This window comes from Coccinella septempunctata, chromosome X (genome assembly GCF_907165205.1).
Source record: "Coccinella septempunctata chromosome X, icCocSept1.1, whole genome shotgun sequence".
NCBI lineage: Eukaryota > Metazoa > Arthropoda > Insecta > Coleoptera > Coccinellidae > Coccinella > Coccinella septempunctata.
This window is the reverse complement of record NC_058198.1, coordinates 22,775,316-22,847,404: the sequence shown is the minus strand read 5'-3', so window position 1 is coordinate 22,847,404 and position 72,089 is coordinate 22,775,316. Positions and strand designations below refer to the sequence as shown.

The 72,089-nt window shown below is 35.4% G+C and overlaps 8 protein-coding genes and 2 long non-coding RNA genes across 10 annotated transcripts; 4 read left to right on the top strand and 6 right to left on the bottom strand.

Annotated features, from left to right (window-relative positions):
* Nucleotides 1-19,647: 19,647 nt before the first annotated feature.
* Nucleotides 19,648-27,095, top strand: LOC123322200. The gene is made up of 2 exons (XM_044910071.1): nt 19,648-20,071; nt 25,857-27,095. Exons 1-2 carry the CDS (start codon nt 20,069-20,071, stop codon nt 26,832-26,834), a joined length of 981 nt encoding a protein of 326 aa, XP_044766006.1. The 5' UTR covers nt 19,648-20,068; the 3' UTR covers nt 26,835-27,095.
* Nucleotides 27,096-43,277: 16,182 nt separating this feature from the next.
* On the bottom strand, nt 43,278-43,600 carry LOC123321906. Its single transcript, XR_006538974.1, has 2 exons — nt 43,464-43,600; nt 43,278-43,356 (listed from the first exon to the last, which is right to left on the bottom strand). It is a non-coding gene; the product is annotated as an uncharacterized LOC123321906 (long non-coding RNA).
* A 101-nt stretch (nt 43,601-43,701) lies between these two features.
* Nucleotides 43,702-46,505, bottom strand: LOC123322403. Its single transcript, XM_044910349.1, has 2 exons — nt 46,369-46,505; nt 43,702-46,261 (listed from the first exon to the last, which is right to left on the bottom strand). Exon 2 carries the CDS (start codon nt 46,138-46,140, stop codon nt 43,702-43,704), a length of 2,439 nt encoding a protein of 812 aa, XP_044766284.1. The 5' UTR covers nt 46,141-46,261; nt 46,369-46,505.
* A 101-nt stretch (nt 46,506-46,606) lies between these two features.
* Nucleotides 46,607-48,745, bottom strand: LOC123322402. Its single transcript, XM_044910347.1, has one exon. It carries the CDS (start codon nt 48,743-48,745, stop codon nt 46,607-46,609), a length of 2,139 nt encoding a protein of 712 aa, XP_044766282.1.
* A 1,326-nt stretch (nt 48,746-50,071) lies between these two features.
* On the top strand, nt 50,072-52,875 carry LOC123322401. Its single transcript, XM_044910346.1, has 2 exons — nt 50,072-50,208; nt 50,316-52,875. Exon 2 carries the CDS (start codon nt 50,437-50,439, stop codon nt 52,873-52,875), a length of 2,439 nt encoding a protein of 812 aa, XP_044766281.1. The 5' UTR covers nt 50,072-50,208; nt 50,316-50,436.
* Nucleotides 52,876-52,976: 101 nt separating this feature from the next.
* On the top strand, nt 52,977-53,299 carry LOC123321905. The gene is made up of 2 exons (XR_006538973.1): nt 52,977-53,113; nt 53,221-53,299. It is a non-coding gene; the product is annotated as an uncharacterized LOC123321905 (long non-coding RNA).
* A 500-nt stretch (nt 53,300-53,799) lies between these two features.
* On the top strand, nt 53,800-54,843 carry LOC123322400. The gene has a single exon (XM_044910345.1). It carries the CDS (start codon nt 53,800-53,802, stop codon nt 54,841-54,843), a length of 1,044 nt encoding a protein of 347 aa, XP_044766280.1.
* A 5,091-nt stretch (nt 54,844-59,934) lies between these two features.
* LOC123322398 lies at nt 59,935-63,808 on the bottom strand. The gene is made up of 2 exons (XM_044910344.1): nt 62,785-63,808; nt 59,935-60,050 (listed from the first exon to the last, which is right to left on the bottom strand). The coding sequence occupies exons 1-2, from the start codon at nt 63,806-63,808 to the stop codon at nt 59,935-59,937; spliced, it is 1,140 nt and encodes a 379-aa protein (XP_044766279.1).
* A 1,491-nt stretch (nt 63,809-65,299) lies between these two features.
* LOC123322397 lies at nt 65,300-65,713 on the bottom strand. The gene has a single exon (XM_044910343.1). It carries the CDS (start codon nt 65,711-65,713, stop codon nt 65,300-65,302), a length of 414 nt encoding a protein of 137 aa, XP_044766278.1.
* Nucleotides 65,714-66,951: 1,238 nt separating this feature from the next.
* Nucleotides 66,952-68,064, bottom strand: LOC123322396 (craniofacial development protein 2-like). The gene has a single exon (XM_044910342.1). The coding sequence runs from the start codon at nt 68,062-68,064 to the stop codon at nt 66,952-66,954; it is 1,113 nt and encodes a 370-aa protein (XP_044766277.1).
* Between the last annotated feature and the right edge of the window lie 4,025 nt (nt 68,065-72,089).

The following is a 72,089-nucleotide window of genomic DNA, read 5'->3' as shown; positions in this document are numbered from 1 at the left end:
AATTATTTTTTCTAAGTTTTTGCCCAAGTTCGAAAGTAGAGTGATTGGTCTGTAGTTTGATAATTTGGTTTGATCAGATTGTTTCTTAGGTATTGTGATGATAGTCCCTGTCTTCCATTCCTTTGGAAAGTAGTGATTTGAAAGGCAGTACTCGTATATTTTGATGATGAAATCGTGTACTTCTTGGTCTAGTTTTCTCAGTATGTCTTTTGTGATATGGTCATGACCAGGAGAAGTGTTTTTGCCCTTTTTCAAGATTCTGAAGTATGTGTCTCGATCTATAGTTTGCTCTTGTTTTACTACTTTCTGATTTTTGAAAATTTCCATCCATTTTTCTATGTTGTTGTAGTGTTCTAGTGAAAAGTTGGGGTCGTTTTCCTTGGTGTATTGTTTCTGATAGTATTTGGCAAAAGCCGCTAGTTTCTCTTCAGTAGTTTGGTATCTGATACCATTTTCTACAAGGTCTGTTTTTGGCCTGTTCTCATTGTTTTTATATTTGCTCAACTTCCTAATCTCGTTCCAAAAATTCTTGCCCTTTTGTGTGTTAATTCGTTCACATGCTGCAACCCATGTGTGAGCTTTGTAGTCTTGAATCATTCGCTGTATGTTTTTGTTGTATTGGTTAATATTCTTCTTAATTTGGTCATCTCCTTGTGCTAAGTATTCCCTGTACATTCTTCTTTTTTTCTTTATGAGTTCAATTATATATGGTGGGAGTTCTTGGGTGCAATAAGTTTTGTAATATGTAGGTGAATTTCGTAATATCCCTTCAGAAAATAGGTTGTTGAACTTGTTTATGCATTCTTCATCTATAGTATCTACCTGTTCTATAAAGCTTCTCAGTTGCTTGTTGATCTTTTTCATATCACATTTTTTAAAATTGTATCTTGGTGGTTTCACAGTATTTCTCGGAGGTGTTCCAAGATCAAATCTGATATCTACAGCAAGATGTTCTCCTCCTAGGTCCGGAATAAGATTTATATTTTTGAAGTTGTGACTTATATTCTCCGTGCACAATATTATATCTGGTGTGCTATCTATGCCGTTGGCCCTTAGAAATGTGGGTGGTGTATTTTTCTGTATGAATGTTGAGTTTTGTAGGAAACTGGAAATTTGTTTTTTTTCTGTCTGTTCATGTTGAAATCACCTATAATGATAGTAAATTTGTATAAGGATGCCATTGTGAGAATAGTTTCTTCTATTTTTGCGGAAGGGTGAATATAAACTAAGAAGATGTGTAAACGATCATTTTGAAATGGCACTGTGATATGTAGACATTCATTAAGCAGATTGTTTATTCTTGGACGATTGGCATTTCCTTTGCATAATGTGGGTTCTACCTGAATTAAAGCGCCTCCTCTGACATTGGTGTTTACTATGTTTCCAGGGCTGTGCACAATTTCCCAATCTCGGTATTTTAAATTGCTTTTGAGTGAGGTTTTTGATTCAACGAAGAGAGAGCAATTGATGTTGTTTTTTTTCAATGTAGTAGTTTATCAACGATTTTTTTCTAAGGTAACTATTGATATTCGAATATAGAATATTAAGCGGCTGCATTTATTACAAATTGGACATTGTTGTCTCCTTTTATAGGTTGAGTTGGTGAGTCGGTATTGGGGTTATCCAAATCAAACATGAGTATATACATACGGTTGCCTGTGAATAGAACATGGGTATCTATATTGAATTCCACTATAAATCTTTGTTTTAGTTTTCTAATTAATTCGTCTCTATTTATTTGTGAATTTTTCTCTTTGTTTAAAGTTGATGTGTATTTATTGATTATATAGTCGTGTTTTGATATTGCTGAGTGAATTCTTGATTTTTTCATTTTATTTGGTAGATTCTGTGTTTTTTCATTTATTGGTTTCACTGGAATATTAGGGATTCCTTCCATTGGTTTGGTTGGTCGTTTGGGGCATTTGAAGGACCAGGCTTCATGATCTTCCGCTTGGCAGGCTTTGCATTTGGGTTGCAGAGTTGATGTACACTTGAAGGTACGATGAGGTCCAAAGCATTTATTGCATTGAATGTTTTCCTGGCATTCTTCTGTTGTATGCGTGAATTTTTGGCACTTGGTACAAGGTTTGGGAGCAGCAGTTGGTGCTAAACTAGAGTAAACAGGGTAGTGACAATTTTTATAAAACAAACCATTTCCCAACAAATATTCAGTTGTTTTTTCATGTGCTGTAATGATTCTTATCAAATGTGTCATTTTTCCAGTTGCACGGGATTTTATTCTCTGACAATATCTGTGTTCCAAATTTTTGTTTTTGAGGTGTTCACTAATATCTTTATCTTGAATATTCAATTCTATTTGGCCAATAACAACAGAGTAGGAGGGTTCCACTGATCGTTTTGTGTGTTGTGCATTAAATGTAGTTTCCTTGTAGTTAGCAACGACGTTTTCTTTCTTCAGATTGTCCAGTGCGTCGATAATTTTCTGTTTTTCCGTATCGCTTTTCACCAGAAAACCAGTTTGAGTTTTAATGATGCAGTCTAGGGAGTTTGGAAATTTTGTTTGCCATATGTCTGCTACTTCAATTCTTGTGATGTTTATGTTGACCATGTTGATATAAAATAAATATTTATACTTCTTGAAAGTAAAGGTCGTCGACCTGATGGCAGGTTTTGTTTTGAAGTTGTTATCTTGGACTTGTCTTGTGGCATATGATTTGTTGTTATCAGTGTTTTTATTTGGATTTGAATGTTGTCTCTGAATTCTATTTTTTTGGTTTCCATCTGCTGTTTCTGAATCGGACGCAGTTGTTGTTCCCATAATTTGATTCAATTCTTTTTGGGAGTATTTTTTTCCAAAACGTTTTCTTTTATTTGTAACGACTCTAAAGTCCATGGAATCGTCTTCGTCGGCATCGTCTGCCATTTTTGATATATTCTCGGCGAGTTATCTTCAATAAAAACGCAATTTTATTCACTGATAAGTGCACAGGTGTGTTCACCATGAGAGCTGGCGCTGAACTGTGCCATGAAGTGATGTCAATGACATAGAACATCATTAAAAAGGATAAAAATTTAACAATGGTAAATCTTAGTGTAATAAAGGTTAAGTGGAGAACAAATGCATTGGGTACCATGAAAATGTCAGTTACATTCATACATATCATTTTATAGGATTTTGCAGGATTTTAAAATGGACACAATCGGTCCTTGGGACCGTCTAAGTATAGTAAAATGTAATTATCCTTCATCTGAAAATTATGAAGCTTATTGGCAAAGTCAACTGAGTTCAGAACAGAGTACCAAGGTTCATAGTTAGTGATCTTCTTTATGTGGTCGTTAGGGAAAGAGGAGAGGGCGTATATCGGCGTATTTGAGTAATAGACTACTGGTCTGATCGGTATGTCATGTATATGGATCTTAGGCAATCCGTAAAGTCTAGGCAAGGTTGGGTTACATGGTGAAATATGAATTTTTTATGGTGGGGGGAGATGTTTTGACTTTTTCCATGAAATTATTGAACGGGTATTATGCAGTTCTTCAAAGACGTTTGTTTATAGAAAACAAATTTAGATTATAAAAAGTTACCTTTTATTCATATAAGTGTAACACTGGACATACGGGTTTCAAACAAATAGTAGAATGCTTTACTAGAATTACCGAAGATATCGATATCGATCATATTGTGCACTCAACACGATTTCGGGTCACTCTATTATAACAATGAATATAGGTAAATGTAAGCAGAACAATGTGAAACCCAAATATACAAATTACAATTCAGATGAAATTTTTGACCTTTTTCAATTATAATACGATCTTTTGTGCCATTATTTTCATTCGCTGCACTGCTTCACAAACAATGGATCATGCCAATTCTCAAAATGTCCATTTCTGCTTATTCGTGAGTCACTATCAAATTGCTGTAATTAAAATATTCCAATTTTTAATTTTTTCACTTCAGTGTTTTTGAGTTTGTGGCGGCGTAGTTGTACCCATGGTAGAGGAATACTTCATCTCACCATGATGGTACCAAGGGTAGCCAAACGATGGCATCACTGCGCACGACGGTTGCGATCACAGGGTAGATTATACGTCTATTGCGGTGCAGCATACGCCAAACGATGGCGCCACCGGCGACGCAACACTCTATACCCTCGACGTAATCGGCGTTTATAGCAGGCACAAACTACGCTGCTTCGGCGATTGTCGTAGGTAGCTGCTAGGGTTCATTAACCTACCTGATGAGTCCGACCCTAGCAGTGGGACGAAACAATCACCCCAAGAGCACGCCATTCTTTAAATGGCGTGAACTCACCCCAGCACATACCGCCAAAAGTTGTACTCAAGTTGTTTGTATTTTGCGAAAAGTTGAACTCGTTATGCCCAAATTAATTACTACACAATATTTCTGCTTGTTTTTTTTTATAACAAAATTGATGACAAACCTATACAGGATGTTTTGAAAAGTTAGGCTTTTTTTTTCACAGAAGGTAGAACTCATCAAAAGAAGTCGTTTCACTAAAACTCATCTATATAAAATCTCCAAGACGGCTGAGATACAACCCCTAGAAGTTCGACAAAATTTCATCGAATTTCAAGTACGGAACTGTAAAAGGTCAATCCGGCTTCGGAAAAACGAAAAAAAAATTGAGCATATGGCTAGACAAAGAATGGTTCAGTATCAAGTTCATCGGATTAAAGGCATCAGGTCACTTGAGAAAATAATAATTGTGATATCGTGCAATTGAGGGTTAAAAAAAATTAGGAAATCGAGGCAGTTTCTTGAAAGTGCTTATGTTAGTTATGTTGAAAAAGTGCTATGATGTTTCCCCATTTCATTCCAGTTTCAATACGATCGTTGGAATATTCGAACAAGAAAATTGTGATGCCCATTGTGGAAAAATTCATGAATGATTCAAACGAAATTTATTGGTGAGATTTTGAAGTAATATTCTTATATTTTTCACACTTGTGTCCTGAGTCACTTCTGTCAGTTTGTATCGAAATGAGCCATTTCATAAAATCGTGTAAGTTAGTAAAAAATAATGAAAAAAGTTGGCAATCCTAAGTTTCCATTTTCATTCCAACGTAAATATCGAACTTGCCAATATTCTAAACGAAACCACATGGTGGAATCGATAAGTTTCTTCCATTGCTTTTCGATAATTCAGCTAACAAACTGTCTGGGGTCGTATTAGGATCTATTTCAGTAATTATTTCCAATTTTTTTTTCAACTTTGTCATTTTGAAAGTTTTGTATGGGTGATTTCATTTTGACTAGTTCTACCTCCTACTAAAATAAAGCCTCACCTTTAAATACTTCCTGTATATTCTAACTTTGAATTTATTTGATAATCCGCGAGTCTCCAAAAATTTGGAACGAAATATACAGGGTGTCCCGTAAAGACCACGTCAAACGAAAACGGAAAGTAGATCAGAATGTGCTCTACCTGATGTGAAAAAATCGTTCATATGAAAGTCTCACAGTTATCGAGATATTTGATGTTTTATGAAAATGTTGAATTTTTTCACTTAAAATGCTTTCTCTCTTGCGGAAGCTACAATTAAATAATTTTCGTATCAGTTTTTTTTTGTAGATTTTGTTGAATGATTACTCCAATTCATGAAATGAAAAATACCACAAAATATTATACAGGGATTCTAAAAAAAAAATTAAAATTCATGTTCTGAAGGAAGTGTTTTTTTGTGCTGAATTCTATTTGACCTAGTATTAAACAAAGACACTAGACCTTTTCTGCATATGACGTTGAAAAGTTGCCCATTTTGTGAGGATTCCGAAAAAGTAATATACAGGTGATAACCTTCTTCACGAAAAAAGATATTTGAATGTTTATCGAAAATGGAGCATTTCTGTGAAAACCTGATTTTTTCACCTTTTCCATAAATACTTTCATTTTGCACTTCCTGCTCAAAATAATCAATCAACAAATCAATAAAATGTTATTAAGATGCTAATTCACTGACTGAGTTTTTTTATTTCTTTTTCTTTGCCTAAAGAACTCTCGAACATCGATATGATGTGATGCGATTCAATGATTCACCAGACTTAAATCCTCTGGATTTTTTTACTGGGGTTTTTTAAAAAATGAAATTAATTCGAATCCTATAAGAGATGAAGCACAACTTAGGGACCGCATTCGTATTTCAGCAGCCAAAATAGCGGGGAGAAGTTTGTATGATTTGAAAAGGTCATTTCTCAATAGATGCAGGGCATGCATTAGCGAATTGGGCGGTCATTTTGAGCATTTGCTCTAATAAGAATCCTGAATTTTTATTATTGATCTTCACAATAGATTTGTTGATGTTGAAGGTCCTGTGCGTTAATACATTATATCATTGCAATTAGTGAATAATTTCATTTTATAAGTAATTTAAGGACTAACTGGCATTTTTCAAGAGAATTATTCAATATGTTACAGCAGAATCTGCAAAATGAAATAATTTGTGGAAAAGGTGACAAAATCAGTTTTTCACAGAAATGCTCCATTTTCGATAAACATTCAAATATCTTTTTTCGTGAAGAAGGTTATCACCTGTATTTTACCTTTTCGGAATACTCACAAAATGGGCAACTTTTCAACGTAATATGCAGAAAAGGTTTAGTGTCTTTTTTTTTACCACGTCAGATAGAATTCAGCACAAAAAAACACTTCCTTCAGAACATGAATTTTAATTTTTTTTTTCAGAATCCCTGTATAATATTTTGTGGTATTTTTCATTGTATGAATTGAAGTAATCATTCAACAAAATTCACGGAAAAAAAACTGATTCGAAAAGTATTTAATTGTAGCTCCCGCAAGAGAGAAAGCATTTTAAGTGAAAAAATTCAACTTTTTCATAAAACATCAAATATCTCGAAAACTGTGAGACTTTCTTATGAAAGATTTTTTCACTTCAGGTAGAGCACATTCTGATCTACTTTCCGTTTTCGTTTGACGTGGTCTTTACGGGACACCCTGTATGCACACGTACAAAGAACACGCAAACTTCTGTGCATTCCACAAAAGTTATTTTTTGAATGTGAAAAATATTAAATTTAGATTTTAAAATGAAACGCAAATATGAAAAAGGATTGCATATTCCACCTGTCATAATCAAAACATTTTTGTTTGGATCATATCGCTGTCACTATTTATACGGAATAGAGCTTATGCTTGTGTTTATGTATTTGGTAACTTTTGGATTTCTAACACATCCTTTCTTTCAGATATTCCTTTGAGTGTACCAGAAAGAAGTTCTCACAATCTACATAGTACTTCCAAGTCTTTCGCCAGAAGTAATAGAAAGATCCGAAAACTGAAAACAACAATCAACTCTTTGCGATTCAAAATATATGGTTCGAACAAAAATATAGCAAATCTAATGAAGTATTTCATTAATATTAATAGATTCAAAACAATGTCAATGAAAAACACATCCTGGTCACAAAACCCACAAGAGCCCTGGATTGGTTTCTGGTTTCGATTTAGTCGATATTCGTATCCACTACAAGGGATAATATTGGAATTTCGCGCCCTTCGATTATAAAACAGAAAACTGTAATTTAACAGTTTGACAGTACGATTTCAGCGCCATTTAATTTCTCAGTGCGTGAAACGCAGAAAAAAATGAAGTCGGTTCTTAGTACAAGAGATATGAGGGCGTTTCCTATCTTCCCAACTCTATAATCTTTGTACTAGAGTATTGTTTAATAAACGTCTTAGATGCTCCGGAAGGGGCTAATATTCTGGAATAATTATTTGAAGTTCTGAAAGACACAGGATGTATAGCTACATCGTTGACATTTGTCAAGAATTTAGTGAATTTGAAAATGACAAAACCATGAGGGGTAAGCTTCGATTGTGACACGGATAATTTGAAGCCATATTTCACAAATCTAAACACACACGAAAAAATATTTATATTTTGGGACCCATGCCACATGTTGAAATTGCTAATACGATTGGCGACAAAACAGCGTTACAAGATAGTGATGAAAGAAAAATAAAACGAATGTATTTTTCAAAATTTTACAAATTGCAATCAGAACAGACTACACGCTGTCAATAAAATAACGAAAAAACATATTTTTTTCAGAAATAATAGAATCAAGGTTCGCCTTGTTGCACTGGTTCTCAGCGAAACTGTTTGCAATAGTTTCAAATATTGCAAAAATATCAATATGATAGGTTTCGAAAACGTGTATTCTATTGGATCAAGATAATAATTTGGCAAATTGTTCGGTAGGAATAGATCATATTTGGATCAATTTACTGAAGAAGGAACTGTCATCCGGTAATTTCAAAATTAAATGAATCAACGTTTCTATACAGTATCTATTTCTATGTATTGACAATTGATGTTGAACAAACGATATAATTCAGAAGCGAAAATAGATTTTTCGGCTGATGAAGGAGTCCGATATAGACTCCGAAACGTTACAATATAAAATTCTAATTTCAACGGTCTTCATTGTCAGGCAATAATTTTTTCTAGTTGATTTGCTCCTGACAAATTGGTTCAACAATTAACGCAGGAGCAAATCGTTTATTTCATTTTTAATTGATTTTGTTTCAGAGATTGGGAGTGAAAACCCTTAAAAGTTTATTAAGAAATGCAGAATCCTCCCAGAATAAATTTCAATATGTGGACGCAACAGCCGACTTCTGTTTTGAATTCAACCATATCTTTGATTCCAAACTGTCGAAATTTATTCCAGAAAAAAATAAATTTAATATACTTTCAAGCAGAGAATCTATAAGATTCTTGCAACAGAACGCTTCAAATTCCGATGAATATATAAAAAATTTGAAAGACGAATCAGGAACTCCAATCATAAAAACTAAAAGATTCACGGGGTTTTTAGGATTAATAGTTTTCTCGAGGAGACATTTTCTACTTGTAAATACGTATGAGGAGAGAGGTTGGAAATATTTATCAACCTTTTAATTAACTCAGCACCCTATTGAAATGTTTTTTAGTGCTATTAGTCGAGACGCTTTCAATCACGAACCTAATGCCTTACAATTCGAGAGTGCTTTCAAAGGACTTCTGATAAAAAATGGAATCAAATTTTTCGCTGCCATATCAGTGATTATGCAGATATATTGAGTGTTTCTTGAAGGAAACTTTATAGCAGTGATCCCATATTATGTGCTGACACGATAATTGAAATTCCTGAAAGTGGTCACGACTATATCGGTACGATTTGGTCTCTGAAGGTGTAGTCAAATAATCAATGTGATTCATAAAATATTGTGTGTGATATGCGAAAAACATTCAATATGTACTTCCATTTCAACGTTGTGCCAAATGAAAGATTATTAAAATAAATTTCTCACTCCTCAAGATGATGTACAAAATTATGTTTAATCAATCAGGAAAAAATCAGTCAATATAGTAATTTGATTCTTTAAAGAAGAAAGTGACATTTCCCATAATAGCGGCAGTGTTGAAAAATGCAAATGAAATATTTGATACATCTGAAATCAGCTGACAACTCAATATTTTATAGAGATCAGGTTTCACCATAAGCAGAATTGCAAAACACGGAAAAAAGAATTTACCAATCAAAAGTTTATCAAACTTGTTCATTTCAAAAATCAATAATGGAAAAAATCACATTTCTGAAAGGTAAGTTCAATATTTCATTTCTACAAACAGCTGAAACACTAAAATTGATAGTTCATGAATGTAATGATGAATTTGCGTCCCTGCCAAATATAAAAGACCTAACAAAAAAAATATTTTCAGAGATGAAAATGTACAGATAGCAACGTATAATCAAAAAACTGTCGGGAAATTGTATAGTAGACTCAAGGATTCGATATGAAATAGGTTGCCTGGATTGTGATGAACTTATATCGGTCAGGCTTCACAGTGAGTGAAAAGTAGAGTATCTCAACATAAATCTGATATAAGGAGTGAAAAAGACAGATGTGCTCTGGCAATACATGCCCATAATCTAGATCATAAAGCTGATGTTGACAATGTGAAAGTCTTGAAAACGGAAGATAACAATCATTAGAGACTGATTCACGAAATGATCGAGATAAGAAAAAATGAAAATACAGTAAATAAAAAAAGTGACACTCAAAATTATTAGCAATATTTACACCTATTTGTTGGAGATGAGACTAGACAGACTAGAGACTAGACCAGGAAGCAGACGTTGGAGGAGCAATAAGATTTGTGGACTGTGAATTATACTGTGTATATGTGATGGTGACATTAAAGTTTAATTTTAAATGCGACGTAATAGACTAAAAAAGTTGAATAATAAACTGATGAAATTGAAAACTGATTGAGAGCCTTATATATTCTGTGTTTGACTTATGAATGGAGAAAGAAAGAAAAGAGATTTAACGGTGGTATTCTGCTTTCATCTGTAAGCCAATCTGTAACTTTTCATAAGCTTACTGGAAAATTATGCATTTCTGGACGTTTTTAGTGATCTGTAGCTTACAGGAATCCGTATCTATTCACGGTGAGTAGTTCAAAACTAACACTGTAAAAAAGATAGTTACAGGAGCATTTCCAGAATTGCATTATTCACGAATCTGTCAACCGGACACAGACAGATCGATCGTACGCTACATATTTGTAACCTACAGATGAAAAGCAGAATACAACCATAAATTCTGGATTTTGAACGGAAGTATGCTATGTATTATTGTTGAAGTCGGTCATATAGTTAACCTCACTTTCGGTAATGGTGTGTTTTGACCTGAAAATTATATTTTGTAGAAACCCTGAAGAAGCACTAGAGTAAATTGCGAAAGCTTGGTGTAGAAAAAAGGGTGGTTCTTTCATTTACTGGGATGAGTCTTCAAACCCTTACTTGATTCATTATAAATATTGAAGACTCTGATAGCGCTTGAAATGTGATGATAATGTTATTATAAGATATTATACTAGCTATCCCCACCCTCTTCGCATGCGTCCCCATTTTCTTCACTTCACATACTTTTTCCAAGATGTTGGGGAGTTAAAAAGTAAAAAGTAGTCTCTTGAAAATCGGACCAATCCGGAGATTAGCCCTGACAAAACAGACGAAAAGTTTGAATAGAATTGATTAGGTTTAGGTAACGTGCAAATAACCCAGAAAAAAGTCGTAAGTATAGAATGACTTAAGTAAATACCTCGCAATGAGTCTTGAGTAGTACCTAATATCTCTTTTTGGAGTTGAAGTAACAATCTTACGAAAAAAGAGGAGAGACAAAGAAATTCTTAATCGAACAGAAAGTTCTGATTGCTGGAAATATGCTGTTAGGTACATAAGGTGGGTGAAGTTGAACTGAAAACTGTTTGCCTTCATCCACCTGCTATCGAGATAGCGAAACACGTGTTGTGTATTAACAAGAAAATCGTTAAAACTGTTTTAAGTACAATCAGTCATATCAAAATGTATTCCAAAATTAATGGCGATAAAATCGCCTATTCTAACAAAAATATTGTAAGGGTTGATTTTTTTATGCCTTCATCATGAAAACTTGGAATTTCCTCAATTACCGTTGACGTATCATCTTCTTGTTTTTCTTTCCAACACCCTATATATTTTTGAAATTTAAAATAAGCAGCTGTATCTCCCATAATAATTCCTTCAATTTGATATGTTCGATAAATTTCGTTTATTAAATTTAATGACTACTTGTGACTATTTTGGTTATATTCATCATTAATCGCTTTGCTGCTTACTGAAGAGATAACAAGAAGTTAATGTTTGCGAAAGATGGACGATTCATTGCCGTATAGTTAAACTATTTGTCTAATAGCCTTAACGGTAGGTGGGTAAATAGGTTCCAGAAATGAAAAATTTGACTCATCTCATTCACATGAAAACAGAAACAAATTGATGAAGATAAAATACACATCAAATTGTAGGAGTAATTCTTGAAATTAATAAATATTGATATCACTGTTATTGTGTTTCCAGGTTGAAGGAAAAAAAAACTCCTTTATTCCGTCTCCAATGACACTCAACTTGCAATCCTTAACTGTTACAATATATCTTATATCGTATGTTGTTTCATAAATGTTATATTGGCGGAGGGGGGTTCTGTTCTGTTATTACTCTGTATTTGCAGTAATATAGGAGTGATTCAAAAGTCCAGATTATAATTTTAGGAAGTGACAGTTCTAGTTAAAATGAGATGCAAAAAAATTGCAATTTTTTCATCTCAAATAACTTCGGAGATACTGGCTCATGATTTTATTTTTTTTTTCATTTATTTCAATCGATTCTGAGAGAGTTTGTACAATGATCGTTTGAATTTTGGAGGATATTGTACTCACAGGATTTCAAATATTCACATGGTTTTTTTTTTTGAGTTCCTACTCCTCCTAGTGGCTTTCTTTTCGAGGGTATCGCATCTTCATTCGCCCCTTACTTCTTAGTAAAAGAGGACTACTGCTACTAAGGAACATTTTCTGATTTTCGACCTCTCTCAAAAAAAAAAAAATACACCTCTTAAACGCCTACTACTAGAAGTAGAAGTAGATAATCATGATCCAAAAAACTCGACTTCCCCCCACTTATTTCAGTTGAAGTACTACTGAACGATGTACTGGAAGATAAAAGTTTTTATGACCCAGGTTCTAGAATAACAGATATATCATAAGTACAGGTCAAGAAAACCAGAAAAGACCATGTTTATAACACAATTAGTGGAAGGGATAAAACTGAGGGATTAATTAAATTGAAAGCAAAAATTCTGGAGAAAAAAATAATATAAATGCATTAATACAACTATGGAGAGCCATGAGAAATAATTTAATTTTGACATTAACCTTCAATTTAAGTTTGTAAATTGTTAAATTAATTAATTGATTGAGAAGTTTATTGAAGAAGATAGTAAAGCATAGGCATTTAATTGACGATTTATTGTTTTCAGGTTTGTTAATTTCACAGAATTTGCTGAAACTTGTAAATAATAAAAGATCATTGTTTTCAGGTGAACAACTTGTGTTTTTGCTTCAAGAAACTGAATTCATAATCTTATATCTGTATTGTCTATTTTATTACGCGTCTTCCTCCTTCTTCGATCACTGTCCCACTAACCCGGATCCATGGCATAGTGAAATACGGACTTTCGCAACAAGCTCTTATGAATGGGTTCGTCAAAAATCTCGATAATCTCTAAAATATATTATTGAAGTTAAATCTCCGTTCAGGTCGAACAAAAAAAAACCGAAGATTCTAGAATGTTAGTTATCAACAACGCACATTTTATGACGATAACTTTCAATTTATGAGGGATATGAAGAGAGACTGCGTTTGTTCAATTATGTGATAATACAGTTTGTGATCTACTCTCCCTTATATTGTAATGGTTGTTTTTTAGCCTTGAAAATGAGGTAACCTTCCTCGAAACGTTGGCTTAGTTTCTGAGTAAAGGTTGTTAAGAATCAAACTTCCCAATATTTCTTATTTCATTTGACAAATGGAGTTGGCACATGACATTTTATACCTGGGGGCCTTTTTGAGACGATAAGTAGAGTTGGAGGTACTCATGCTGCACTATTAGCAAACAGTTCATGGGATTGCTTTGAAAGAAAGCAGCGCAACTCAATAGAAGAATTTCCTTACTCACTTGTCGAAGATACCATCTATTTCCTAACCGAAAAGTACACGTTAGACCCATTTATTCATTAAAACATGAGAGTCATCCCATTCAAATATTTATAATAATTAAGTTTATTTGGTAAATAAACAAAATACATCACTGAGTTATATATAACCAGTACTTGATATTTGATTAATTGTCATTTTAAAATTCTAAAATAGTTCTATGAAGAAAATGGAAAGTAATTCAAGCAAAACAATATCATCAGAGTAATGAGACTACAATATTTATTGAATTTGTTCCAAAAGCACTATCATTAATTTCAGTAAAATGAAGATTATATCTGGGTCGTGTAAGGTTCTGGATATGGGGCTCATCGTCGTTAATCAATTTTCGCCTTTTTTTCATTATATATTTTTTTCATTATATATTTTTTGCATTAGTTGCTATTTATCAGATTTTTAATTGAAGGTCTTCTGTCATAATTCATCCAGGCTTTTATTCGTCTTTTCAATTTTTTCATATTTTTTTCTATTTTTAGGGTCTTCTGGAATTAAATTTAGAATTTTCGGTGCCGGATAGTTGTAGTTTCGTTGTTCTATAGTCTTGTTGTATCTGGGCAGGTGGTAAGTATGATTTTTTTCTCTAGTGGTATAATCATGTTTCAATGTGCTGCCCACAGGTATTTTCTTGGAAACGATGTTGTAGAGAATTTTTCTAGCGTATAATTGTTTTACATAATGTACTTTTAATGTCTTAAATAACTCATGGCTCGAAAATTATACAGTTTTCAGTGAATTTTTTTCAACACCCATTTTTGTTTTATTTCCAATAGTTTTATGTGGTTCTGCTAAGCACCACCCCAACCAATGATGCCATAGCTAATTTGAGACTGTACCAATGCTTGATAGAATATTCTCAAATATTCCGTATTGTTCAGGTGTTCACGTAAGTATTTGAATTTGAATAATAGACCTCTTATTTTATTTACAATACGTTTTATATGTATATCACATTTTAATTGCAATTCCCAAATATTATATACATTTTGCTTCAAATATAGAAGTCTCACTGTCAATCTCAAGATTTTCCAAATCAGGCAGACTAGTTTTGTAAGAGCTGAATACCGTATATTCTGCCTTGTCAATATTCAATGTGACCTTATTACTTTTGAGCCATCTGTTAACAACATAAAATTTTTCTTGTGCGTGTGTGATTTGATACATAAGACCCTGTCTAGTTTTCGTTCTTCCATTTTGAGCATTGAATTTAAAATAAGTGTATGGAGAATTAGCATCCTTCAAAATCAAATCAGTTAGTTGAAGAATTGTCTACAGGAGAAGGTAAATCCTTAACTATTGACATGTTTAATGAATATGGCAGCTATTGTGTTCAGTGATCATTTTAAGAAAGTAAAAGACAGTAATCTCAAAAAGTTGCAAGAAATGAAGTATCAATGTTAACCCGATCCCAATATACTGAAGATTTCCTGACCAATTTCACCGATACAAACATTCCTGATGAAGTGGGGATGTTCCTCAATTTGGGCGAAAAACATAGTTTTGTTCCTGATAGACTTCCAGTGACCAACATTATCAAGGGTTTAGAGTTTTGTTCAAACTCTCAACAGTTAATGGGCAATTGACAGGATAACCTTGCGATCTGGAAGTGTAAGTATAGTTAAAAACTATTGAACTGAATATCAACATAAAAAACAAGACATTATTTCAAAAAGATAAAAAAGTTTTGAATCCATGAATATTAACCAACAATTGATTATTAGTAGGTCAGATAAGTTCAAGATAATTGTATTTATGAATAGAGAGGAATATGAAAGTGATGTATATAAGATGTTGGATGATCCAAACATGTTCAAAAGACTTAGAATGATCCTACTACTAAGGTCCAGAACAATGTGAACAAAATAATTAAATTTCTGAAAAAAAGTCAGTTTTTATCAAATAATACATACAAATATATGATTAGACATAATAGCATACCTGCTCATTTATATTGTTGCAGAAAAGTTCATAGGACAACATTAACTTTAAGACCAATTGTGAATTTTATTGACTCACCATTCACAAATTGAGCTAGAAACTTACGAAATGTTATTCTTGTTGATTTTTTGACAACTTCCACATACAGCATAAGAAACTCTTTTCCTTCAGTAAAATCACTGATTGACATCATAATACCAGATGGCTACATCCTAGTCTCTTCAGATTGATGTAGTTGGTACACTGTTCATGATACCAAAACTTTTTTGTTGTTGCTTATTTCGAAAGTGGCTTCTTTGTGTTCAATGGTCAGTATTATAAATAGCTTGGTGGTACACCTATGGGAGCCTCTGGAAGCCTTTCACTTGCAGTGTTGGTCATGTGTGAATTTTTTAGTTATGTTGAATCAAAGTTAAGCTCCAGGACACCATTGATTAAATTATGTGTGTACTAATATGAGTATAGTAGTACTAAAAGACCAAATGAAAAATACATTGGATGTTTTCAACTGTTTACATAGCGAGATGAGGTTCACTCTAGAAATTGAAACTTATGGTATACTTCCACTTTTAGGCACAGTTATTAAACGTGAAAGTTACAATTTAATCTCCGATTGGTACAATATTGGTAAATGCTTGAATTTTTCAGTAATCACAGCCTACATCATAAGTTTAATGTTAAGATTTCAATTTCCAGAAACAAGAAACTAAGTAATAACAAATTTCATAATAAAAACAAAACAACTATCCCAAATATTTTGTTTACAGAATGTGTGATATTGTTTTGGTCGGTTAGATGATACAGTTTTCAATAATGACATGATTGAAAACAATTTTAGATATCATAAGTTCACGAATATCCCTTGTTGGTCTCAGAGTATTAATAAAATTTTCAGAAGATTTCGTTGTTGATTCGCATATTACAATGTTGATAGAGAAAAAAATACAATATTGAAAGTTAAAACATCAAAATTACTTGAATCTGATTTAGTTTACCAGATTTCCCTGTTTTGATTATGATAAATCATACATCGGACAAACTGAGCAATATCGTAAGGAAAGAATTTGGCCACATAAAAATGATTGCAGCAATTTAGGGCATTTAAATTTTCATGAAGTGAAAATTTTAGTTTATGATTAAATGGATATGGAAGTAATATCAGTGAAATGATGTTTTCAAAGAAAAATACAACTGTATATCATGCAGAAGATAAACAGGGTCTCAGCATATTATATATACAGTCAATCGTTTGCGAGTGTTTTTATCTGTCTAAGTTTGTGAATTATTGAATTTATACCATATTGAAATGAATTCAGATGACAATGATTCAAATTCTTATTGTATTCTCAAAGGAAAGGTTTGGCAATTATGAATAGAAAATGATATCTTATAAATGTCCACCACGATCACGATACAGATGTCGATTCTTTCATCAAAGTTTTTAATCACTTTTCGACAGAATGATGGGTCTATTTCGTTGAAAACTTCACGAATTTTGAGTTGTATGGCTGCAATCTATTCGATTGGCTCTGTAAACACTCTGTCTTTAACATAACCGCATGAAAAATAATCCAGCAGTGTTGAATCGCATGATCGAGCTAGACATTTAACGGCAGAATTTCGTGAAATTATGCGATCAGCAAATTTGGTTTGCAATAAATACTCTGTTTCGGTAGATGTGTGACTTGTGGCACAGTCTTGTTGGAACCACACATTTGTGATATCCATATCTTCAACAATAGGCCAAAATTTGGTTGTTAACATCTCTCGATTATGTTGGCCGATCTGTAAAACTTTTTTTTCATAGTGAATTTTTATTATTTTGAAACGATTCTCGAGTGAAATGGAATTCATTGTAACAATTGCCCACGTAGTTTCAGTGGGGCCATAGTAAAAAACAACATTCTTGTTGAAAAATCCTATATATTCACTGATAAACTAAACCAAAAGCATAAATTCTTCTAGTTCATAGACTCTGTAACCGTAGCTTTGTTTAATTCTAACCATATTTCATAACCTCGTGTTTTAATGCATCGTTTTACTAGTCTAAACCGGAATGTATTTTGAGATAATCACTTTCTCATCCTCAACTCTACTTTTGAAAATTTTAACATTTCATGACAAAATATAACTTTCAATTTGTTGACCAGATAGATGATGATACAGTTTGTGACATACCCTTATATTGTGATTGTTACTTTATAGCCGTGGAAAAACGGTAACCTTCCTCGAAACAATGGCTTAGTTGCCCAGTAAAGGTTGTTCATCAGTAATCAGCAACGCTTCTAAAAAAATTGTTGGGGAAGATGGAAAAGAACTGCCACGTCTTTTCCATTCATGTTAGCGTTAGTTCTGGGAAAACATGTTTCTACTCAGATTGAAACTGATTTTAATTAATTCCGCAAGAGGGATCAGGAATGAAAAGAGAAAATCCGTAATGAACTGGAAAATTCAATTTCGGAACGCTACTTCGCCGAAGCCATAAAAATAACGTGGTTTAAAAAATAAATTCATATTTTTAAAAAACGGACATTTCCGTAGAGAATAGGTTTTCTTTTTGAATGTTCAATAGGCAATAGCATCCATGGGATGCTTATGTGTTATTCATCAATTAATTCGGGGACATCCTGTATAATTCAAGCTGGCAGGAACCTCTCTTTTCTAGTGTTTGTCCTCCTAATTTACTTCATTTATTTGATGCGAATTGTCTACCTACTGAATATTATTACCAATTAAAATTTTGAATTGATTATTTTCGAATCCGAAACAGAAAATGGTGAAAATCACATAGGCCTCTCATTCCTTGGAACGCGGTCGTTATTGTTTTTATTAATCTTTCAATTTCGAGCTGAATGAAGGATTTGGTCCATTGATGAAGAATACGTGATCAAAATTCGATTGTATCTGTCTGTAAATACTGCAACTTGAATTGAAGAGCTAGAAGAGGAACGCTAGGTTCCTCACCAACTGCCGATAATGAATCATTTATGGGTAAACAAAAACAGGAACTGTCGGTCAACAAATCTGTTTGCAATTTCGGTTCCTTTTTTCTCAGAATTGGTTCGATTTATTTCGCGTTAAAATTTAATAGGGTGGCAATTATGACGATAATGTTCCAATACCCTTATTTATTTGACAGAAGTTCTCTCTCATCGCAGTATTCCGAAGGCTTCAGTCTACTCAAGTCAAAGTATCTCAGAACTTAAAGATTTAAGTGCTATTTTATTTTTGTATGCGAAAATGTCTTTTTCTAAAAGTACTCGGTTTCCTATGTACAAAAGAGGTAAGTTTTTATTTTTAATTCTATTTTCATCCGGTCATGTAACATGTCCACATTTTATTCAGTAGATTGCCAATAAAGCATTCCGAGAATAGAATATAAAAATATTGCTATATGTGACAGATACATGAAGTTTTCAGCGAAAAATGAAATTTTTACTGCTTATTGACTTATGTGGTGTGAAATGATATATATCACGAAATACCTACGTTTGGAATCAGGATTTCTGAAATTTTTCATTATAACTAACAAATGACATTGAGTATTTTACCTGAACTCAATCCCTCACTCCTTTTTTTTATTTTTCGTTAAAAAATTCCCTTCATTATAAACAGCACTTAAGGAAATTTCTTCAATTGTTTGGTGCGGTTGTTTTATCGAAACTTTGGATCGAAATTGGATGTCTCGATATTCTTACTTTTCTCGGAATGATATAAAGGTAATAACCTGATGTTTTTACGATATTTTTCAAGTGTCTCCTTCGAAGTTCGTTGATTAAATAAGTTTTTCGCTGACATTAAATGAAATAACAGAAATTTTTCCATTTATTGAATATAATATTCATTGCTTTCTAGATATAATATTTATTTTATATCTATATAAACTCAAACCAGAATACCCAATATCATAGGTTTTACACTGAAGATGAATCAAATCACGGTTACTCATAAACTAAACGTGCAAATCATATGATTCAGATTCTGGATAAGCAAGATAAATGAAAAATGTACAAATGTACCTAATCTCTGAATAAAATATGCACCGAAAATTTTATTTAAATAATATAATCGAATTTTGTGAATTGTTTTCACTATTCTGTTGAATAATTCAACTAGCGTACTATATCAAGTATCATGTAGTGAAAATATATGGATGAGTGTCAGGATACTATAATCAGATATAGTGAAGCAAAATATGGAAAATAATTCTTCCCTATTAAAATTGATAATTGGTGAGAAAAATTAAGCATTTTTTTTATTCAAATTAAAAACTTTAAAGTCAAAAACAATATTTTCCACTATTGTGCGTCAGGAGGAATAGGAACCATGTACTGCTCAATTTATTGTAGGTTTCCTGTACTTATCTTTCATTAAAATTTCCTTATACTATTTAACTTTTGATTTTTAGATTCAACACCTGGACCAGGTAGTTATGATATCCAATGGGGTGCAATTGGATGTGATTCTTTCAAATTTAAACTTTACAGCACTGCAAGATTTCCAAACTATAGAAATAATCACAGTGGCTCTAAGGAAGGCAGGATGGTGAGTACAAAATCCATATCGAATAAAGCTACTTGAAAAGAATGCTGCTGATTGAGCTAAACATTTTTTTATTGAAGTAAACTCCACCATTAGCTAAATGGCTCGAATTAATTTCCATTTACTTCGATTAATATTATAATTTAATTTTTTTTTGGAATTTGGATAGTTTTGAATACGATTCGAATCATTATCAATGAGTGTGGAGTGTGTGGAGTGGTTCTTTCTTCTGATTTATAATATATATACTTTATTGAGGTTATCTCTGACAATTTTCTGAAAATTTAGATATTTTCGCCTACATCTAAGGCAGCTGTGGAACGCCACATGACAACGATGCGATTTCTTTATATCAAACAAAAATAAGACAACTGATATTTATTCTATTTATTGATCAACTAAAAGTTAAATTAAGTGTTCATTAAGTTTTGAGGGTTTTTCTTATCATTTCTGGATTATCATTATTATTATAGTATTTTGGATTTAATGTAGAAATTGGGGACGGGCCATATACACTTTAGATTTCAAATATCCCCATGAAAAAGTGTCCAATGGGGTTAAGTCGGGACTGCTAGGAGATCATAGAATGGTCCCGTTCGCGTTCCTGCCAATCCACATATCGTATATTTTCATTCTGGACTGGCGTTCTACAGCTGCCTTAGATTTAGACGAAAAAAACCTGTTTTTAAACTGCCAAAAATAACCTCGATGAAGTATTTATATTTGAAACCAGAACAAAAAGCTTTACCGATTAAGAAAATAAAATACTGAGAGTACCATTTAAAAAATAAGAGTTCACATAAAATTCTTAGGTTTACGATGCTTTCATGCATTTCCTAGTACTGAATTCTTAATGCCCATAAAAAATACTACAAAATTGCCCATTTAAACGTTTTCCTACGACCCATATTGACTGAGATAGCTATTGGGTAAAATAGAAACAATCACCCGGTACATGCACGACATGTTGGATGAAATTGGTAATGTCACTTTTTCAGACTCTAGTCGTCCCAACTCGGCAAATTTCATACTTTTATTGATAGCAAACTAAGATCAATAAGATTCTTTCACCTCAAATTCAATATCGCATCAATGGAAACCTTATGCTTTAGAAAATTCGTTGGAACAATTAAAAAATATTACTTCCAACTTTTCGACTCTATCCTTTTTGAATCCCGTTTTGAAACAGATTTTTTTTCAAGTGTCTGAAAGGAGCATGGACGTCATACATCTTTTTTATACTTACCTCCATGGTCATTAACATGAAATTATAAGTGAAATAAATTTCAAGGAGTCATAATTGTTCCGTGATGTGTTGTGAAGGATTCAATTGAAGATTTCAATTAAGACTGTATAATAACTGTAACCAGTTTGGAATGAGATTTTTTTCCAAACTTTGATGCCTGATATATAAAATATCTTGTTCACAGAACTTTTTGAGCTACCCAAAATTGTTGATTATTTTTCTTCATCCCTTATAGTGCTCAGCGTCGGCCGTAAGAGCCAGAAAGGACCTACTCATTCCTACAATTTCAATAATTATCGTTACATTCTGAAACGAACTCTTAGGAAATTATACAACTAAACCTTCCACTTCAATAGTTCTGTTGTTTGGTGAACACCGCATGGAAATCCGTTCAGTATCTTTCAATATTTTGGAAAAAAACGCGACGGAGAACTTTATTTTATGATATTGAAAAAATTATTTGTCAATGTCTAGCTATTTTATGCATCATCACATTTACTTAATACTCACCAGAAGTAGATTGCAAATTTCGATAAAGATGGTAAAAATGGATCTTTGCGTTTGACCACTAGATCATGCTACGGGGCATAAATGAGTCTAGTATGAAAAATTCGAAGATAAAATCATTCGAATGCTCCATCAACTACGCTTAACCAAATGAAGTATTCAAGCTAATCATAAGTAAATAATTAATGTAAGATAACGGTATATTTTCAATTCGTCACACTGTTTCGTAAGAAGTGGAAGAAAGTATTATTATGAGTAATATAACAAAAGAAGACTCCGATCGTAGAAATAAAGCCTAAAACATGAGTTCTTAATGTTTTTGGTCATTCGTTGAGATAACATTTTGGAAATTTCGAAAGTTTAATAGTTATCATTGAGTATTAAACTTTAATATGATTATTTCAATATCATAATACTCAATGTACTTATTTAACGTTGATATCTGTTGTTGATATCCGTAATTCAGTTTCGAAATTTCGACAGAAGCGGACCCAGGGGCCACGTGCACCGCATTCTCAAGATTTCTTATACAGTTTTTATGTGCTCAAAAACTAAGATTTTCGGACGGCTCTTTGAATAAAATTTTTATTCGATGTATATTGAAGAGTCAATTATTAATTATTACATACATTTCCTTATTATCTTATACTCCTAAAATCTTCAACATTTCCACAAAGTATACTGAAAGTGCGAAGGTAGCATTCTACTTATCTAAGAATATTACCACTGTATCACTCACATACTTAATTCAATAACACGATTAATACTCCTTAGATTCAGATTATTTTACGTGCATTGTTTTGCATAAGCGTGTCACCAAATACTGTAAACCTATTCATTGATCAAAATAACAAATTATTATATTTTTTGAGGGCCATCCGAATAAGCTGTTGCAAAAACAGTGGATCATATGCATCAAAAATTTTTTATTATTATTATTATATATTCTGCCGATAAGACTATTTTCAAGTAATCTTATATAAATTTCTTCTGACAAATGTCCTTATGTGAAAAATACTCTCCTTTGGAAACGTCCTGAATATCGACCTATCTCAGTGTTAGAGTAGGTCGTCTTGGAACAAAAAATATAGATTCAAACACATGTGAAAATGTGATTCATCCTGCTTGAATTCTTTGCACACTGAAGTTAACGTGAATAGTGAAATAAAAGATTGGTTTTTTTATTTCATTATTCATCAATCGGTCAGGTATTGAAGAAAACATGCAGAAGTTTGAAATTCGTTCAAATAAGAGAGCATAAAATCTACAGTCCATGCTATAGCGAGATAAGCTAAATGATGTCGGAGTAACATTTGATCAGACATGTACCCCCAGTTCGAATTAAAAACATTGTCTAGCACTTGAAAAACTTAGATGATGGATACCAGTTTATTCTGGTACAGAGAAGGCACACATTGGTTTCAAACCACTAATCATGGTTTCCAAACCTATGGAAGGACAACAAATGCAGAAGTTTGAAATTCGTTCAAATAAGAGAGCATAGAATCTACAGTCCATGCTATAGCGAGATAAGAACATGGCCTGAGTGGGTTCAGAACGAGTGTACATACGAGGGGAACATTGACAATCGTATCGAGTCAGTATATGAGGGTGCATATGATGATGAGACTGAGCCGAAAATTACAGAGATTTTCGACGATGGGACCGGATCGCTAAATGATGTTGGAGTAACATTTGGTCAGACATGCATCCCCCAGTTCGAATTAAAAACATTGTCTAGCACTTGAAAAACTTAGATGATGGATACCAGTTTATTCTGGTACAGAGAAGGCACACATTGGTTTCAAACCACTTATCATGGTTTCCAAACTTACGGAAGGACAACAAATGCAGAAGTTTGAAATTCGTTCAAATAAGAGAGCATAGAATCTACAGTCCATGCTATAGCGAGATAAGAACATGGCCTGAGTGGGTTCAGAACGAGTGTACATACGAGGGGAACATTGACAATCGTATCGAGTCAGTATATGAGGGTGCATATGATGATGAGACTGAGCCGAAAATTACAGAGATTTTCGACGATGGGACCGGATCGCTAAATGATGTTGGAGTAACATTTGGTCAGACATGTATTCCCCAGTTCGAATAGGAAATTTTGTCCAGCACTTGATAAACTTAGATGATGGATACCAGTTTATTCTGGTACAGAGAAGGCACACGTTGGTTTCAAACCACTAATCATGGTTTCCAAACTTATGGAAGGACAACAAATGCAGAAGTTTGAAATTCGTTCAAATAAGAGGGCATAGAATCTACAGTCCATGCTATAGCGAGATAAGAACATGGTCAGAGTGGGTTCAGAACGAGTGTACATACGAGGGGAACATTGACAATCGTATCGAGTCAGTATATGAGGATGCATATGATGATGAGACTGAGCCGAAAATTACAGAGATCTTCGACGATGAGACCGGATTGCTAAATGATGTTGGAGTAACATTTGGTCAGACATGCATCCCCCAGTTCGAATTAAAAACTTTGTCCAGCACTCGATAAACTTAGATGATGGATACCAGTTTATTCTGGTACAGAGAAGGCACACATTGGTTTCAAACCACTAATCATGATTTCTAAACCTATGGAAGGACAACAAATGCAGAAGTTTGAAATTCGTTCAAATAAGAGAGCATAGAATCTACAGTCCATGCTATAGCGAGATAAGAACATGGTCAGAGTGGGTTCATAACGAGTGTACATACGAGGGGAACATTTACAATCGTATCGAGTCAGTATATGAGGATGCATATGATATGCAGTTTATTCTGGTACAGAGAAGGCACACATTGGTTTCAAACCACTAATCATGGTTTCCAAACCTATGAAAGGACAAGAAATGATCTCTTCGCGGCTTCTGAACATATATTTAACGGTTGCTCCACAGAGGACGAAGTCTTTAGCTCTTTTCGGCGGTTTTCTGTGAGCCGAAGCAGGTCGAATTGTTATTGGGGCCAATCATACTAACAATCAGTGCCAAATTATGTAGAAAATTTCATTTTGTAAAACAAATTTGTCGTCTGAATCATTTTCATTCGATTGATAGTTTTACATTCATTTCAAGCAATTGCATTCAGAATCACATTCAAGAAATTTCAAATCGAAAAATATATCCACACACATACATTTCATCAACGAAGATAATATTTCAAAATTTGACGTCAAGTATCGTAAGTCCAAAAACATTCATCGGTAGGCTATGCAATTTTGAAGTTGATATTTTGTGTCCGTATCTCTCGCTTGTATACTCACAACCTGATGATTCACGCAAAACCAGCACGTCTTGCTTGATACTTTCATCAAATTAGGAAGATTAACACAAAATGTATTTGAAGCATTCATTTGAATTAGAATACTCAAATGTTCGAATTAAGCGTAATGTTCAAGCAGTTGCATAACTTACCGGACGACGAATTTTTTCATTTATTGAACCATTGTTATTTGACAAGGTGAATATATAGGAATGATGTTTTGGTAGATGGCCGATTAGTTTCTGTAACTTATGATTGCTATGAAAATTTGGTTACAATACAAAGTAGAAAATATTCAAGATCGATAAAAAGTGTCCAACTACCGATACATCCAAAACTTCAGAAGAATCGTTGCGTTGTCCCAAAACCTCTAATAAGCCATCCACCCCGTACGTATCATTTCTATTATAAATTTTCAGAATGCCGTATTGAATGAAATTGTTTGAAATGAACCATTATATTCATAAAAGAATTGGCAATTGATTAAGATGCAGAAAATATAAGAGGAATTTTTCCGAGTATATTGTGCAAGAAAAACCTTGCACTTTTCGAATTTATTAATTTTCGTTGAAAAACGGTCGTTCCGTAATAACTTTCTGCTCCTATCTTCGATAGTTTTTTGATAGCATATTCGGACAGCCAGAGACAAATACATATTTATTGAGTTAAATTTTCAATTTTGCTCAATGATTAATTTAGTCACACAATCCAGTGGCACACTGTATTTTCAAATTCATTTTTCCTATATAAAACTAATATAATTTTTCAGTCTGATGCCACCGTCATGAGGAATTCAACTTCAGTGAACATCCCATCTTCAGCGCATTGTGTTCAAGGTAAATTCTCAAGAAGATCTCATTTAGTTGCACCGGAATCCCGTAGAGGCCAACGTGATCCATTTTATGCCAAAGAGAATATTAAAGAAAATAAGATAGGAGTTCATGTCAAAACGAGGAGAATTCATTCAGTTGGTAAAACACCTATCCTTTCTTCACAGAACGTCAATAATGCTAGAGATCAGGTATTTTTTAAACCAACTGAACCCAATTCTACCAGTGTGAGACCTCCAATCAAATCTAGAAACTATGAACCAGGATATTCGAACCCACCTCAAGTTAAATTTAAACTTTTGCCTCAGCTTGGAACGAAGGTAAAATCTGAGGCTACTCACACATTATTTGACCCATCCCCAAATAACAGCCAGGAGAGAAGACATAATCGATTCAGTAGAGAAAATTCTGAATTTCTTGAAGAAAAACTATTGAATGATCGGTCAGAGCAAAGGAGTACATCGAAAGCTAGACGCCGATGGAAGAAACCACCAGCGAATTATGAATTCCAATTCAAAAACGGAATATTGAAAAATGTCAAAAGGCAAACTTCCTCCTGGTGTGAAACGAACTTCAAATTCCGAAGAACCAACAATTCTAACGTTACTTCAGAGAATGGAGGTGTGAATATAAATATAAAAAAATCAGAATTTGGTGTCGTTCATAACAAAATTATCAGAGAGTCTGCGTGTGGCGGGCGGAAGCAATCAATTAGTGATGAATGTGCTCTCGATAATTCTGGCAACTGTACACTTCATGGTAGAACCTGTGATACGTATTGGAGAAGTGTTTATTTAGTGAAAAGTATGAGACTACTGGAAAGAAGTTTGACTCAACGAGAATCTAAATCAGGAAAGATTTTGAATTTGCTTTCGGTTCTCAAACAAGAGGCTGAAAATCTTTGCAAAACTGCATAATAGTTGGCTCAGCAAAATTGAATTATTTCGAATTACATTCTTTGGATTATATAAATTTTGTCTTCAAAGTCTATAATTCTTGGCCAAGCTTTCGAATTTTATTCAATTCTTGTTCAGGGCTTCTGTACAGTTATAATTTTAATTTTCAGTTTCTGGTTATTTACTCACCGAATGTGAGGTTATGTTATGTTAGGAGTTATGCTTACACACATCGTCTGAAATTAAAATTTATAAACAACTAATGTATGTTATTTTGTATAAAACTGTTATATCCCATATTCTTTGGACTATATATAAGCAGATTATTATGTTTTTTTATCGTAGTACTAGAAATAGTAATAAGGATATAAATTCAGATGCTTACCACCCGCTGATATGAATATCAATCATCTAAAAAAAGCGGGAGTACTCCATTTGGGGCCTTAACGATGGAAAATTGGCTAAACCAATTCAGATCGTAACACTTGTTGATATTCATATCAGCGAGTGCTTCGCATCTGAATTTATCTTTATTATTGTATTCATTGCCTCTCCGTTTAGGCGTGATCATTCTTTATTATTACTAGAAATATTGTTACGTGTGGAACGAGCGTTAGTGGTCTGCAAATAGAGTTAAATAGGGAATAATAAACAAACCTGCCCCAAAGAGTGTATCAACTCTATGGTGTTGCATCAACGTCCAAGAATGTCCAAAAGTGTCCACCTTGACCAACAATAATCCAAAATTTTCACTGTTCAACACTCCGAAATGTGTCTCCACCGCAAAATATTATAATTCCCATCTGTGCGGTTTTGGAAAGAAAACAGAAAAGGAAAAGGGGTATACGGAACACATAATATACTATAGCCGAAACATACCCCCCACCCAGAAAAATTTTGCAAAATAAAAACAATATGAACGGAAAACGTGAATATTCTATTCGTGTGAAAATAATAACCCCAATATTTCATAGAAGTAAAAAAAAACAATAAATTCATAGTCGATTGAGTATGAAAATCTGGATCCGCTAATGAAAGTATGGAAAACCGTTGAGGCAATTCTCCAGACAAATTTGCCGTAAATCAGAGGTGATGGGGGTAGCACAATATTGCTTGAAACTTCTGAAAATCCCTAATTGAATGAATAGAAGATATTTTGCAAGTAACGATACCCTAAGGTGTTTCTGAGTGGGGATTGAAACAAAAAACCATCAACTTCTGAACCAATCCAAAAGCAACAGTAAACCAATCCAATCCAATATGACAAAGATGTCATTTATCTTTGTCATATTGGATGTCTCCCGATGATGCTTTACACTTTATGTAACTTCATAAACAATATCCACCCTAACATTGATTTCATCCTCGAATTAGAAGTTGATAGAAATATCAATTTTCTGGACCTCTCCATCTCCAGACCAAATAACGTTTTTTTTGAGTTAGAAGTGAATAGGAAGCCTACATAAACGGATTACATCATTCCGGCACATTCACATCACCCACATAATCCTAAATTTGCTTCTTTACGTTGCTATATCCACAGAGCCCTCAATATGTCCCTCTCTGAAGAAAAACGTTTAAGAGAACTCAACATAATAAAACAAATAGCCTTTAACAACGGATATAGCCCAGGTTTAGTGGATCACTTCCATAAGAACATATTGTCCAGAAGAAGACAGGATTTGGCATATTGTTCTGGACTTGAACCGGATATATTTCTCTCTTCCCTAGTTAGGAGACTTGTCGAATGCCATTTCACGCATCCTTGAGGCTTCGTGTGAGGGAGTGAAGATCTCTTGTTCTAATTCTTTACTCCTGGGTAATATCTTGTGTAAATCGAAAGATAGAGTAAAAAGTTTAGTAGCGGCATATATAGATTGAGATGTAATGATATCTCATACGTTGGACAGACGAGGACAAGATTGGTGGTAAAAATAAAAAAACATTTGAACAGGCCCCAATTATCAGCATTTGGTCATCACCTAAAGTTCACAGGTCACTCGTTCAGCCCCAACCACATTCCAAGATCCTCCACAGACTTGTAGCAAATAACTATAACATCAATATGAACCTTTTAGACTTTTTAGAGGATATTTTTATTTTTATTCAATTTGTGTCGTGATCTCCAGATTCCCCGTAGACCACTACGCGTATGATCATATTTGTTTCAGATTATCCTGCTGTCAGCATATCTAACAATATGTTGGAAGTTGAGATGTTTATATTCTATCTTTCTCTGGTTTCTCGAGATTATGATATTTGTGTCACTCTAAATTTTTTGTTTTCCTATAATTGTCTATAATTACGCCGTTGAGAGAATTTTTATATTTTTGATGTTCGATTTTACAATTTTGAATGTGCTGTTTCGATACCTGTAAATGTGATAATTTCCTGGACGGGTAATAACATTATTTTATTTATTTATTATTATGATACATCCTCATTCACCCTTCCAGGAAAACCCTGATGATGATCTTCGAGTTTGTGCTCGTCAGCATCACCCTTGAGTATTAACCTCAAATATGAATAGTCAAAGTATCACATAATACTGACGAGCTCATACAAGAGCGAGTTAATAAAAGTTATGAAAAGAGTTCGATCTCACGCACTACTAACAAAAAAAATGTTTGTAACGTGCAAAAAAGAAATACAGGGTCTTGTATTTCAGTATCACATGTTACTGGTGAGCTCATGCAAGAGCGAAACCAGTCTATCGCCACTCACATTCGATGTCGACACGGTCTTCAAAGTATTCTGAAGATTTCTGCCAGTTATGACATGAATGCTTTTTATTTCATTGCAGGCGACTTTATCATCTAGAGTCCACCAATAACGAGCGTAATAAACAAAAGTTTCTTAATATCATCAGCTCTTTTGCTGCGAAATTGGCGATTACTGAGCCCACAAGAATTGATTCTTGTTTAGATAATATCGTAACAAATTTTGAGATATTGGGCCATATGCATAAAGAAGTAGTAAATGCTTTCACTTCAGTTTATTGAAAGGAAATTATACATTTTATAAGCAACTGACAAAGATAGTATTATAGTAAAAGCCCAGATTCTCGAGTTCAATAATTGTTTTTCCTCACGGGGAAAGAGTTTAACATTTGAAACACGTATGATTTGTGAAACGAATATGAATAAGTTCGCTGACATTCGGTCCAGACAAGATTGGAGTTTCATTTATGAGGTTCCTCCGAGCGATGTCAATAAACAAATGTCCTTGTTTCATGATAAATTCGAGAGTATTTACGATGAATGCTTCCCGATCAAAAAGATTAAAAAAACACCAGGCAAATTTAAATCTAGACTCAAACATCCTAATGATAGTATTGCTCATATGAAAAACTTGCTCGATATTCTGTATGCAATTTCATCAAAAAACTCAGAATTAAAACCAGTTTACTCTAAGGTTAAAACATTGTATATAACCATTTAAGAGAAGAAAATAAAAAATTAAACATGAACAGATTTCATAGCTCTACCAATAAGTCAAAAACCTTATGGACAATCGTTAACGAAAAAATTGGAAAAAATAAGGATCAATCTGACATTCGCATGAAGGAATCTCCTGATACCATAGTTGAGAATTTTAGTCGTTTTTTTTCCAACTGTAACGGATGTTCTCTTCCTTCTACGATACAAAACAAATGCCTTGGTTCTAGAAACTGTAAAAGTTTCTTTTCTTTCGATGTAGATGAGTTTGAAATTCTGGAAGTTGTTAAAAGCTTACCTGGGAAGAAAAGTACCGGCATTGATGATAAGGACATAAATGTGATAAAAAAATCAATTCATTTCATAGTTGAACCTCTCAAATTCATAATTAACAACAGTTTCAGAGAAGGCATTCTTCCTGATTTGTTGAACTGCAACAATCAAACCACTGTATAAGAAGGACGATCCTAGCGAACTGAAAAACTATCGTCCTATAAGCATTTTAACAAATTTTTCTAAGATCTTCGAAAAAATTCTATGTGGCAGATTATTGAATTTCTTCAAGAAATTCAAAGTGATCAATGAAAGACAACACGGTTACATCAAGGGCAAAAGCACAGAGACTGCAATGTTTGAGCTTCTTGAGAATATCATCAGCTCCTTTGAAGATGAGTCTATGCCATTGGGCATATTTATAGATTTTACAAAAGCTTTTGATTCTGTTGTACATGAAGTTTTACTGAGTAAGTTAGAACATTACGGTGTTAGAGATAAACAGCTTGATCTCCTCAGAAGCTATTTGAGGGATCGACCACAGATTGTTTCGATAACTATTGATGGAAAAACATTCCGCTCATCAAACGTCATCATAAATCAGGGTGTTCCGCAGGGAAGTATTCTTGGACCCCTTTTGTTTTCAATATATGTTAATGATTTGCCTAATGTCATTCCCATGTGGAAATAATTCTTCACCAATTTTGCAGACGACACTAATGTCAGGATAAAAGCCAAATCATCACTTTCAGAAGACCCTTGCTCATGATATAATTTTTTCAATAGATGAGTGGTGTCTAGCCCATTTGCGAATTAACATATCAAAGACCAACCGCATTTTATTTTCTCATTGCCGTTCCCGATCAGTCGATATGTCTGCTTTCCCCCCTGAGGAAATCACTAGACAGACCAAGTTTTTGGGTCTTACTCTCGACTCACAGCTCAGTTGGCAGCCTCATACAGAGAATGTAATTGCCCTACTTAGATCAGTGATCTATGCTCTAAGGGTATTGAGATCTGACTCTTCTGAATCTTTTCTGATGGCTGTTTATTATGCGAATTTTCAGTCCATCCTGTCATACGGATTGATTTTCTGGGGTGGCAGTGTGCTAATATTCGGATTAGCTTATAGACAATCCTGTAGAGTCATCTTCAAAAAGAATGGACTACTTACACTGTCTGGTCTGTACATTTACAAGTTGATGCAATTTTTCCACAAAAATCCCCAATATTTTCGGAGCTTCATATGGCCTAGTCTTTATCCTACCCGTCACAATATGTTGGTGTATCCAGTGCATAGACTATCTTCTACCTGTTGGATATTGGTATTTGTTTTTTTTTGGAAATGTTGAATTTTGAATTTATTAATGTTTGTTCGTAAAATTTCAATGTGTGCGATAACAAAACGGGTTTCAGCGGAAAGTAGCAGGGAGTCGACTATGAAAGGAATACAATACACGCAGTCGTCGTCCGACAGAACACATATTTACGTATCTAAAAGTAAGGAAGTCGTAACTCCAGAAAATATCAAAATTGTACGTATGAGCAAGGTTTTGAAAGGTTACTTTCAAGAAGGCAATATATGGTTTAAAAGGATATAAAGACTTTATTTTCCAACTAAACTACTCTTCAACAAAATATACTAACAATACCGAAAGGGGATGCTCATATATGGCAGTGAAACTATACAACTGCCTTCCTAATATTATTCGCGAAATAAAAGATTTCAAAACCTTCAAAAGGAAAATATTCAATTTTTTAATGGGTTCGGAACCATATTCTGTGACCGAAATTTTGTTGATTGGGAGCAGTTTGTAGGGTTTACATTCTCTTTTCATTGTCATTTATGTATATTTTTTGACTTGTTTGTGTTTCATTCTTGTAATGATTTAACAAAATGAATAAACTATTGTTATTGTTATATATATCTTTCATAGTCTTTCGGCATTAATCTGTCTCAATAATTTTTAGTATTACTTGTAGTGCGTGAGACAAGGCTCTTCCTTAATATATCTACTTTTGCACTATGTATTCTACATAAGTGCAATCTTTGAGTTAATACTCAAGGGTGCAATACAACTCACACTCAGTGAACTGAAAGATGTCCGCTACCGCACGGAGGTAGATTCCTGTTTCAACTCTCTATTGAGCCCCCTAGTGAAACAACCCAATTCATCGGATTGAAGCCGAAACTTTACCGCCGTACACTGGCGGTGCTTATTGGATACCCCTAAAATTATTGGACCTATCGAATTGTTCAACATCCCGTATAATCAACACTGTACAATGTACTTGTACAATTAATTCAAGGCAAAAAAATTTTACTTCGATGCAATTCAAGGTTATTTTCGTGACAAAAATTCTACTTTTCATTAACTAGCAAAAATCGAAAATACAATGATACTTTTTTACAGATTGTTCATCAGAAGTTGCAATTAATATCAATTTCAGGATCACAAGATAATTTTATTCCTAGCTTTGAGTATTCAATTAATACACTCAGTATGTTCGAAGGTATACTCTTTCTCTCTCTACAGAATTTTTGTGTTGAAAGTTTCATCGAAGAACATGAGAACAATCGTATATTCCAACGCCTTACTAAACAATAATATAACCTTGAATTTTGAATCACTTCATATGATAAATCAAGCAATTAAAACATAATTATTCTTCACCTCTAACAAGAGCAAACAAATAGGGCAGCATTAAGATATTCCATCTGCTCGATTGGTACCGGACCTTTTTCAACAGAACGTCCATTAAATGTCATAAAAGTTGAAAATTTATTGTTTCAATTTTCGAGAAGGCCGAAATCACTATTCCAAATTTTCTGTAAGAAAAATAAATCCATAACGTCCCTGGCAAGTATTGCTTATTCTAACGATAAAATCTTTGGGTACTCTCAATGATATTATATACCTTTGTTTTTTCTCTTGTTCATTAATGACTTACCAGACTATCTCGTTGCAGCTATTCTAGTGATGTTTGCGGATGATGTTTCTTTGGCGGTCAGAGCGAAAAGTATTGAAGAATTGAAACATATATGTGAAGAACTTATTAAGCGATTCCTCGACTGGTGTCGTAAAAATTCGCTTATTATAAACTTGGCGAAAACTCAAATAATTAAGTTTCAAAACCGCGATTTCGGTGGGTCTACTCCACTTGCGGTGACAGTTGCAGGTATTTCTCTTGACACTGTTGAATATGTCAAGTTTCTGGGACTGCACGTTGACAGGTTTTTGAGATGGAATTTTCAAATTGACCATTTATGCCGTAAGCTCAATAGCTCGTATTATGCTCTGCATCGTCTGAGGGGGTCTGTCTCCACAGAAACCCTATTGAATATATATTATTCTATTGTTTACAGTCACTTAAACTACAATACCATCCTATGGGGCGGATCGTCGGAATGCGATCGTGTGTTCATCACTCAAAAAAAAATCATTCGTCTTATATTCGGCTTGAAACCTAGAGATTCATGCAGACTGATATTCAAGAACTATCAAATACTTACACTACCCTGCATTTACATCCTAAATTGTCTTTTGTATGTGCGATCTAATATTAATTGTCTCACGAAATGCTCTGATTTCCATAGCTATGGAACTAGGAACCGAAATATGATTTGTGTGCCAAGGCACTCGACGGCCAAATACGAGTCATCCCCCAGATATGCCGGTATTGCATTATATAATCATCTGCCGAATAGGTTTAAGTCCATGAATGAGAGAATGTTCAAGAGGGAGATCAAAAAAATGTTATGTTCCAGGGGATACTATGATTTGAAGGAATTCTTTTCTGATGTATTAGAATAATAGTTTTGTATTGCTTACTTACTAGTAATACAGTACAGATACCTCTGCGGTATCTGAAAGGATGAATAAATTATGACTTTAGCCTTGCGGCTTTCACACTCCTCTCCAGAGGAAGATTCACTTATCCCAGATATCAAAAGGATTAAGCTCTGTTGGAGCCCTTTCCAGGTTTTCGGGCTCGTGGTGGTGGTCGGGTCCGGGTCGCTCCTCGCCTCCCTGCTGTAGGTTGGATTCCTGCTCCACCCGTACTTCCTGTCGGCGCAGACGGTGTTCCTCTGCATTCCCCATGTACTTGCGTACAAATCTCGCCGTTCCGAGCAGTACCGCCTTCTGCATGACTCTATAGATATTTTCGTCCAACTGAAGTTTCCTCAAGTTCTCTAGTAGTTTCTTCGGTATCAGGCCTGTAGATGAAATTACAATAGGGATGGTCTTGATATCTTTCAGCTTCCACTGTCGTCTGGTCTGTTCCTCGAGATCTCTATATTTTGAAATTTTTTCAGTGTGTCTATCTAGACGATTGTTATTATTCGGAATTGCCACGTCGATGAATAGTGCTGTGTCCTCATCCTTATTGAGCAATATGAGGTCTGGTCTATTGTGGGTTATTTTTCGGTCTGTGAGAACCGTGCGATCCCAGTAGAGCTTGTGATGTTCGTTTTCCAGCACAGCATCTGGATGGTAATTGTAATAAGGAACCTTTTTCAAACTTAGGAGTTGGTATTTTAGTGCCAATTCTTGGTGAAGAATCTTGGCAACGGCATCATGTCTATTTTTGTACTCCGTGCCCGCGAACTTCAGACATCCCCCGGTGATGTGCTGGATAGTTTCATGTGTCGCACAGCCATAACGACAGCTATCGTCAGCCACTGAGGCATCCTTGGCGATGTACTTCATGTAATTCCTTGTTGGAATCACCTGATCCTGGATGGCGAGCATGAAGCCCTCTGTCTCAGGAAACAACCTTCCGGAAGTCAACCAGTAGTTCGACGCAGATATGTCGACGTAATCATGGTTGACCTCGTTCTGGTGCCTCCCATGCAAAGGTTTGCCAATCAGTTTCTGCATTTTACTTTCTGCAGAGTGTTCGACGGTTTCCAAGTGATCCTGGTGTAGCTTTAACGGTGTGGAAGTATCAGCAACACAAACTACTCGATGGAGTTCTGACGAAGCTGCCTTGCTCAAGAAATATTTCCGAAGTCCTTCAATTTCCTGGGACATACGGTTGGACAAATCAACAATTCCTCTACCCCCAAGATGACGTGGCAGCTCGGTCCGTTCTATTGAGCTTTTGGGGTGATGTTTATTGTGTTTAGTCAGCATCGTCCTTATTTTTCTCTGTAAAGCTGCTAAATCGGTGGTCGTCCAAGAGATAATACCAAATGAATAGCTCAGCGCCGAGCAAGCGTAGGTGTTAATCGCTTTTATCAGATTCTTGCTGTTAAGACCAGTTCTCATTATCCTCCTCAATCTTCGGGTGAACTCCTCCGTTATTTCTTTCTTCATCTGGGTCTGATTGATTTTTCTTGCCTGTTTTATGCCTAGATACTTGTCTCCTGCCTTCAATGCTTCAATTTCTGCACCTTCCTTGAGTTTGAACGTACCATCTTCTATTTTCCCTCTCGTTATGTTTAGCAGTCGACATTTTCATTTTGATGTCTTCCGAGAATCCTTCCACCATTTTCAGCATCAGTTGCATTTGTTTTTTGGTAGATGCGAAGAGTTTCAAATCGTCCATGTAAAGGAGATGATTCAGTTTCATCATAGTTCTACTGCCGCTCTTGATGGAAAATCCGTAGTCCGTAATATTATTATTATTATTATTATATGTTTCTCCCTTACAAAAAGCTTACTGCAAAAAAATCAGGTGGTGAATAAGAACTTCGACAATGGAGATGAGGGGTTGAGAAAAATATGCAAGAAACAAAACCACTACATAGAGTTCAATCGTCAACACCTTCTACGAGTATAGTATTTGGGAAAGGTGATCGATTTCGAAAAAAAATTATATGATGTACCCTTAGTTAGATTCCATCGAGGAATCGGGCCTGAAAGTTTTTGTGATTTATTCACAGACGTCCTTAAGAAGATTCTCGTCTTCTACAATTTTTTCTTGCCTTCGAATTTAATGAATTTCTCAAGAAAATACAACAGAAATTACCCGGAATAGTCTAGTTCAGAGTAGTTCGGAATAGTTCGGTTCTGAAATATTTAGGTAGAATACTTCATTAACTCTGTTCTTATGAAAGTCCTATTTCATGCAAATATTCTTCCAAAATAGTACTTCACCGAAGCACCGGCCTCTTTTGAGCCATGTATTGCCACGTTAGTTTCACAAATTAGGTACCTAGTTACATAAATAGATATTAGGTTCTACACTAATTATGAACTATTCTGAAATAAATTCACATTTTCCAAATGCTTGCTTAATCCGAGTTGGGCCAGGTTACTATTGTTCTGTAGGATACTAGGTGGCAAAAAAAATTCTTGAAGTTGACTGGTTTATTACAAGCAAGACATGAGTTCATTAATTACAACAGATCCAACTAGGAAATTTACAATGGACCCAAGATTCACAATTCTGATAGATACAAATGTTCTTTCAACGATGAGGAAGACTCCCAGCGCAGCCAGTATATTGCTAACTCAAAAATTGTAAGATTGAGATTTAAAGAGTTTTCATTATTAGAATAGTGGAAAAATACAATGAGCAATCTGACTATAAATAGGTTCAAAATATAGGACTTATCTCGGTCGTGAATGTGTCTCCACGGAAGCTTCTGCTCCGATTTCCAGAATAGGATGACAATGGGCTGAAAACTAGAAGTTTTGGTTTTCCAGTTCTTACGAGTGTTGGAGCCTCGTCGTCAATCGCGGCCCGGTCCAATCTTGTTTAAGGAAAAAAAAATGCCAGATCTTCGTCCACAAGAGTTAGAAAAGTTTTGAAGGCTATCCAAATTAAATCGATACTGAAATTTCCTCTAAAGCAAAATTGATCCAATTTTACTATTATAATAATATTATAATAATATAATAATTATTATAATTATTATTATATTATAATAATTATTATAATATTATAATAATATTATAATAAATTTCAAATTATCGACGAAAAATTACTCTGCTGCATTGACTTTCGACTTCTCGTAGAGATCTCTCAAAAGAAATAATGAATTTTCAGTGAAACGTATTAACAAATCTGCATGTGAGAAAAAAATTATCTTAAAAAAAAAACTGATAATACCCACGAATAAACAATTCGAACGAGACTGAACCAAGCGAGCATCAGTGACATCCAACACATCGATGACGAACCTCCACACTACAGGAAACAACAGTACATTCTGAATCGAAGATAACTGTAAAAATAAAGAGTAACAATACTATCAGGAATCTGCAATATGTACCGGGAATTCAAAATTCAATGAATTACACTAATAATCTCAACAACATTCAGAACTCCAACAATCTTAAGAAAGAAATACGATCGTATCAAACCAATCAATAATTATACTGTAACAGTATGAAGCAATACAAATTTCCGTTGGTCAATAGTCGATATAATTGAATTCGTGGAAATTATATCTTAACCTATAACCCAGGAATCAGACAGTGATACTCCTTACCCCTTCAAAATTTCCGTTAATGATGATGAAAAAAGAGGGGTGTATTAAAAAAAAAATATGGTATGATAAAATATTTCATTTTGAACCTTGTCGTTGAGTATTGTGAGTTTTGTGAAAAATTACCAAGAAATCTTCAGTAGGTATATCTATTATTTGTGTTCTATGATATCTATCGAAAATAAGGTGAGTGAACATCAACATTAATTGTTCAACATGCTACATTCAATTGTTTAAATTAGTCCGGAATAGTTACCTACAAACTTTTTCACTAGTTTCTTTTCCCTTACAATTAGTAAAATATCTCTTTATTTTGGAAAATTCACTTCAAGTGAAGTGCCGTGTGTTCTTTATCGTGCCTTTATCGTGCCACGGTGCAGAAGGAGGGTTGGTTCCGTGTTTCCCTTCCCTTAGGATCCCCCTTTCTGCTACCACACCAGTGAGTTCGACTTAAGCCAGTTGGGTTAGGTAAGAGCATTTTCACCTGTTCAGTTGCTCAATATCAATAAATCATCTGAAATTGATCGCAAACTCATTTGCGACCATTTAGCTTATGTTTTGTTACTTCCGGCACATTTCATTTGCCTTTGGCAGATCTCATCAGCACCAATTTTTTGTTGAGTTCATAGTGAAAAACCCTTTATTGAAATAGAGGATGATTTTTTTTCATTATAGGTTAATCGCTCCGCTTCAAGAAAAACTAATTCCCCTTATTATATGGTGGAAAGATTTGTGGATCTTGAGGAGCCTATAAGAACAACAATGGGATCTAATAGAACATAAATTGTTATCATTTCTATAGAAGAGTGGCAATTTTTCAAAGAATTAATTGAAATACTCCGGCCACTAGAAGACGTCAACAAAGTTATGAGTGGTGAAAATTACATAACGGGATCATCTCTAATTATAATGACATATGGACTGTCGAGTGTCTATGAAGATCATCAACAAGAAGGAGTATTCAAGAATCTGGAAGAATGTGATTTCTTTCATAATAGATGGAATTAACACGAGATTGGGCGGTTTGAAGAGTAGCATATCCTTGACTCTCTCCACTTTTTCAGATCCGAGCTTCAAAAATATGGCTTTTTCCATTGATAGTGTTGGAGAAAGAGCCAAAAGAGCGGCAATTGAAGCTATCAAGGAAAAACTATACGAAAATACAAACATAGAGGAGACTCAAACCATTCCTGTCGAAGATTCGCAACAAAATTCTATATGGAGTAGTTTCGACAAAAAATCTGCCACTCTCAGAACTAACTCTTTTTGTTTATTGTTTGTGTGACGAATTCTACAATCTTGATTGTATAAATTAAGATCAGTATTTTTTGTAACATTATACTGGAATATACTATACTATACTATACTATACTATACTATACTATACTATACTATACTATACTATACTATACTATACTATACTATACTATACTATAGGAACCCTCCAATCAAAGGCCATCATTGAGGTCCAACGATATCTCGAGACGCCTCTGATTCAGAGGAGAGAGACTCCTCTTATTTGGTGGAAAAATAACCGCCATAACTTCCTCAATCTAAGTCAAATTGCAAGAGGAAAATTAGTTACAGTGGCAACTTCTGTTCCCTGCGAGAGACCCTTCTCCAAATCCGGAATAGTTTTATGTGATAGGAGGAATAAATTGACAAGTGACAAAGTGAAGAAAATATTATTCATAAATAGCAATTAGAATAAAATATATTATATTATTATATTTATTTTTATATATTGTTCCTTCGATTGCAAATTGTTTCTCATAATTTATTCCACTATAATAAAATATGAGTTTTCGTAGATTAATATCATTATAAATGTGATGTGTTTTTCATTATTCCTTTATTAAAATTTCCTATTATTCGTTTCTTTTTATATTTTCTAAGTAATATGTTTCTCGTATCATCTTTATCTTATCAAGATATGTATATATAGAGAGCCTTCTTAGTTTTTTTTTTAAAGAACAAACCCATTTTGAAGCTGAATAAAGACCAAATGAAATAAAATTAGTCATAATAATAAAATTAGGTGCGCAACTCAGTTCCCGCTGTTTGTCAATAGATGGTTCCAGTAGTAAGTACTGGTCGATTTTGGCATATTCAAAACGTCATGTACGTCCATTCTCGGTTTTGTGCTTGTAAAGTGCTGTTTGTGTTTTGTTTACAAGCACAAAACCGAGAATGGACACACATTCAATTATGACGAGACTATAGTGTTGGACCGAGAAAAGAATAAAAAATCTAGAGAAATTCTCGAAATGATCCACATAAAACAAAATGAAAAATCCATTAATGACAGATCAGACATTAGATACCTTCACAACATCTACTTCACTATTTTGAACAATCTCAAATAAGCCGACCAACAAAAACAAACAAGAAGAAGAAATCTTTATTGACGTAACAACTCCAATATCATTTGAAATCATAACCCCAATGACATCCAACAAATAAGTTGGGAAATAACTTAAAATGAATTATAAAGGTAATAAAAGAATTAGATCTCTATCCAACAAAGTTTGTAGAATTTTATAGTACTTATAAATTGTTTGTTTGTTCTTGTTGTTTTTACATTGTGTATATTGTTTTTTACAGGCTAGAAAAAGGGTACTGCCCGAAACGTTGCCAATCACCGTTGTATTTTAAATAATAATAAACCCTGCATATCAAATACATTTATTCTTTCATAAATCACACAGGGTAAATACTTATCATTCGAGAAATCTTTACGATCCAAAGGAATTATTTGTAAGGGTACTACATCGTCTTTCTCTGGGGTTCCTCAGAAAAGGTGGATATATGTGGGAAGAATCGCTGGAAAGGATGTTGAAGAACGTTTAATTAAAGAATACGTCAGTGCTGGTTTGGGTTCAGATCTTGTTGAAGTGAAGAAATTGGTTTCAAAGGGCAGTAATTCGTCTTTCAGTGTAGGTGTTCCATCTGAGGAAATGTATAAAACGACAATGAATGCGGAATTCTGGCCAAATGATGTATTGATTCGAGATTTTAGTTTTAAGAATTTTTTTCACAAGAATTCAATTTTACAACAAGCAACAAGGTAAACCCTTACGTTACATTGTTACGTCAAAATATTCAGTGTGTTACCACCTCATTTGTTAGATTTTGTAATTTTTTAGAGTCAGAGAATCCTGAAATTTTTGGTTTGACTGAACATTGGCAATCTTTTGAACAACTAAAATCATATAATTTCAACGGCTATAGACTAGCATCTGCTTTTTGCAGAGAGGAGGGTTTACATGGGGGTTCCGCTCTATATTGCAAGGAATCAATCAGATTCACAGTAAGATATAATCTGGAAAAACTTTGTGTTTCAAATGTCCTTGAATGTTCGGCAATACGGTTGAACTTATGTACTGAAAAACTGATAGTTGTTTGTATTTATAGACCTGATACATTACCACTGGCAGATATTGATCTTTTCTTCGAAAGACTCATGACCATTTTAAATGTTGCAATAAGGGAAAATTCTAGAATTGTTGTTTTAGGTGATTTCAACATTGATACTTTGGTGAGGAGTGATAATGCTCAAAATTTTCTTGATCTGATTGGGAGCTTTGGGGTTGAAGCTAAAATACATGAACCGACACGAATAACAGCAACATGTTTAGATAATATCCTCACAAATTTGGAGGGTTGTGAGACCTCTGTTTTTGAGGCTCATCTGTCTGATCATTGTGGTCAGAGTATCAGGATTCGGCAGTTGTTGCACTTCTGAGGAAACATTTAGGGTGAGAAAGATTAGTGAAAATAGTCTAAATTCTTTTAATATGCTATTATCTGATCAAAACTGGGATGACATTATTCATTCCACAGAAGAAGACGTAAACAACTTATGGAATGGATTCTCAGAGAGATTTTGTTCTCTGTTCAAAAAGCATATCCGGGAGAAACTATATAAGGCCAAGAACAAACTTTCAAAACCAAAGTTCAATAATTCTAAAGTAGCAAACTTAAAACATCAACTTGATATATTGTTGGTCATTTCTAGGATAGATTCTTCATTTGGAAATACATATATTTCTGTAGGTTTTTGTATATTTTGTGTTTTTAACCTTCATTGATCAATCGATACGGAATTTCCTGATATAGTAGAGTACACCCCTGACAAAGACTAGTGGCGGTGACAGATGAACACGAACTCGACGAACGTCAAAATTTCTATGTCACATGCCAACAACGACGTCATCTGTCATAGCCAATATTCCGCGTCTTCCTGAAACAACGTTAAGTTTTTTAAAAATTAGATCTCTTTGAAATATGAAAACTTAAATTTATATCGACGATATTGTTCAGAATACTAGGTAATTGTTTGTACGAATGATCTCGAATGAAAATTTTAATGTGTTTAAATTTTTAGCCTTGAAAAAGAAACAAGTCGTTTCGAAACGTCGGCATTGTATTGAAGAACAATAAAGAAAGTTAGTCCAAGAATCCCAATATTCTTTCATTTAATCATTTTTTATGTTTGAAGTTCAAAAATCGGATATTTATCATGCCGTGAAACAGTTGAAAAATAAGAGATCGTGTGGACACGATCAGATTCCGATGATTGTCATTAAGCATTGTTTAGAGAGGATAATGGATCCACTATGCCATATTATGAATCTTTCTTTTCAGTCTGGTATCTTTCCAGATGAACTTAAGGTGGCTGTAGTAAAGCCTCTTTTTAAAAAAGGTTCAAAGGATAATTTGGCTAATTATAAGCCCGTAAGTCTCCTGTCTTCTTTCGCAAAGGTGTTTGAGAAGGTTCTGGTCAATAGATTGTTGAAATTTTTTCGGAAATTCAATGTTTTTGTAAACTGCCAGCATGGTTTCATGAAGGGAAAAAGTACGGAAACTGCTGTTTTTGAACTCACTTGCAAGATCTTGGAATCACTTGAGAAAGGTGAAGTTCCCAGAGCTATCGTGCTTGATTTGGCCAAAGCATTTGATAGTGTAAATCATAAACTTTTACTCTACAAGCTAAGTGTCTACGGCATAAGGGACAAGCAACTTAAACTAATTGAGAGCTACCTTAAGAATAGAAAACAAAGAGTCCTTGTATCTGATGGAAGCCGAGATTACTTATCTTCTGAGAGACTAATCGAGTTGGGCGTCCACAGGGCAGTATCTTGGGACCACTGCTATTTGTTATTTTCATCAATGACCTCCCTGACATCTTCTTTTCTAGTTTCATCAGGTCTTTGTTGTTTTCGGATGATGCTGATATCATCATCTCTGCATTGAATATTCTGAGCGGTATGGGGGAATTTAAGGATGAAGAGGAAAAGAAAAAAGTCTATAAAGCACTTCAGTGGTGGAACCTTGTATTCAAATCATCCGGTTACATGTTTCGGCTTGCGCCATTATCAAACCAAGGATTCTGAAAAATTGTTGCTTGTAAGTACAGAATATAAGGTTGAGCAAAAATTAAGAAAAGGTGAAAAACAATAATCTTACAATTTAGTTAAAATGCTCACTGAAACTTACGATTTAAAGGTTCCATTGTCATATGATAAACATCAATCAGAAAAGTCACAAAACAAAAATAAAAATAAAATATATACGGTCAAAAGGCATAATAATATGGGACCCCAAAACACAAGAAAAGACAAACAAAACAAAACACAAACAACTGACGTTCGTGCTGACAAAATCTTCTTCTTCCAGCCAAGGTTAACTCAAGTGTTCAATTTTCTCGACGATACAGTGGCGTCCCCCGGGGGAATCAATCTAAGATTTTATATGTGTCTTTCACGTTGTTGGTCAACATCGCATTTAGTGTCCTGTATTCTGTGTTCTTAAGGTGTTTAAAGATTTCTACCTCCTCTAGAATTTCCTGTTTGTAGCCAAAATCGCAGTGATGAATAAGTTTGGTGTTCTCTTCAATATCGAACCTATGTCCTTCTTCCCTTATGTGACAACCGAAGATAGATTTATCGTTGTTTGGATTTTTAGCACTATTTAGATGTTCTCTTGTCCTCGTTCGAATGGATCTGCCACTCCTGCCCACATAAACAACGTTGCAGCCTGGTTCACCGCACTCCAATCTGTAGACGCCCGGTTTGTCCAAGTTATCAATAGGGCTCTTATTCTTAATTATGAATTGGCTCAAGATGTTATCAGATTTAAATGTTACCTTGGAGTTTTCGATCTGTCTAATTACGTTGGCGATTTTATGTGAAATGCCGCCATAGAAAGGGATGCAGCAGTATTTATTGTTCGAAGGATCTGAAGTCGACAAGTGGGGTTTTTTCATGCCTTGTTTCTTCCTTCTCCTGTCAATTAGCCTGTCAATGACATCCGGATGGTAACCATTCTCCCCTGCCAGATACCTCAGGGTGTTCACCTCCTCACTGTAAGCATCTTGACTCAAAGGAACATTGAGCAGTCTAGTGATGTATGTGTTGAAAGCCGCCATTTTATGGCCCATGTAATGGCATGAAGTTTTGTTGATTTTGGTGGATGTTTGAGAGGGTTTCCTATATATACTAAAAGTTAACTTATTTAGGTGTCTACTAATTGAAAGGTCTAAAAAGTTGATCCTCCGTTCTGACTCGAGTTCCAATGTAAAGTTGATGTTCATATGAAGTTTATTGATCCACTCATGGAACTCTTTTAGTTCTTCCTCACTACCAATCCAAGCTATCAATATGTCATCTACATATCTGAACCAAAAAAGAATTTTATCCTTGAAAGGATTGTTCGGTATGAAAATCAGCTTCTTTTCGAAATATGACATGAAGAGTTCTGCGAAGAGAGGGGAAAGGCAGTTGCCCATACTCAAGCCTTCCCTTTGTGTAAAAATTTCTCCTTCAAAGTTGAAAAAGTTTTGTTGAAGGCATAATTCTGTGAGTTGGAATACACAATTAGTCAAGTCGTCGGACATCGAAGAATCAATCAACTTGTTTTTAAATATCTGCAATGTCTGCGGGACTGGTACTGTCGTAAACAGATTGCTCACATCAAAAGAAGCCAGTATAGTGTTGTTTGGGATTCGTAAATCCTTAATTCTACTAATTAGATCCAAAGAGTTATCAACGCTGAATTCCGACTTGAAATTGATGGCAGACATTAGAAGCTTATTCAGATGTTTTGACAGTTTATAGGCTAGACTGCCACAGAACGAAACCACCGGTCTGATAGGGATGCCTTCTTTATGGATTTTCGGAAGACCATACAGTCCAGGGGTGGTGAATGACATAGGCATAAGTGACCTCCAGTTGTTGCACAGCAATGGACCAAGGGATGAAAGTTTATTCTTAAACTTAGCGTTGTATTTGTTAACATTTGACCTCGTTGTCTTGTTGAAACCGTTGTTGGAAAGGAAATCATGAACTTTGTTGATATATTCAGTCTTATTTAGAACTACTAAACAATCACCCTTGTCTGCTTTGGAGAAAAACAAGTTATTGTCCTTAATCTTTTTAGAGATAGCTGTGAGATTCCGTTTAAGATCAACTATATATTTTGGTGTCCTGATTCTGGACTTCTTGAATTTGTCTAAGATTGAAATAATATGACTACGAATTATATGAGGATTAATCACTCTGTTGGATTTCAGGAAAGTCTCAACTGCGACGACCAGTTTTTCGGTGATCATTGACTTATTATAATTTGAGAAGGAGAATTTTAAACCCAAGCTCAACAGTTTGGTTTCTGATTCGTTGAACGTCGTATCTGACAAGTTGAGTATTGGCTCTTTGAACTTTATTCCATTCTTAAGAAAAACACTTGAGCTTTGAGACATGTCCTGCTTTGACAACTTATCAATTTTTTGTCGTTGGATTCTAGTACTTTTAAGTTTGAGACTGTGAAGTTTTGACTTGTTGTGATGAATTAAATTGTTGAAAGCTCTCTCCGTCATCTTATCTCTAAGTATCCCCGTAACTATACTCAGTTTCTTATTATTTGTGTAGAGTCGGCTGTACCATTTCCTAATCTCCCACTTAAGTAGTTTTCTTTTTAGCAGGTGGATTTGATGTTGTGCAACCCTATCGTCTCTCCTAAATCTGATCTTTAACCATGTTGGTGTCAAGTCCTCCCTCAGACATGTCCTACAGAACTCGATGTGACCCATGAACCTTTGTGACTTCAATGATAACCTACCATATGTTCGGGAAAGTAAGGCCAGACTCGCCGTTAACATAATCTCATAAAATCCCATTTTGAAGTGCTGGGTATGAAGAGGAAAAGAAAAAAGTCTATAAAGCACTTCAGTGGTGGAACCTTGTATTCAAATCATCCGGTTACATGTTTCGGCTTGCGCCATTATCAAACCAAGGATTCTGAAAAATTGTTGCTTGTAAGTACAGAATATAAGGTTGAGCAAAAATTAAGAAAAGGTGAAAAACAATAATCTTACAATTTAGTTAAAATGCTCACTGAAACTTACGATTTAAAGGTTCCATTGTCATATGATAAACATCAATCAGAAAAGTCACAAAACAAAAATAAAAATAAAATATATACGGTCAAAAGGCATAATAATATGGGACCCCAAAACACAAGAAAAGACAAACAAAACAAAACACAAACAACTGACGTTCGTGCTGACAAAATCTTCTTCTTCCAGCCAAGGTTAACTCAAGTGTTCAATTTTCTCGACGATACAGTGGCGTCCCCCGGGGGAATCAATCTAAGATTTTATATGTGTCTTTCACGTTGTTGGTCAACATCGCATTTAGTGTCCTGTATTCTGTGTTCTTAAGGTGTTTAAAGATTTCTACCTCCTCTAGAATTTCCTGTTTGTAGCCAAAATCGCAGTGATGAATAAGTTTGGTGTTCTCTTCAATATCGAACCTATGTCCTTCTTCCCTTATGTGACAACCGAAGATAGATTTATCGTTGTTTGGATTTTTAGCACTATTTAGATGTTCTCTTGTCCTCGTTCGAATGGATCTGCCACTCCTGCCCACATAAACAACGTTGCAGCCTGGTTCACCGCACTCCAATCTGTAGACGCCCGGTTTGTCCAAGTTATCAATAGGGCTCTTATTCTTAATTATGAATTGGCTCAAGATGTTATCAGATTTAAATGTTACCTTGGAGTTTTCGATCTGTCTAATTACGTTGGCGATTTTATGTGAAATGCCGCCATAGAAAGGGATGCAGCAGTATTTATTGTTCGAAGGATCTGAAGTCGACAAGTGGGGTTTTTTCATGCCTTGTTTCTTCCTTCTCCTGTCAATTAGCCTGTCAATGACATCCGGATGGTAACCATTCTCCCCTGCCAGATACCTCAGGGTGTTCACCTCCTCACTGTAAGCATCTTGACTCAAAGGAACATTGAGCAGTCTAGTGATGTATGTGTTGAAAGCCGCCATTTTATGGCCCATGTAATGGCATGAAGTTTTGTTGATTTTGGTGGATGTTTGAGAGGGTTTCCTATATATACTAAAAGTTAACTTATTTAGGTGTCTACTAATTGAAAGGTCTAAAAAGTTGATCCTCCGTTCTGACTCGAGTTCCAATGTAAAGTTGATGTTCATATGAAGTTTATTGATCCACTCATGGAACTCTTTTAGTTCTTCCTCACTACCAATCCAAGCTATCAATATGTCATCTACATATCTGAACCAAAAAAGAATTTTATCCTTGAAAGGATTGTTCGGTATGAAAATCAGCTTCTTTTCGAAATATGACATGAAGAGTTCTGCGAAGAGAGGGGAAAGGCAGTTGCCCATACTCAAGCCTTCCCTTTGTGTAAAAATTTCTCCTTCAAAGTTGAAAAAGTTTTGTTGAAGGCATAATTCTGTGAGTTGGAATACACAATTAGTCAAGTCGTCGGACATCGAAGAATCAATCAACTTGTTTTTAAATATCTGCAATGTCTGCGGGACTGGTACTGTCGTAAACAGATTGCTCACATCAAAAGAAGCCAGTATAGTGTTGTTTGGGATTCGTAAATCCTTAATTCTACTAATTAGATCCAAAGAGTTATCAACGCTGAATTCCGACTTGAAATTGATGGCAGACGTTAGAAGCTTATTCAGATGTTTTGACAGTTTATAGGCTAGACTGCCACAGAACGAAACCACCGGTCTGATAGGGATGCCTTCTTTATGGATTTTCGGAAGACCATACAGTCCAGGGGTGGTGAATGACATAGGCATAAGTGACCTCCAGTTGTTGCACAGCAATGGACCAAGGGATGAAAGTTTATTCTTAAACTTAGCGTTGTATTTGTTAACATTTGACCTCGTTGTCTTGTTGAAACCGTTGTTGGAAAGGAAATCATGAACTTTGTTGATATATTCAGTCTTATTTAGAACTACTAAACAATCACCCTTGTCTGCTTTGGAGAAAAACAAGTTATTGTCCTTAATCTTTTTAGAGATAGCTGTGAGATTCCGTTTAAGATCAACTATATATTTTGGTGTCCTGATTCTGGACTTCTTGAATTTGTCTAAGATTGAAATAATATGACTACGAATTATATGAGGATTAATCACTCTGTTGGATTTCAGGAAAGTCTCAACTGCGACGACCAGTTTTTCGGTGATCATTGACTTATTATAATTTGAGAAGGAGAATTTTAAACCCAAGCTCAACAGTTTGGTTTCTGATTCGTTGAACGTCGTATCTGACAAGTTGAGTATTGGCTCTTTGAACTTTATTCCATTCTTAAGAAAAACACTTGAGCTTTGAGACATGTCCTGCTTTGACAACTTATCAATTTTTTGTCGTTGGATTCTAGTACTTTTAAGTTTGAGACTGTGAAGTTTTGACTTGTTGTGATGAATTAAATTGTTGAAAGCTCTCTCCGTCATCTTATCTCTAAGTATCCCCGTAACTATACTCAGTTTCTTATTATTTGTGTAGAGTCGGCTGTCGATGTCCGACGACTTGACTAATTGTGTATTCCAACTCACAGAATTATGCCTTCAACAAAACTTTTTCAACTTTGAAGGAGAAATTTTTACACAAAGGGAAGGCTTGAGTATGGGCAACTGCCTTTCCCCTCTCTTCGCAGAACTCTTCATGTCATATTTCGAAAAGAAGCTGATTTTCATACCGAACAATCCTTTCAAGGATAAAATTCTTTTTTGGTTCAGATATGTAGATGACATATTGATAGCTTGGATTGGTAGTGAGGAAGAACTAAAAGAGTTCCATGAGTGGATCAATAAACTTCATATGAACATCAACTTTACATTGGAACTCGAGTCAGAACGGAGGATCAACTTTTTAGACCTTTCAATTAGTAGACACCTAAATAAGTTAACTTTTAGTATATATAGGAAACCCTCTCAAACATCCACCAAAATCAACAAAACTTCATGCCATTACATGGGCCATAAAATGGCGGCTTTCAACACATACATCACTAGACTGCTCAATGTTCCTTTGAGTCAAGATGCTTACAGTGAGGAGGTGAACACCCTGAGGTATCTGGCAGGGGAGAATGGTTACCATCCGGATGTCATTGACAGGCTAATTGACAGGAGAAGGAAGAAACAAGGCATGAAAAAACCCCACTTGTCGACTTCAGATCCTTCGAACAATAAATACTGCTGCATCCCTTTCTATGGCGGCATTTCACATAAAATCGCCAACGTAATTAGACAGATCGAAAACTCCAAGGTAACATTTAAATCTGATAACATCTTGAGCCAATTCATAATTAAGAATAAGAGCCCTATTGATAACTTGGACAAACCGGGCGTCTACAGATTGGAGTGCGGTGAACCAGGCTGCAACGTTGTTTATGTGGGCAGGAGTGGCAGATCCATTCGAACGAGGACAAGAGAACATCTAAATAGTGCTAAAAATCCAAACAACGATAAATCTATCTTCGGTTGTCACATAAGGGAAGAAGGACATAGGTTCGATATTGAAGAGAACACCAAACTTATTCATCACTGCGATTTTGGCTACAAACAGGAAATTCTAGAGGAGGTAGAAATCTTTAAACACCTTAAGAACACAGAATACAGGACACTAAATGCGATGTTGACCAACAACGTGAAAGACACATATAAAATCTTAGATTGATTCCCCCGGGGGACGCCACTGTATCGTCGAGAAAATTGAACACTTGAGTTAACCTTGGCTGGAAGAAGAAGATTTTGTCAGCACGAACGTCAGTTGTTTGTGTTTTGTTTTGTTTGTCTTTTCTTGTGTTTTGGGGTCCCATATTATTATGCCTTTTGACCGTATATATTTTATTTTTATTTTTGTTTTGTGACTTTTCTGATTGATGTTTATCATATGACAATGGAACCTTTAAATCGTAAGTTTCAGTGAGCATTTTAACTAAATTGTAAGATTATTGTTTTTCACCTTTTCTTAATTTTTGCTCAACCTTATATTCTGTACTTACAAGCAACAATTTTTCAGAATCCTTGGTTTGATAATGGCGCAAGCCGAAACATGTAACCGGATGATTTGAATACAAGGTTCCACCACTGAAGTGCTTTATAGACTTTTTTCTTTTCCTCTTCATACCCAGCACTTCAAAATGGGATTTTATGAGATTATGTTAACGGCGAGTCTGGCCTTACTTTCCCGAACATATGGTAGGTTATCATTGAAGTCACAAAGGTTCATGGGTCACATCGAGTTCTGTAGGACATGTCTGAGGGAGGACTTGACACCAACATGGTTAAAGATCAGATTTAGGAGAGACGATAGGGTTGCACAACATCAAATCCACCTGCTAAAAAGAAAACTACTTAAGTGGGAGATTAGGAAATGGTACAGCCGACTCTACACAAATAATAAGAAACTGAGTATAGTTACGGGGATACTTAGAGATAAGATGACGGAGAGAGCTTTCAACAATTTAATTCATCACAACAAGTCAAAACTTCACAGTCTCAAACTTAAAAGTACTAGAATCCAACGACAAAAAATTGATAAGTTGTCAAAGCAGGACATGTCTCAAAGCTCAAGTGTTTTTCTTAAGAATGGAATAAATTTCAAAGAGCCAATACTCAACTTGTCAGATACGACGTTCAACGAATCAGAAACCAAACTGTTGAGCTTGGGTTTAAAATTCTCCTTCTCAAATTATAATAAGTCAATGATCACCGAAAAACTGGTCGTCGCAGTTGAGACTTTCCTGAAATCCAACAGAGTGATTAATCCTCATATAATTCGTAGTCATATTATTTCAATCTTAGACAAATTCAAGAAGTCCAGAATCAGGACACCAAAATATATAGTTGATCTTAAACGGAATCTCACAGCTATCTCTAAAAAGATTAAGGACAATAACTTGTTTTTCTCCAAAGCAGACAAGGGTGATTGTTTAGTAGTTCTAAATAAGACTGAATATATCAACAAAGTTCATGATTTCCTTTCCAACAACGGTTTCAACAAGACAACGAGGTCAAATGTTAACAAATACAACGCTAAGTTTAAGAATAAACTTTCATCCCTTGGTCCATTGCTGTGCAACAACTGGAGGTCACTTATGCCTATGTCATTCACCACCCCTGGACTGTATGGTCTTCCGAAAATCCATAAAGAAGGCATCCCTATCAGACCGGTGGTTTCGTTCTGTGGCAGTCTAGCCTATAAACTGTCAAAACATCTGAATAAGCTTCTAATGTCTGCCATCAATTTCAAGTCGGAATTCAGCGTTGATAACTCTTTGGATCTAATTAGTAGAATTAAGGATTTACGAATCCCAAACAACACTATACTGGCTTCTTTTGATGTGAGCAATCTGTTTACGACAGTACCAGTCCCGCAGACATTGCAGATATTTAAAAACAAGTTGATTGATTCTTCGATGTCCGACGACTTGACTAATTGTGTATTCCAACTCACAGAATTATGCCTTCAACAAAACTTTTTCAACTTTGAAGGAGAAATTTTTACACAAAGGGAAGGCTTGAGTATGGGCAACTGCCTTTCCCCTCTCTTCGCAGAACTCTTCATGTCATATTTCGAAAAGAAGCTGATTTTCATACCGAACAATCCTTTCAAGGATAAAATTCTTTTTTGGTTCAGATATGTAGATGACATATTGATAGCTTGGATTGGTAGTGAGGAAGAACTAAAAGAGTTCCATGAGTGGATCAATAAACTTCATATGAACATCAACTTTACATTGGAACTCGAGTCAGAACGGAGGATCAACTTTTTAGACCTTTCAATTAGTAGACACCTAAATAAGTTAACTTTTAGTATATATAGGAAACCCTCTCAAACATCCACCAAAATCAACAAAACTTCATGCCATTACATGGGCCATAAAATGGCGGCTTTCAACACATACATCACTAGACTGCTCAATGTTCCTTTGAGTCAAGATGCTTACAGTGAGGAGGTGAACACCCTGAGGTATCTGGCAGGGGAGAATGGTTACCATCCGGATGTCATTGACAGGCTAATTGACAGGAGAAGGAAGAAACAAGGCATGAAAAAACCCCACTTGTCGACTTCAGATCCTTCGAACAATAAATACTGCTGCATCCCTTTCTATGGCGGCATTTCACATAAAATCGCCAACGTAATTAGACAGATCGAAAACTCCAAGGTAACATTTAAATCTGATAACATCTTGAGCCAATTCATAATTAAGAATAAGAGCCCTATTGATAACTTGGACAAACCGGGCGTCTACAGATTGGAGTGCGGTGAACCAGGCTGCAACGTTGTTTATGTGGGCAGGAGTGGCAGATCCATTCAAACGAGGACAAGAGAACATCTAAATAGTGCTAAAAATCCAAACAACGATAAATCTATCTTCGGTTGTCACATAAGGGAAGAAGGACATAGGTTCGATATTGAAGAGAACACCAAACTTATTCATCACTGCGATTTTGGCTACAAACAGGAAATTCTAGAGGAGGTAGAAATCTTTAAACACCTTAAGAACACAGAATACAGGACACTAAATGCGATGTTGACCAACAACGTGAAAGACACATATAAAATCTTAGATTGATTCCCCCGGGGGACGCCACTGTATCGTCGAGAGAATTGAACACTTGAGTTAACCTTGGCTGGAAGAAGAAGATTTTGTCAGCACGAACGTCAGTTGTTTGTGTTTTGTTTTGTTTGTCTTTTCTTGTGTTTTGGGGTCCCATATTATTATGCCTTTTGACCGTATATATTTTATTTTTATTTTTGTTTTGTGACTTTTCTGATTGATGTTTATCATATGACAATGGAACCTTTAAATCGTAAGTTTCAGTGAGCATTTTAACTAAATTGTAAGATTATTGTTTTTCACCTTTTCTTAATTTTTGCTCAACCTTATATTCTGTACTTACAAGCAACAATTTTTCAGAATCCTTGGTTTGATAATGGCGCAAGCCGAAACATGTAACCGGATGATTTGAATACAAGGTTCCACCACTGAAGTGCTTTATAGACTTTTTTCTTTTCCTCTTCATACCCAGCACTTCAAAATGGGATTTTATGAGATTATGAATTTAAGGATGCTATGGATAAAGTAAATGAATGGTGTATTGAAAATCAGCTAGTAACTAATAATGATAAGACCCAATGTATTATTTTTAAGACTGATAGAACCAATCATAGCTATCCAGAAAGCATAAACTACAGTAACGATGAAGTACCAATCAGCGAATGTGTTAAGTTTCTGGGAATTCATATAGATAGTTTCATGAAATATCATACCCATGTTGAAGAAACTAATAAGAAATTAAAATCGGTTATTTTTGCCTTGAGGGTTCCTAGAGATCAGGTGGATATTGATGTATAAAAAGCGGTTTACTATGCTATGTTCCAGTCACAATTAAGTTATGGTATTATTTTTTGGGGTAGCAGTTCTGGATCGCATCAGATTATGAAAACACAAAAGTTAGTTGATGGTGTATTTTATGAGCAAAAGGATGGGTCCACCATGGGTAATCCGGCGGGTCCGTCTTTAGCGAATCTAGTGATGACCGAGATCATCTTTGAATGTTTGAAAAACATGAAATTTGTCGTAACCATCCTTAAACTTTACGTGGATGATACTTTTTTGATTATTCCATCTGACAGCGTAGATTATCTATTGGAAACTTTCAATGCATACCATCCTCGCATACAGTTCACTATAGAACGTGAAAAAGACAATGAGTTATCGTTCTTAGATGTCAGGGTAAGAAGGAGAGCAGACGGAACGTTGAGTACACGGTGGTGCATGAAACCTACCAGCTCTGGAAGACTGTTGAATTATAGATCAGACACATGCAGAAAATATAAAATTTCCGTCATAAAAAATTTGCTACACAGGGGTATCAATCTGAGCAGCAGTGAATTTCACCATGAAAATTTGAAAGAAATAAAACAAATATTGAAAGTCAATGCTTATCCCTCTCTTCTGGTTAATAGAATCATCAACGAGTACAAGCCTTCACCGAGCAGACACCAATTGGGCGAAACAAAGGAGACACGTAGTTATTTTAGGTTTCCTTTCGTGCCAAAATTGTCTTCCAAGATATCTAACTCGATCCGTAGAGTGTCCACAAATTCCAGGCTGGCATTTTACAATCTAAAGAGTGTCAGATCTCTCTTTTCCAAGTTGGAAGACAGAGCTGGGACTCTTGATCGTTCTAATGTGGTGTACAAGATTCCCTGCGCAGGTTGTAATAGATGCTATATAGGACAGACGAAACAGTTGCTCTCAAGTAGGGTCAGACAACATAAAAATGATTGCCATGAGAAGTTCAGAGATAAAGAAGGTAAAACAGCACTGGCTTTGCACTCTTTCAGTACAGGACACCAATTCGACTTCCAGCAGATTTCAGTTTTGGATGGGGAGAAAAACTGGATGAAAAGAAATTTAAGCGAGATGATACATATTAATTTGCACGATACCGTCAATCATAGGAGTGATACTCAGGGATTACACCAATCTTATAATAATTTGATTTCCTTGTTCAGACAATTCAAGTGCCGTTGAGGTGAACTACTGTTTAGTAGTTGTTTTTGATTGATCGTTTGTGCGTCAGATGCGTGACATTGTATCTACCGTCATCCGTGTGTTATTTTTTTCTTGCGCTGTGTTATCCTAGATGCTATGTGTCGGAGTTCTTAGGATTGTTTTATTAATTGACTGTTGTTTTGAGTAAAGGTAGTTCACTTCTAATTCCTGCACATACTATGATTTTTATGTATATTTTAAACAACTAACAAAACTAGGTAAGATGCAGCTTTAATAATTTGTTTGTGTTCTTGTTTCTATTATTCCTGTCTCAATTTTTAGTCTTGAGAAAGTCGAAATATATCGACGAAACGTCGACTTTGTTTTAAGAAAGTTGTTATTATTCAGTCCTAAACCCGTGAATATCCCCTGAACATTATAATGGAAGGACGTGAAATACGAGTTGAAAACAAAAGTTAGCATTGAGAGTAATATTTCGTTTGGGTTTTAGAGAATTATGTCGTAATAAGTTCAAGCAAAATAACATTTTGACTATCTATGGACTGTACATATATAAGATCTTGATGTACATGCATAACCATCAGCATTATTTCTGTAGTCATTTAAATGTAAATAATACTAGAAGAAAGCACCCATTTGTTTTTTCGGTGCATTCTTTGTCTTTAACTGAAAAGGGACCATTGTACAAGGGCATTAAACTGTTTAACAGTTTACCAGTAGAAATTCGAAGATTATATGGTCATGTGTCTTTCGGGAAGACTCTATATCGTTTTCTTTTAATGCTTGAGCCATACAATATCGAAGAATTTTATTGTAGGGATATTGTAGCGATTATTTGAAAATTTTTCTTTTTGGATGAGCTGTTTTCCTTTCTACATATTTTGTATATATGGGAAATCAATAAATTATTGTTATTGTTAATGTTATGAGTTTCGGAAGCTGTTCATTTTTTTCCATCCTCCTTCCTAACTCCTGAAAAAATTCAACTGAAAAATTGAGTAACGATAACAGAAACGAATGACGATGTAGACACTAGAAGTGAAGAAGTCACAGTTATAGTTTGTAACTCACAAACATCAAGATCCCGCCCCGGCAGATAACAAATACAAAAGCCGAAAAGTGAAGTGAAAGTGAAATGCGAAAACCTGGTAGCTTGTAGCGTAGCGTCGGCGCCACAGTGGGCAAATATCACTTTTGAGGAGGACAAAATTCATATAGAAGATTTTATTAATTTTCCACTACATATGGTTCATTATGAGGTGGAAGAACAAAAAATGTAAATATTCACTATCTTGGATTGATATTAAGCGCTTGAGGGGATTATTAATTCGTGGGTAACAAAGCGCACATATTTCGCAGTGTTCATTGCCTTGCTGTTCTTTGTTCTTTTAATTATTTTGCCATTGTTTGAACAGAAACTATATTTGATTCTTTGAATTTCATGTAAAATGGATACCACAGAGACAAGTATTAATATTTCACCACTCGGGGTGCTGCATGGATATAAGTAATTTTACCTTCAATAGATCATATCATTAGAAAGAACATTTCCATACTTCATTAGGGAATTCCTTCATCATTATTCCGTTCAAAACATATATTTTTCGTATTCATATAGTATTTTTTGCGATTTTTGCGATATGAGAAATATTTACTAATTTAGGATGGATTTCAGGTTTCGCGCTCAACATTGTAAGAAAAGAATTCGTATCGGAATGGTTAAAATATGAATCAAAAGATAGAAATGAGTGTCTTTTAATCTACATTTCAAAACTGGCAAATAAGGATGAAGAGAAAATAACAAATATCAGAAGACTAACACCGGACCCAAGAAGCTTTCTGTGACACGTGTAACGTGAAACAAACTGTGAAACATATATTTTGTGAATGTCCAAGATACAACGAAGAAAGAACAAGAAATTCCATAGCAGGTTCTCTGAAAGACATTTTGGTGGAAAAGTGTGGAGTTAAAAATATCATAGACTTTCTCAGCGGTGTACAAATTGTCAAACAAATATAATTAATAATGTTAATATGTACCACTCCATCGCTAAGAACCCTTGTGGTTGAAGCAAAATTTTTAAATAAAAAAAAAAGAAGAATAAAAGACGTCATAAAAGATTATTCTAAAAAAATCGAATGACCGATGGGAAAATGTCATCGGAGAGCTGATATTTTTTTAAGGAATTTTCCACATGGCTTGAAGGAAAGGAGTTTGAGTTTGTTATGTCACAGTTTACAGGGCAGTCTACAAGTCAAGGTGCAGGTCGCCCATAAAAGAGTTTTACCGACTCTAGTGATAAAACGAAAAGAAAGAAAATTAGCTGACATTCGCGGCACAAGTCTCACTTCACGCTTCTGGAAACCGAATCGCCGCTAAGAATTTGAAAGAAATGTTAGGTCCTTCTTCATCAAAAAATGATATTTCTAAACCGGATATTTCCGTGCGTTCCTTAACACCCGAAGAAACTTTGGCCCTATCTATTGACTGTAAATTAACCAAAAATTCGTACTTTTTGTTGATAGAAAATGCGTTGAGGGCTGGTCACTATATATATCCTCCATATTATAAGATACAAAAGGTCAAAAAAGCCTGCTGTGTGTCTGAAAAAAATCTGATTAACAGCGAAACACGAGCTGAGTTGCCAATGCAGGCCATCCTAGATTTAACATCTGAAAGATTATGTCAGGCACAATACCCTGTCATCAAGCAACTCATTGATAGAGGAAAGAATACTTTCACGTTGTTCAGCAAATGGGGTTGTGATGGAAGTGGTGGACATAGTAGGTATAAGCAGAAATTTAGTGAATCTTCTGTGACGGATGAATACTTATTTATGTTTTCGTTTGTACCGATCCAACTTTGTGCAACAGATTCACAACAATACGCTTGGCAGAATAATGCTTCTGGGTCCACTAGGTTTTGTAGACCTATAAAATTTCTTTTTGGAAAAGAAATTACCCAATGCATCCTGTCAGGAACCGAAGTCGTGAAAAAAGAGATTCAAGCTTTAACTTTGAGCACAGTTTTTATTGATGGAAAGGAAATATTTTTACGCAGCCATTGGCTTTAACCATGGTCGATGGTTAAGTGGTCAATGCTCTGACTGATACTAAATCTACTCTGATCTGCTTTATTTGCAAAGCCACACCAAAGCATTTGAAAGGTCCACTTCCTCCCGATATTTTTGAAAATTACAGCTTTGGTTTATCTACATTATATGCGTGGATTCGGACTTTTCAGTTTCTTCTCAATCTGTCGTACAGGCTAGAAGTTAAAAAAAAGACTCATTACTGAGGAAGATAAGCGATCCAAAGATATAAAAAATACAAAGTGCAGGAAGAATTTAAAATCCAACTAGGCCTAAATGTAGATAAGCCAAAACAAGGATCAGATAACACAAACGATGGTAACACGGCAAGGAGATTTTTCGAAAATTCAATTATTATCAGCTCTTCTATTACTGGGATAAATGAAAATTTAATGTCAAGATTTAGGGTTATTGATTGATATTTCTTGGTAATCACTAAATCCCGGCTAGCAGCCCCTCTAAACCAGAATGACGGTAATCTGGGCTCAGCACAGTGAGGCTATGTACCTCAGTAACCTCAGTTAAGTTCTTGGCCGTTGTATTCTTGGGGTCCCGAGGAACTGCAGGAGGCTTGGTAGAACAAATCCCCAAAAATAGTTTTTAACAAGTCACGTGGTGTTCAACAATCACAAAGTAGCGACATAGTCACATAACCATACACAATATTTACATCAAACTATTTTCTATAATTATCTTAGTCGTTGAGTTAAAACATTATTTTCGAATATTTCTACTTTTTGGAGCTCCAAAATGGGACGCGTGGAAAGGTACACATCACGCCGTGACGACCATTTTGGAACTCAGATTTAGGGTTATATTACAAACCCTCTCGTCGGGATATGAAATCAATGTTGACAAATTTGAAAAGTATGCTGCTGATACTGAAAACATATTATTAAATCTCTATCCATGGTTAGAAATGTCTCCGACTGTTCACAAGATACTAGAACACAGTGCTACGGTCATTCGTCATCATTCAGTGCCAATAGGTATGCTGAGTGAAGAAGCACAAGAGGCCCGTAACAATGATTCCCGTCTATTTAGAGTGCATAATACTCATAATAGTATGAGAAAAAATTGATAACTCGTTGCGCTTTTTTATGTGTAATTCGAACATGATTTAATCGAATTTTTCGATCTAGCCCTTTTCAAGATTCTGATTTTCCAAACGTAAACTATAGTTGAAAGTTTTTCATCCCGCTGCAAATTTCTTGCTGATTTCAAAAATGTATCATATGTAACTACATTTCACTATTGAATAATAAGACAATAAGTGGGTAGACGTTACCATAGTGAAAGTTAAATATGCATTTATTTTTCTTGGACTCATAACTCTGTGCTCGGAAATTACCCGAATTACCGATTGTCGAATCACTGCATCTATTTCTACTTCAGAATTATTGGAAATGACAGTTTATCAATTTTTGTTCATAACTCATAATCTACAAATGATAGACCGGTTCTGTTTCCAGATTTGAATAACTTAGAAGAAAAGAGCTCGAGAAAGTGCCATCCGTTTTCTTCTATTTGTTATTGTTCTCGAGATCCTCTCAGTAAACAACGATATTTGCCCACCTTGTAGGACATAAGTTATGTATACTAAAATATATGGGTCAAAGAATTTAAAAAAAATTTTTTTTTTACTCAGTGACCTCAAAAACAGTGAACAACACAAAAAAATAATATTGTCCACCTAAAAATTTTAGCCCACTGGCGGCACCCCGGTCGCCCGTCGCGCCTCATAACTTTAATTCCACCCCAACCGTCAAAGTCTGGTCGGTTACTATCGTTACTTTGGAACCGGTTACTTTACGTTTCTGGAACTCGCGACAACGTAGATCTAAAATATAGTTCCAAAATCGCTGTATTGAAATACCGTCCCATCCCTGTCAAGCACCATTGTTTGAACAAGGCCGAAAAAGTTGAAATGAACTGTGCAACAAATGAGCTTGTGAATATTTTGGAGAAACGGATCCCTAACATTCCAAAACAGCTAATACTCTTCCCCCACATCTTTTCATGCCTCTACGGCTATCAGTGCCTCCAGGGCTTTCAGTGGCTGTACAGCTACCAGTGCTTTTACGGCTACCAGTTCCTCGTTGTCTATCAGTGCCTCTACGGCTAACAGTGCGTCTACCACAAACTTTTTAATCGACAGTGCCTCTTTATTAGCAAGCACATTAGGGGGTGAAAGTAAAAACACATGGTAACATGAGGCTATCCAATTATTAATGTTTTCTTATAATGAGAATGAAGAAAAATTTGATAGTCGCTCATGCACGAAAAAAAAGTGTGGGAAATAATCAGTGTGCCTTGCACAAAAATTCATTGAAAAAAGTGTTCAAAAATGTGATGAAAAGTGGGGGACTTATGTTTAAATAAAATCGGAAAATAATAAAACTGGAAATCACTCTGTGCAGTGGAAATATTTTGAGGATTTCTAAGGAATATTTTTCAGAAATCCCTACTTCCAGCCAGTAGCTACTGCAAGTAGCACTGGAATGATTAAATATTCTAAGCTAGTACAACAACATCGAGCCGAAGTAAGAACTGTTTCCTGGTGAAACGAACTCTTACTTCAAACGACTGTTTGCGACAAAAGGTCTCAAGTTATCGAAATGCGCTGATTCATATAGTAGACGGAAAAAAATGTATAAGGACAAATTGGATAAAGTGTCACTTACTACTTGTCAGCTACTAATCAGCACCAGATCTTCGGTTGCAACCAGTCGCTGTTTACTCCATACAGCAATTTCTTCACTAGAGAACCCTATATTGTCGCCGTTAACTTAAACTATTCTTACGTTCGTTCAAAATCTTTTTTCGTTGCGTTACACGGTACTCGTTCGTTAATCTTTTTCTTAATCTTCATGTACATGCGTGACATTCAGGATATGATGTTTGAAAAGAGGAGGGGATTCGAACAAGCGCATTTCGTTTTGAAAATAAACAAAGAAAGAAACTAATAAGTACTGAACATACCCCCCACCCAAATGACATATTTGTCCTCCAGAAATGAGGAAAAAAAAAGAAAAAACGCAAAATTATTACAACAATATTGAATGAACTTCATGTATGATGGAGTTCCTAACATTTTCCGCCCTTTGAACGGTTGAAATTGCCAACATTTCAAAAGAAAAATAAAACAAAATTGAAAATGCCCGATTAAATGTACCTAGTACCCATTGCATAAAAAAAAAATTAAAGAGAAAAAAAAAAACGAAAAGAGAAAAAAAATTACTTTTGAGTTGCAACTTAAGGTGGAGGTAATACAGCCACCTTGTTCAAGGTCCGTGTAATTTCACCTGTTGGGGTTCGAATCTCAACTATTCTCACAATACCATCCGCACCTGGTATTAAGTGAGTGACTATTCCGAGTGGCCAATGTGTTGGTGGCGCATCTGGAGAATACCAGAGAACCAAATCACCTTCCTTGACCTTGACACAAGGCTTCGTCCACTTAGGCCTTTTCTGTAATGACTGAACGTATTCACTTGACCAACGTTTCCAGAAAGATTGAACTAATTGTTGGCATAATTGCCACTGTGATAAACGGTTTTGTGGAATATTGGACAAATCAATCTCAACCCGTGATAATAAAGGTCCACCAACCAAAAAATGGCCCGGCGTAAGTGGATCCAAATCTTCATTGGGCGAAGAAGTTTCGTTACAAAATGGTCAAGAATTTAATATTGCCTCTATTTTAAATGAAATTTGAAAGATTTCACGCCAGCCTCCCAAAGGCCACCCATGTGGGGAGCATAAGGGGGGTTATGACTCCAAGATATGTTATGAGCTGACAAATAATGAGATATCTCTGGATTTTTCCGATGAAAAAATTTCGTTATCTCGGTAATTTCTCTAGAAGCACCTCTAAAATTAGTACCTTGATCGCTGTATATATTGATCGGCAAACCTCTTCTTGAAATAAATCTATCAAGCGCAGCCAAACAAGCTTCGGTAGTTAAAGAATTGACAACTTCCAGATGTATACCTCTAGACACCATACAAATGAATAATGCTACGTAACATTTTTGATATCGTTCAGTGCGTAACTTAGAAAATTTAATTTCGAATGGACCAGCGTAATCCAATCCGGAATGCGAAAAACATTTTCCCGGATCTAAACGGTAAGAAGGTAGGTCACCCATTGGTGGTTGTACTGGATTTGCGCTAAATCTATAACATTTTAAACAACGGAAAATCCTATTTCTCAACAATCTACGTAAATTTGGAATCCAAAAGTATCGATTGATCAGAGATTGCACCAAACGTGGCCCTCCGTGGCCAGAAATGAGGTGAAAATGATCACAAATTAAAACTGCCAAGCGACTCTCTTTCGGAATCAAATAGGGATGCTTTTGTCTCAAGGGAAACAGGAACTGTCGTAAACGACCCCCCACCATGAAATAACCCGTTTCCGAAATGAATGGTGAAAGAGATAGGACCTTCCTTGAAGCGCCAACACCTCGTTCAATTGATGTCATCTCATGAGATAAATATTTTGACTGCGTTAATCTAATAGCTAGAAGTAAACCATTTTCACATTCGTTAGCAGTCAAAGGACAGCATAATTTTTGTTGTATTGAACATTCCTTTCGTTTTCTGCAGTTTATACAAAATCTCAAAATGTATGCAAAAACCCGTTTAACTTTTGTAAGTGATGTGAATTTATCCAAAATTTTAACAAGCACACTATCCTCAATCCTTTTCGCCATCGTTGAAACATTTGAAACTATCCTGATCTCAGGTAATTTCGATGGAACTTCATACTCGAATTTCCACTTAGTTTCATGTTCAAAAAGAAAGCTAGGACCTTTCCACCAAAGATCACAATTTTTTAATTCTTTCGGGGTTAGGCCCCTACTAGCAGGATCCGCAGGGTTGAATTTTCCCGGCACGTAAGACCAGCGAACGTCGGGAACGTTTTCGTGTATTTGCACAACTCTATTGGAAATAAAGGTTTTCAATTTATAAGGCGGAGTTTTGAGCCAACCCAAAACTGAACTAGAATCCGCAAAACAAAATATGTCGGCTAAATTTATGAACGATTTAAGAGCCTCAATAGTAGCGTTCATTAACCTCGACGAAAGACAAGCAGCTCCTAGTTCTAACTTGGGAAATGTTAAAGTTTTCAAAGGTGCTACACGTGTTTTGGAGGCCACTAAATGTACCATATAATTCCCCTCTGATTTGACCCTCAAATAAATAACTGCAGCCATTCCCATAATACTGGCACCCGAAAAGCCTATTAACATACAAGGAGATATTTCAGCACCACACATATACCTAGGAAACTTTATTTCCTCGAGCAATAATAACTGAGACTTTATTAAAACCCACATCTCATGTAGATCATCCGGAAGTGGATCATCCCAGTCAATCTTCAACAACCACAACTTCTGTATCATCGATTTCAATAAGAAAGTAAATGGGCTTAAATAACCATTTATATCATAGGTTCGAGCCACCCTAGATAATATTCCTCGTTTCGTTGCTGGTTCGTTTACATCATTGACTTCATATTGAAACGTATCTTCCGCTTTGTCCCAAAACATTCCGAGAACCTTCGTTATTGACTTACTATTTCCAATCGGTAATTCCAGCGATTCCGTTAAATCCCCCACAACATCATTATTAGAAGATGCCCACTTTCCTAAATTGAATCCACCAGCCTTCATCAAATCAATTAGCTGGTTTTTGAGTTCAAGAACTTCAGATTTCGATTTAGCACCGGTCAAAATATCGTCTACAAAAGTTTGCTCATTCAAAGCTCTAGCTGCCAAAGGATACTTCGCGCCCTCGTCCTTCACGAGTTCTTTCAAAGTACGATTTGCAAGAAACGGTGATGTTGTGACACCAAAAACCACCCTCGTATGTTCCAACTCCATTATCGGTTTGTTAGAATTAAATCGCCAAAAAAGTGTAAATATTTTCTATCTAATGGATCCACCGCTACACATCTGAACATCTGACAGATGTCACAAGTCAATGCTACCGGTTGTAGTCTAAAACGAGTTATAACAACAGAAATATCCTGATGTAACTTGGGTCCCGGCAATAGAATATCGTTTAAGGAAACTCCATATTCATCACGTTCGGTTGGATTGAAAACCACTCTAATTTTAATGTCATCAGACGTTCGTTTAACCACTCCATGATGAGTCATAATATATGGAGATTTTTCAGTAGCTGGAATAAGATTCCCCTGATCAATAAAATCTCTTATATTTTCCGCGTATTTCTTGTGATAGTTAGGATCCTTTTTAAATCTTGATTCCAATTTGTGAAATCTATTTAGAGCAATTTCCCTGTTAGAACCTAACTTTACATTTCCGTTCCGAAATGGAAAACTCACAACATACTGACCGTTTGCATTTCGCCGAGTATTTTCCTTATAATGCGATTCACAAAATTGATCTTCCGGTGAAATAGGCTTCGGTAAACTTACTTCCTCTGATTCCCAAAATGCACGCAAAATTTCGTTAAGTGACGGCTCATTCTCAATTGAAATGCAAGAAATCATCCGATCAATTGAAACAACCGATGGTGATACATTTCCTAAAATCACCCAACCTAGTGATGTTAAATAAGCGCTCGGATTCCCCCGAATTATTGATGGAACCGTCGGCGTTAAATCTAATAGCGCTTGAATTCCTAACAAAATATCAACAGAAGATGAAATATAAAATTCCGGATCTGCTAATTGTAATGACTGGAACTGGCTTCCCACATCACCAGACATATTTGTGATCGGTAAATTTGAACAAACTCGAGATAAAACAATTGCTTCAATATTAAATACAAAATCAGATTCGTTCATAGAAACTATCTCACAATTTAATGCTCCACGCGGTTTCACACCTCTCGTTTCTCCAATTCCGGACAATTCATAAATACATGTTTTACGTTTTTTGCCTAAACAGTTGGCCATTCTCTCAGTAATAAAATTCGTTTGTGAGCCTGAGTCCAAAACTACTCGACATGGATACAGTTCACCCAGTTTTCCTTTAATGAATACTCTTGCCGTAGCTAACAAAGTATCAGGTTTTTTCGATTCCAAAGAAGAAAGAGCAACTGAACTCGAAGGTTGCAAATGGGGTCCATAAAAATCCTCTTTATCTATTTTATTTTTATATTCTTTATCATGAAGTAAGCTATTATGTCGAGTAATAGAACAAAATTTACAATTTATTTTCATTGTGCAATTTGATATTCGATGGGGATATAAACAAGCATAGCACAAATTATTTTTTCTTACAAATTCATGACGTTCTCTTGGTGACAGTAAAAGGAATTTAGAACATTGGGTTAATTTTTCGTGATCGCCCCCGGTACAACAAAGACAAAATTTACTTTTATATATATATATCACGGATTCTTTACAGCTGTCGCCGTTTCTCCGTCCCCAACTTCCATCTTTTCCTGTCGTGACATGTATCCTCCTCCAGATCTCTGGCCGACATCGCCTCTTCCACATCGTCCCTCCAACTTCTCCGAGGTCTTCCCCTGTTCCTTCGTTCCGGTGGTACCCATTCTAAAATCTTTCGGGGCCATCTGTCGTCTAGCATTCTCTTTACATGTCCAAACCAAACCAATTGCCTTCTTTCAATCTCTTCCGCTATTGACCGACCCATATCCATTTCTGCTCTTATAATTTTATTCCTAACTCTTTCTAATCTTGATCGTCTACACCTTCTTCTAAGGAAATCCATTTCGGTTGCCATAATCTTTCTCCTATTTATCTGCGATACATCCCACACTTCCGCCCCATACAGTGCTACACTTTGCACCATACTTCTGTATATATGTTTCTTGGTACTCTTAGTTATATTTTTGTCCCACAGCAGAGAATTAAGTGTGCGTGTAACGGTTCTTCCTTTATTGATTCTCTCCTGTATCTCGTCCTTACTGTTCCCTTGTTTATTCAGAATAGCCCCCAGATACTTGCATTTTTCTAATCCCTTAATGATTTCATTGTCCAAGTTCAGATTTTTGATTTCTTCGTCGCCCACTATGAGATATTCGCATTGGTCAGGGTCAATCCCGCCAACTCATATTCTTCCTTCAGTTTTCGGACCATATACGCAAGGTCGTCTTCATCTTCGGCTACTACGATCTGATCATCAGCAAAGTACAACGTGAACAGGTTATCATCTCCCACTTTCATTCCCATATTCCTGCATTTTTTTGTCCATCTCACTAGGGATCTGACCAAATAAATCTTGAAGAGAGTTGGGGACAGACAACAGCCCTGTCTCAGGCCTTTTGAGGTTTCAAAGGAATGAGTCAGCTTAATCCCTAATTTAATTCTAGCATGGTTCTGTTTATAGTAGTTTTTAACAGCCATAATAAGATTTGCACCTATCCCTAGATCCTCCATTGTCTGCCACATTCGTGAGACTGGTACGCTATCGTACGCCTTTTCAAGATCGATCAGTGCTATATGTGTTTCTCTATTGCGTTGTACCCTCTTCTCTGCAGCGATTTTTATTGTGAAGATATTGTCTACTGTTGACCGTCCTGCTCGGAATCCAGCTTGTTCTTCAGGTTGCCTAGTCTTGATCTCTTCCTCAATTAGGTTTTTTAAAATTCTGGAGTAAACTCTTCCAATGGTAGGGATCACTGCGATTCCTCTGTAATTCCTAGGATCAGATTTTGATCCTTTTTTATGAATTGGTGAAATGTAAGATGTTCGCCACTCTTCTGGGGGTTCTTCACCATTCAAACAGCGTTCGAACAGTTTTCTGAGCATTTCAAATATTTTAGCAGGGCCATACTTAATTAATTCCGGATTTATTCCACCTGGGCCTGCAGATTTTCTAAGTTTTGTAGCATTTATTGCCTGCTGAACGACCTCAATATTCAAAGGAATCTTTTGTGTTTCCTCCATTTTAGATTCACAAGGAATGAAACTGTCTCTTGTTTCTACCAGTAAATCTTTGAAGTGCTTTACCCACATTGTCTCTGGTATGCTATTAAAATATGATGGGGTTCCATTTGAGGTCATGGCTTTTATTGTCTTCCAAACCTCCTAGCTCCTAGTACCTCCTAGTTGGTTATCGATATATTGGCACCTTTTCTCCCATTCATTATTTTTCTTTTTTATAACTTGTTGTTTGATTTCTCTGTTCATCCGTTTATATTCCGCTCGAGTCTCATCGTCGTTTGTCTGTAAAAGCTTCAAGTATGTTTCTTTTTTGGCTAGAATTTTCCCTTCAATATCATTATCCCACCAGAACGGTTTATTAGATTTCTTCATGGCATTTCCAAGGGCCTCTTCAGCAGCTTTTTTGATACAATCTTTTATATGCTGATATTCGTCTTCTATGGATCGACTTGAGATTGTTAGCTTCTGTTCTAGTCTCGATGAATATAATCGTCTTGTACTTGCGTGTTGTAAACTTTCCAGATTGAATTTCTGATAATCTATGTTATCGGTATCTTTTGCTTCTTTCTGTAGGGTGTTTCCAATAAATGTTATATAAATTTTGGCCATTACAAGTCTATGATCAGATCCACATTCAGCCCCTCTATTTACTCGTACATCTTTCACTACCAAGCCAGATCTTTGCTTGATTATTAGGTAATCTATTATAGATTTTAAACCTCTGGTGTGTTGGTACCAGGTATATTTGTGTATATTCTTGTGGGCAAAGAAGGTATTCATAATTTTCAGCTCATATTCTTCACAGATATTTATTAATCTCTCTCCATTGTTATTCAGTACCTCCTCTCCGTGTATACCTACCACTTTGCTGCTGCGCTGTCTCCCGACTCTCGCATTGAGATCTCCTGCAACAATTATTTCATGGCTATTTGGAATGTCCTCTATAATTTCTCTTAGAGCTTCCTCAAAATTGTCTTTGGCCTGGACTGCAGCGTCATCGTTTAAAACGTATACGCCTAAAATTGTTATACTTCTTCCCCGAAGTTGAATCGTCACTTTAATAAATCTTTCACTCAGTGGCTCCCAAGATCTTATTTTGTTTTTATATTTGTTATGAATCAGGATGGATACACCGGCTTTGGCTCTTTGATCTTTCCCTACACCAGAGAAGAAGTGTATATACTCTCTTAGACTCTCACTTCCGATTCCCTTTTTCTTGGTCTCTGATAGAACGATGATATCCACTTTCCGTTTCATACAATCTTGTAGTGTTTCCTGTTGTTTATTGCGAATGCCCTGAATATTCCATATACCAAATCTCAAAGTCCATTTCCGTTGCTGTGTTCGTTTGCCATAAGATCCGTCCAATATCCGAGATTTATTTCTGTTGGGTTTTTTAGCGTTTAGCGTTTTTCACAAGTGTAGGTTGCTGGCCTAACGACTCAACCCCCATTCTGGAGGACCAAGGTTTGATTTCGGAGTAACCTTCTCCTAGATGGTAGCCTTCTCTACGGCTGGGGAGTCCATCTACCCCACCTGTTGGTCCGCGGGAGGTATTTTATTTCCCTCCTACCCGCCGTTCTATGAAATAGACCGGTTAGTGTGTCCCCTATCCGCCACCTTGGGGACGCGCCCTCTAGAGGTTACAGGTTCCCCCGAGGGCAAAATTTACTTTTTCCTTGAATTAAATTTGTATCGACTTCTTGAGACAAAATCGATACTTTCTTTCTGTAAGCACCGGCTGATCCTTGATTTTTCGAGTAATTCATTTTAAAATCAACATTATGTTTATTCATCTGCATATCCAATTTCGAACTTTCGCCTACCGATTGCGAAACCGAGCATTTACTTCGTAAAAATTCAATCAGGTTGTCAAAAGATGGAAATTCTGTATCTAAAAATTTCTTTTCAAATTCCTCTTTGAATTCATTATCCAATAATGGTAAAGTAAACTGAACAAATATATAGTCAGTCAAATTCGGTATTTTCATATCGCCTAATGCCGTTACTTTCGTTTGTAAAATCTCACATAATTCTGATATTCCCTCGAAACTATCATTACGTAAAGGTTTCAATCCAAATATTGTTCGCAAATAATGATTCGCGATAATGCGTTTATTCGTATAACGTTGTATTAATTATAAACAACAACATAATTTTCCGGTGAAAAGCGAATGGTCTGCGCGAACTTCAACGCCGGACCTCCTAAGTGATTAATTAACACGGTAAATTTTTCAATATCAGAATAATTGGTATTGTGTACCAAGGCATCGTACATGGCCCTGAATGCAGGAAATTTTTCGGGACTTCCATCACATTTGGTTATGTTTATATCGCGTAAAGATAATTCCTTTTTCATATGCGGACTAACAGCTGATTGAGGGTCACTCACCGGCTCACTGTATTTTCCGGCGCATGCTAATATTTCGAAATAAACTTCATCGAAATTTGATTTCAACTGAATGACATCCGTAAAAAATTCTTCATGTTTACCTGATAACATCTGAAGATCATCAAGAGTTGCAACGAATTTTTCTCTCACCTTATCGATTTGAGACACTCTTAACTTGAATTGAGTTAGTTTCTGGGGTTATTGATTTGTCAACTCATAACAATCCTGTAATTGACGCCAAAAACGTTCCTTATAGCCAGTTAGTTTTCTAAACAAATTTTTATCCTCTTCGCTAGCGGAGGCCATGTTGAATGTTTTTTATGAAAGAGTTATGGACAGATAATTTAATGAGTAGTAAAATGGAATATCGTGAATAATACAATGAGCCTAAAAATACCAAAGCCCTGAATATGGAAATCTATCGTTGTAACAATTATAATTAAATTAAAAATAATATTATATATTTCAATGTTTCCTGAATGTTGGCAATTAAATCAAACGTTCGCCGTTCGGTGAATTTTTCAAAATGAATGAACTAAATCCTCGACTAAATCCGTTTCTCTTGATAATGACAAATAAAAAAATCACGCTCTGCTACCAATGTTTGCGACAAAAAGTCTCAAGTTATCGAAATGCGCTGATTCATATAGTAGACGGAAAAAAATGTATAAGGATATTGATTGTAATTTCTGTTAATTGTTTTTGATGTTTTTTTTTTACTGTTGTATCACATGTAAGTGCATGATTTTTTTTTCTTGAGGGATTATAGGCCCTTGCCTCCCCTCTTATTCAAATGTTAATAATAATAAAATTGGATAAAGTGTCACTTACTACTTGTCGGCTACTAATCAGCACCAGATCTTCGGTTGCAACCAGTCGCTGTTTACTCCATACAGCAATTTCTTCACTAGAGAACCCTATATTGTCGCCGTTAACTTAAACTATTCTTACGTTCGTTCAAAATCCTTTTTCGTTGCGTTACACGGTACTCGTTCGTTAATCTTTTTCTTAATCTTCATGTACATGCGTGACATTCAGGATATGAGGTTTGAAAAGTGGAGAGGATTCGAACAAGCGCATTTCGTTTTGAAAATAAACAAAGAAAGAAACTAATAAGTACTGAACAACGACATAGAACTAAGAAAGCAAAAGCGGCATGATGAAAAAATGTGTCTCAAAAGAAAACTGTTCGAATGGATGAAAGAGAATTTTGGCCGTAAATGAGTTGTTACTTTTTTTCTTGTTATTTTTTACTATTTTCACTTTTTATTTACGCTTCATTTTTTTGATTTACTCCTTGGAACACATATACATGTAATGGCCATTCAGTGCTGACTGAAATGAAACTTATTAGAAAAATTCTTATACTTGACGAGCAATGAATTTCTGATAAAATTTGAGAACTTCTGAATAGCCTGTATCGATATTGGCTAAAATTAAACTTCTTAGACGAGCGAAATTCCACATCGATCAAAATGGCACAAAAACCGTCATTCTTAAACTCTAGAATCAAATCAATGGTCCTCCGCTGTTGAATTGTATCAATAAAGTAACAAAATCATTTCAGTTATCTTTCTTGAGGCATAACTGAAATATATGAAGAATTCCTAGAGAAATTAATGATTCTTAAAGTACAAAACTTAATTTTCTACCTGCTACAAACTGTAGAAAAGATAAATTAAATTATCACTAGGTACCTAGATCAGAGTGAGAGAGAGAGAGAGAGAAGAGAGAGAAAGATCTATTGGTGATTACACAAAAGTACATTGTTCACACAAGTCATGAAAAGTTAACAGATGAATTCTAAAAAGTTATACAAAATCAACATCGTGCAGAGTCCGATTATAAAATTCGTCAATGGAATAAAAAATATTTACTGACAACATTCTTCTCACTGTAGCTCTGAACTTCGTCATCGGCAGATTTTTCACCCCACCAGGAAGTTTATTGTATAGAGACACCGCACAAAATCCCGGACTCTGCTGGGATTTGCTCAGTCTTAGGAAATTTTTCCTAATATGCGATTTATTCCGTGTGTCATGGGGATGAATATCAGACTGCTGCGAATATTTATTTTTATTCATATGCATATAAATTAAATTCTCGAAAATAAAAAGAGATGGGAACGTCAGAATGCCGAGCTCTTGGAAAGTATTCTTACAGCAGTCACGATATCCCAAACCACCCAGGACTCTGACAGCTCGTCTCTGCAGTCTGAAAGCAGTCTCGCGGTACGCGCAGTTACCTCACAGCACGATACCGTACCTCAAATGCGACTCTACCAGAGCGAAGTACACCGATAGCAGCACCCGCCGCGATAGGGAAAACGACAGCGTCCTCAAGGCGAAGATGTTACGGCTGAGTCTTGTTTGAAGGACATCAACATGCGCCCTCCAAGTCAGTGCAGCGTCCACATGTACACCCAGAAACCTGACGGAATCAGTCATCTCAAAACAGACATTCAGGGGTCGCAGAGTCATGACCATACTATGAGTTTTGCTCTCATTCATACTCAGCCCATTCGCAGAAAACCACTCAAGCAGCCTCAACCGCGGCCCCCGCGACAACTCGATCAGTGTCTTCGCGTCAGAAGACTTGACAGCAACGGTGGTATCGTCCACAAATAAAGTGGTCTCCGCTTCTGGTACAAAATCTGGCAAGTCATTAATGAAAATTAGAAATAAAATTGGCCCCAGAATTGAACCCTGGACCACTCCTATGTTTATTGGACGCAAGCAAGAGGATGTTCCACCTGAGCAGACTGCCTGGTATCTCTCGCTCAGAAAAGATTCAACAAGTCTCAGCGCTGTCTCATCGAACCCATATTTCTCCAGCTTGAAGAGGAGCTTGTCGTGAGCCACACAGTCGAAGGCCTTAGTCAGGTCGACAA

What these genes read in the sequence shown, in the direction of transcription:
- LOC123322403 (XM_044910349.1), bottom strand. Translation starts at nt 46,140, where the DNA reads ATGGGATTTTATGAGATTATGTTAACGGCGAGTCTGGCCTTACTTTCC.
- LOC123322402 (XM_044910347.1), bottom strand. Translation starts at nt 48,745, where the DNA reads ATGACGGAGAGAGCTTTCAACAATTTAATTCATCACAACAAGTCAAAA.
- LOC123322401 (XM_044910346.1), top strand. Translation starts at nt 50,437, where the DNA reads ATGGGATTTTATGAGATTATGTTAACGGCGAGTCTGGCCTTACTTTCC.
- LOC123322400 (XM_044910345.1), top strand. Translation starts at nt 53,800, where the DNA reads ATGGGTAATCCGGCGGGTCCGTCTTTAGCGAATCTAGTGATGACCGAG.
- LOC123322398 (XM_044910344.1), bottom strand. Translation starts at nt 63,808, where the DNA reads ATGGAGTTGGAACATACGAGGGTGGTTTTTGGTGTCACAACATCACCG. An exon ending in CAACCCTGCGGATCCTGCTA is followed by an intron (nt 60,051 to 62,784) that starts GTAGGGGCCTAA and finishes AGTTTGTGGTAG; the next exon opens with ACGCACTGTTAGCCGTAGAG.
- LOC123322397 (XM_044910343.1), bottom strand. Translation starts at nt 65,713, where the DNA reads ATGGTGCAAAGTGTAGCACTGTATGGGGCGGAAGTGTGGGATGTATCG.
- LOC123322396 (XM_044910342.1), bottom strand. Translation starts at nt 68,064, where the DNA reads ATGAAACGGAAAGTGGATATCATCGTTCTATCAGAGACCAAGAAAAAG.